Source organism: Malania oleifera, chromosome 3, assembly GCF_029873635.1.
Source record: "Malania oleifera isolate guangnan ecotype guangnan chromosome 3, ASM2987363v1, whole genome shotgun sequence".
Classification (NCBI taxonomy): domain Eukaryota; kingdom Viridiplantae; phylum Streptophyta; class Magnoliopsida; order Santalales; family Ximeniaceae; genus Malania; species Malania oleifera.
The window spans coordinates 63,193,060-63,265,148 of record NC_080419.1 but is presented as its reverse complement, the minus strand read 5'-3'; the positions used below and the strand labels follow the sequence as shown (position 1 = coordinate 63,265,148).

The following is a 72,089-nucleotide window of genomic DNA, read 5'->3' as shown; positions in this document are numbered from 1 at the left end:
GACTTACAAAATATCCAACCCTAGGCATATGATAACACGATGCAAGTACTTTTCGATTCCAGTTCTTCAACCTAGAACCAAAACCATCAATGGATTTACCATGGTTTTCCTAAAATCATCATTCCAGGAAAAGCATAGAAGACCGTCGATAGAATTCTGTTCCCACGCCTCTAGACTAAAACCCGACCTAACTTACCCTTCTCATTCTTAACTTATCTCAACCTATACTCTGGTAATTAACACTGACCGTCAAAGTTTGCAGAACCTAGCAAACATAGGCTCTGATACAACCTGTAGTGCCCCGACCCCACACGTGGGCCTGGAGTGCTACTTTATTGACGTTTGTGTACCTAATACCATCTCAATATATAAGTTATGCAGCAGAATAATGAAACATTTTCCATTTTCTATTACCAGAGTTTAAACTACAATATACATCAAGGTTCTTTCCATACTCATATTACATCCCAATCTAATAAGTCCACAAACTCGGTCCACAGGACCACAAATACAAGCCCAAAGGCATACTATAATAACTACTCATATCTGAGTTCTTGAAGACACTCACAAAAAGTAACTAAACTAGTCTCTACCCCTTGGATCTCGCTAAACTCGATCTCTGGGATTCCCTGAAAAGATATGTTGTACAACGGGATGAGACACCTCTTAGTAAGGAAGATTAAGTTAATGACAATGTGTGGCAACATGCTTTTTTGTGTATACTAGAATCATACCTCTCTCTTTTACTAAACATAGTATGCATATTCATTTCCCATTTCTCATAACATAAATCAATACTAGAAAACATTTACATCATTACATAAATATACAGATATGCATAAAAGATACACCCTGAAACTACTCGCCATGTATAAACCCTCGTGGTCAGGGTTGTGCAGCCCAAAGGCTAGACAAAAACCCAGGAGATCAACCCAGGTCAAGTCAACTCCCTACTATATACATCAGCAGGCTTCCACAAGCTCGCTTACAGTTTCGATTGCGTCTAGGTCAATCGGCTAGGACCACCCAACACCACACGCTCGTAAATGTGGGCGCATGCGGTCAAGTGGTGAAACTCTCTCTAGCAATGGTACCACACTCGTAACACTGGGTTCACAGGTTTCCTAAAGCATATGGTGCAATTTAAGTAAATAAAACTATACTTTAAAACTCATTTCATAAAACCTGGTCACTCACCGTCAAACATTACTTGGGCCTCTACCCTCTCATAAAGTACAAATTTTGGGCCTCGACCCCTCTATTACCACTCGATCGTTTAATACAAACTCCAACCTCAAAATAAACTCTATTATTTATAAAACCCAGTCTCGGTCATTTAATACAAACTCGACCTCGACCCTCTCATAAGTTCCTGCATTTCTCAAAACAATTCCAATATTTTTACAACCAGTTCAGTATTACCCAAACATATCCATCCTGGTATTTCCATCATTCTAAAACTTATATTCACATGCCACACATTTTTCCATATTTAAAATATAGCTCGTAGGCAACCACAGAAAATACTGAATAAATGGTTTGTAGGATCAAACCGAACTTTCCACCATTCATTTCTATTTAAAATATCATATCGCATTTCCTAAATATAAAAACAAGCTTTTTGAATGGTTGGTTTTCAAAAGAACGACTGAAAACATGAATATACTCACACCATAAACATTTACACTAGTAAAAAACGATAAAACACTGCATTAAACATAATCCCCTTACCTGATTTCGAAAATGAAACCAAAACGCTTGAAAACCAAATCCCTACCTTTTTCAGCGAACTGAAAATCTAAATTGCTAAAACTGTAGATCCTAGCTCCTTGATCCTCGCAATATCTTTCGATCGTCGAAACGGGAGACGAACGACAAAGAACTATAGAGAGAGAGAGAGAGAGAGAGAGAGAGAGAGAGAGAGAGAGAGGGAGAGAGAGAGAAATTTGGGTTTCTTAACCCTTAAGAAATGAAAAATGATATTTGTAGGCCTCTTGACCCGGTCAAACTCATCGACGAATTGGTCCCTCGTTGATGAGACATAGAAGGTTGTTCATCGCCGAACCTCCTCCCTCGTTGACGATCCCAAGTTTGATATTTTTCATGTCGGTCGGGATTTCTTCATTGATGAGACTCTAAATTTTGTCAATGAAGCATTGATGGGCATTCGTCGATGAGAACATTGGCCTTGTCGACGAAGCTTGCAAATTCCCCTTTTTATACTTTTCTTATTTTTATGGGTTCGGGTCTCTACATCAAACCTCAAGGAAAGTATGTTAGAAATATCATTTAGGTATGTGGAATTTTTAAAATTTTCAAAAAGGTCATTGTCGTTTTATCAAAATCCAGAGAAGGTCGGTATCTTTTGTCCTTAATTTGAAAATGTAGCTCCAACATTAGATGCACTACTTTTCTAAATAAATTTATTTTTATTAAATGGAATAATAAATTTTGATTTATGGTAAAAATAAGGAGTTTCACTTTTTTGTTATAAATAAATTTATGACTTAGTAGTGTTCCAATTTAAGAGAAATTTTGTTTGTCTATATACATAGTATTGCTCCAATCTAAGTAAAATATTATTTATCTTTCCATTGCAACAATAAAGTTAAATGATTAACAATAAATTACTAACACACATACTTTATTTATTTATTTATTTTATAACGTGGGAACTTTAGCTACCGACAAGCCCTTTGGACCCCTCGGTGCGGTACCAAACCCCCATGGCAGTTACCTTCCCTCCTGATATGCCACTCAGGTAAATCCGAATGTGGTCATGACTTTCGGACACCTGTTGGAAGTTCGTCAAATCCGCCCTCAGGCCACACATTGTGTGTCTATTGAGGTTCGAACACACAATGATCCTTCTTACGTGCCAACGCCTTTCCACCGCGTCATGCTCGTGGAGGCAACATATATACTTTATTCAACACATATGATTTCTAATGTTATTAAAAAGTATGCGAATAATATTCAATATTTTACCATTTTATATTGTGAAACGCTATACAAATATGACAAACAATATTCAATATATTGACTTAACTTCAAATGTCGCGTAAACATGTATGAGAAAAATACATTCAAGATAAAGCAAAATAAAAAATTAAAAAATTTCTTGGATATCATTTTTGCCTTGAATATAATTTCAATTGTGAAACAAATATGTTATTTGAAAAGGGATAAAACCTTTGTATATAATTTGATATTGTAAATTATATTGGCAATAAGCGCAAATGTATCCCTTGCTTCTTTAAATAGAAAAATTATTAGATTAGATCATCTGAATGAGAAAATGTTTAGAATCAAGTAACTGTCAGTGTCTCAATTGGTACCTAATAAATCAATGACCATGTAATACCTATATTATTAAAAGTCAACATTTCTTAAAATAATATTTGAGATGCATTTCATCTAGGGATGGGCAAAAAAAATCGAAAAAACGAAACAAATCACAAAAAAAACCTAAATCAAATTGGAAAATTAGTAAAATATTTTTTGGTTCGGCTTTGATTCAAAATTTTTAATTTTTTAGTTGGTGCTTTGATTTCATTTTAACCCATTTAGTAACCATGGTTAACCAAACCAAACTAACATATTAAATATATAAAAAATATTATAAGCAATATCATATATAATTTTTTACTAATTTAAATTAAAAACAATTTTATTGCACTAAGTTGATGGTTAAATTTTAATGATGAATAAAAAATATTAATTTGCGGTGATTTTAAAATTTTAAATTGGGTATAATTTAATTTTGTTAACCACTTGATATTGGTTTAAAAATTGATTAACCAAGCCCTCATGGCATGGCACGGTGGAAATGCATCACCAAGTAAGAGGGAGCATCGGGGGTTCAATTAGAGGTAGATACACTCACGGAGCCAACGGTACCTGTGGATGGTGAGAGTTTACTCTATGAGCCAGTGGGGACCGTGGATAGTGAGAGTTCGCTCTGTGAGCCAGCGGGGACCGTGGATGGTGAGAGTTCTCTATGAGCCAGCGGGAACTGTGGATGGTAATGGAGATGTGTCTTGGGAGTCGAATTGGCCGAACGTCCAATTGATACACAGAAGCCGTGTCCGCAGCCGAACTTTACCTTAATCAGCGAGACTTGGGGGCGGAGGACGCTAATCCGTAGGTTTGGTGCCGCACCAAGGGGTCCGAAGGGCTCGTTGGTGGCTGGAGTTCTAGTGTAATAAAAAAAAATTTTGATTAACCAAATTTATGCTGCCCACTTTAAAATAGTGTCCTCGTTTAGGCATTAATTATGGCATTATTTTAAGAAGTATTTTTGTTTTTAATTTGTAATTGTTGAATTTGAATGTAATTATTGAATGCAATATAAGTTTCACTTGTCATTGATTTATTGAGTATCAGCGGGGATACTAATACGGTAATACTCGGTTTTAGAAATTTTTTACGCATAACTAGGTCATGTTTTAGATAACCAATCATACGCTTCGATGTTGAATAATTTTGAATGAAAAATTATTAGTTTAAGTGAAATCACTCAAAAATATTTTAAACTCAAGGATATGATTAGTTGTTTAAAATATAACACAGTTAGGATACTTTAAACAAGACAACAGTAGTAATATTAAATAGTTGTTTCAATAAGAATTAAATAAATTAGAAAATGTGGAAGTTTAGTAGCAGAATTTGTCTCAAGACAAACGAACGTTTAAAACAAAATTTTGAAAAAAAAATTTAATTCTTGGATGTGAATGCCCAAATATTTTATTTGATTTTCAATTCATTAATACTTATTTTCCTCATTTATTTCATTATTTTTATTACTTTAAGTGGCTTAAAATCTTTCTAACCCTTCCAATCCAATCTGAGATCTTTCTTAATCAAATATTTCCCTCATTTAATAATTTGCCTTCCAACAACTCTACTTTTTGTTTATTTAAGCATACATTTTAGGGCATGACTTTTATTTTTTCCAAGGGCTTCAACATTTTTCATTTCCGTACATTGAAATTTTCTTAACTACTGCATTTCATTATGATTAATAATTACCTATTTTTTATTTTTATCATAATTATCATACTATTTTTCTTACTATTGTTGCAATTAAAAAAATGACTACTATTTTTTTTTTTTTTTATCATCATCTTTGGTTTTTCTTCTCAAGCCTCCTCAATGCTTCCAACAGAGACATTAAATTTCAACCTATTTTTGCTATTTGGCTATTAAATTATGTAACTGTTGTTCCACAACTCTATCTTTGTTTATTTAAGCATTTTTATTTTCAAGGCTTTGACATCTTTGATCCCTGTACATTGAACCTACTTTATTCTAATACTATTCCCTATTGCCTATTCATTTGGTCATTTTTATCATAATTGTTAATATTATTGTTGCAATTTATATGTATTATGTTTTTTTTTTTTCTCTCAAGGCACCCTCATTATCTCCAATGAGAGTTTTAATTTCAAGCTATTTTGTATTTTATTTTTAATCTATAATTCAGAGTGCTAGTTTTATCTTTCATTTACTAATTCATACGGCAATTCAAGTTGATTATTCGAAGGAGGGGGAGCTCGTGACCATTATTTTAGAAACTATTCAATTGGTTTCAACTCTTATTATTGACCTAGTGCATAATCTAAGAGTTTGTTAGGTATTGTTTTTGTTTTTGTTTTTTAATTTTTATTTCTATATAGTGAAGAAAAAAATTAAGAAAATGTGGTTTACGTTATCAATTTTTTTTGCTTCTTTTGACGATTTCTCAGCTATTTGTGAACAAATTGAAAACTATTCATTTTATCCATACTTTTTAATTATAATTAAAATTAAATTTAAATGGTCATATGAATATAAATTATAATAAGAATAAAAATGACCATAAAATTTTTAAAATAATTAAAAATAATTAAAGCCATTTACAAAATACATTTACCATATATCAATAACATTGTTCTTGTAAAGTGAATTTTTATATAATAAATAAGTAAAATAAATAATAATAATTTTTGTTTTTATTATAGTATTTTTAATTTATATTATTTTGTACTTATATTATTTTAATCATATTTTATAATTGTTATTGATTCAAGGACAAAAGTAAGCATTTTTTACCTAAATTTTTAATTTGTTTTAGTTCTAACTGAACTGATGACTTTTTATTTTTAGTTTTTGATTTTAATCATTAGTATTCATTTTTAATTTTCGCTTTCATAATTTTTTATCATGAAATCAAACGACCCTTAAACAAGCAACCCTCATTCCATATTTGCCCTCATTAGTTGTCTCTTACCCTATAGGCGAAAGAGGACCACTCTATGAAGTATCTGAGGTCAATTTGTTTTAAGGAATAGGGTTTGTCTTTTATGTGCATGGTCCAGTCTTCAAGCCTTGAATCTTTCTACAGCATGTGGTGCTAATTAGTTTGCTTTATTTTGGTGAGAAATACATTACAAGATATATACGTCATGTCGCATGTTGTCTGAAGTCCATACATGCATTAATTCATCGTTATTGATTGGAAATCCCCACGTGCCTTTTTCTTGCCATGTGTTATGTAGCTATCAACTTCTTTTCCCTTTCTTGAATATAAGTGACGCCTTAAGTCATTTTCTTCTTCTTTACCTAGTTGTTGTCTACCTCTAATTTTCCCAATCATCTACTTCCTCTACCTTCCCGAGTCTTTGTGGTCTTCCCGAACACTTCTTGTATTCCTTTATGTACATTTTTTAAATTTTTTCTTGGGGATTCTATAGTCTAATCTTCTAGTAGGTCTTAGGTCTTCCCAAGTGTTTAACCTTAGGTCTCTTAGAACTCCTTCACTCTTCCTCATTCCTACTTTTTGTTCCCCATGACAATCATTAATAAGGACAAGGGCAAGGTGCCTTTGATCTTCCTAGGAACACCTTTTAAGAACCAGAGGTTGATTCTTCGACCATTAAGGAGTTGCTGAAGGAGGATTTAGGTATCTCCATGGGCAGCCTTGCACATTTAAGACCAAGGATATCTCGCAACTAACAAAGAGTTTTCCACACTCATCTTGACCTTCTTCTTCACCTACTAGAGCCTAGGGAGAGGGCTTATCACCCCCAAATAGTTGATTTGGGCAAGTAAAAGGAGGTCCTTAGGACCAGTCATTGCTTTCCCTTCCATTATTTCATTGTTGACATTGTAATTTGTATGAAGTCTCTTCCCTATTACATTGCTGGTTGAGTTTAGTTAGGTTTCTCATTCTTCACCACAAATGCAGGTGCAACCCCTTTATGAAGTATTTATATGAATTTTTTTTCTCATTAAGAGCCACCCTTGAACGTAGGGCTGCTAGAATTTCTTGATCGAATGAGACAAAAGTTTTATGCTTGGCATTCAGTTATCCATCAATGATTAAAAGGGCAAATTATGATCCATTTTCTCAAATAATAAGTGGTTGGTAAGGAATGAGTGGAAAAATCTTGCTTTTGATGCCAACTTTCACCTATAGATGAATGAACTCCAATCCGAGAACAAATGTTGCCCTTCGTGCCAAACGCTTTGTACAAGTCTCCCCCAACCAAGGCAAGGCTTAGTCGTGCCATGCTCTTCCCACACTTCTCTCTCTTTACTTTGCTTTTCTTTATTTTTATAAATTCAAATTGTAATTGATGACTCTTCTTTTGTCAATAAGGAACCTTCTCTTCCACCAAGGTCTTCTTCCTCAACTTCTAATCAAGCCCCTGTCAAGGCCTCTAAAGAGATGGCAATCAACTAGGTAGTAGAAGGATGCTCTTCAAGAAGTTGCGCTCCTAAAAAAGACAATAAAAATGGATAATGCTTTTGGATTAGGAGATCCATCCCCAATTCCTTCAAGTTTGGCTATCAATGCCCATTTTTTCCTGAATAACTGATTTCGGGAATGAACATACCGTAGTTCTCTTTTTCTATCCATTTTTGCCAATTCAAGGCATTTTTCTATTTTTTAGTCAGTTTTTACTATTCCAAATTTTCAGAATGATCCAAAATGGTTGCGAACAGTTCGGGAAAGTTTTAGGCTTTTTGTATGACAATTCAGAACCATTTTTTATTTTTTCTTTCTTTTTTTCTACTATTTCTAGACTCCCAATTTTTTTTAAAAAAAATTTTCGTCCTTTTTCTAGGCTCTATTTGTTTTTTTGAATAACATTTTTAAAAATTAATTAATTAAAATAAATAAAAGTAAAATAAATATATTTCAAAAAATTAAATTGGCTTGTGGTCGTCCTTGACGGTAGGCTCGCCAAGGCTTGGGTCCTTAACTACCAAAAATAATATTTATAAAACCTAACTAATCCCAAGTTCTATAGAAAGTAGGGAAAGTCGAGTGTCAATCCTTAGGGACTTAGATGCATTTACCAACCACTTTCAGATTAGTTTATTCAAGTTTTGTGTAAAAAGAAAGTAAAAAGGAGGGGTTTTGAAAAGAATTTTTTCTAACAACTACTTGAAAGGATGTAAAACTAAAGTTTCTCTACTCCTACAAAGCAGTGCTCAATCATGAATTCGACCTAGGATGTCGTGTGCGTAAGCTACGCTCAACCAGCTATACGTATTAGTACTAACTCGAAAATCAGGCTAAACGGGAGAAGGTTGTTCCAGGGCATAGGGTAGTAAGGGTGCCCCAACCATCTGGAGCACGGTTAAGAATCAGAGTATACCTTATGTCAACGATCATGCACACCTTTGCAGTGTATATTTGGATCGAATCAGTAGTAATGCTATCCTATCATACAAGGCTTCACAATTAAAGCAATAAATCAAAGTAGTATAGAAAGCAGTAAATCAAAAGCAAGTAAAGGGAAAACATGTAACAGACCATTCTATTGCAATCAAAACGTTTGTCACTAATGCCAGAAATACAATTGAAGATCATAACAAGAATGTAAATGAAAGCAAGTAAATCTATCCTAAGGTTGGTTCTTAATGGCATTTTAGGTCTCACATAAACCCAAAATTGGCCAAAGAGGAACACTGAGCTCATTTTTGAAGCTACTATATATACCCATTAGGGTTTAGAAGATTTAAAATTAAAAAATGGAAACTTCTGCAAGTATCTCGCAACACAAATCATCGTTGTCAACCATGTTGCCCCCATGTTCTTCCTTGGTTGTGCCCTGGTCGAAGCTCCCGGGAAAGCAGGGATTTGAATTTGGCTCCTCTCGACATAGTCACACCATTGGGTCTTTGTTGGCCGAGTTGATGGTTGAGGCTTGTAGAATCTCGGACTTCAGGAAATCTCAGGAACTCAACATAGTCGCCCATAATGGTCTCTCTGGTCAAAGACTTGGTCGAGACTCTCAATAATTCTATCTCAGTCAGTTTTAGTCTCTAGACCTAGTCGCCCCATAGAATTACTGTGTTGAGGATTTGGTTGAACCTTGCAGTAGTTTTGCTTCAGGCTTAAACCTTGGAGTCTTCAGCTATCGCCTTGGTCGCCCCTAAGTTAGCTATTCGCACCCCATAGTCGAACAAGATCTTTCTTCCTTTAATGATTTGAGGCTCTAGCAACTTGATTGATCATCTGATTTGAGGTTTATGTCTTCCGAATTCTCCCTTCTCATATTGCCTAACTCCTTGGTTTTAACCTTTCCCTAAAACACGAACGAACCTTGCGCAACTCCGAAACATGATAACAAAGGGTTACATACAAGATGAAAGAGGATAAACAAAGGTAATTGAGGGCCTAAAATCAAACATTTTAGGGACTCATCACATGCACACGCATGTGTGGGCACATGCACAACCTCAACCAAAACGACATCATTTTTTAAAATAATGATTTGAAATAAAAAAATAACAAGCACGTATAGGCACAAACCAATGTGTGTCTCTGACTACAAGCATATGCCCTACTTGCCCTTGAAATGATGCCATCTTACTTATGTTTTTTGAAAAAATTAAAAAAAAAAAATGTTTTAGGGACCAAAACAATGCCATTTTGGTCCCTTCATCTTTCACCTTCCCTACTTGTTGCACTACTGGTGGACTCCTAATCCACCATTTTTTTTTTGTGGTGTTCCTCTTTTCCTATTTCTTCCTCCAACCTTTTTCCACCGCCAACCCACCTTCCCATCACCTTTTTCACTTTCCCCACCCCCCTAAATCCTAGAAAACTCTTACCCGCCTAAGCCTCCTATCACCTACTTGCAAAGCCTACCCCCTACTCCTGGCCATGCCCTACAACTCCATACCATCCATCTCCCACCTCCTCTTTTTTTTTTTACTTTAATTTTCTTCCTCTTTTCTCTTCTCTTTATATAGCCCAAACTCTTACTCTCTTGGTGGATTCTATCTCTTAACACTCTCGAACACTACTCTCGGACCTTTCTTTATCTTACCCTCACTTAACCATGTTATTTTTATTATCCTCAATATTCTTTTAATCCTAAATCTCAACTAAAAAAAATAAAATAGAGATGCCACCTCCCACCCTTTGTAAGCTCTCTCTCGCTCGCTCTCTCTCTCTCTCTCTCTCTCTCTCTCTCTCTCTCTCTCTCTCTCTCTATTATACATGTTGTGTGTGTTCTTCTGGTATGTAAATAATGATAAGGGACTTTTACATACATGAGAGTGTATATATATATAGAAAATATGTGGCAATTTGCATGAATGTCTACATGAGTGATGTGCATGCACAAGTGTAAGCAAGAATGTCTATGTGGATAGGTGTTCATTTATGCATACAAGTGTTTGAGGCCTATATACAAGAGTGCAATGAGCACATGTGTGACAATGTGCATGCATATGTGAATCTACATGTGTATGTACGTGTATGGGAGCATGATGTGCTTGTGTGTGAGTTTGCATCTATGCATGCTTGTATGAGTACATTATTGCATGCATCACGCGTGTGTGTGTGTTTAGAGTGTAAGTGTAGGGAGATGCATGGTGATGCTTGTGTACATAGGAGTGTGATCATGCATGGTGATGCTTGTGTACATAGGAGTGTGAGCATGCATGGTGTGTATTGTGTATATGTAGATGTAGTAATATGCATGATGTGCACACATAAGTGCATAGGTTTGTATCTATATGCATGTTAGTGAATATGCATATATACAAGAATACATAAAAAGATACATGAATGTGTGTAAGGATATAAATAATATACATGCATGTAGTGTGAATGTAGAAGTGTATGCATTTATGTATGCATGAGTGGTAAATGTGTGTATAACATGCATACATATACAATATAAGTGAGTGTGTGTCCATGTGAGTGTATATGTATATACATGTGGGGATATGCATGGTTGCATCATGGCCTTGATGCGTATGTGTATGTATGCATGGTTATACATAGGGTTATGTGCAAATGTATGAGGTGTATGTGCATGTATATGTGTGTAGGGATGCATGTGTTCATGGATGTATGTACGTGTATGCTTGTTTATAGGTATGATGTATGTATGAAGAGTTATGTAGTGAATGTGTGTGAGTATATGCATGGTGTGTTGTTTGTGTATGCATACAAGTGTAGTTACGTGTTACTAGTATAAGTGAGTGTATTTAGTGGTGTGCGTGTGAGTGTGAGAACATATAGTACATGAATACGCAAACACACACACACACACACACTGTAATGACCTGAAATATTAAAATGATTAAAATAATTAGAAAACATAATAAGTAAAATAATAAATAAATAAAATATTAAATATGAATCAAATAATTAATTAAGCATTATTAAATTAAAGTAATTAAATAAATGGTATGATATATATATATATATATATGATAAAGTAATATGTAAATGTGTATATATATATATATATGTATATATTGTATAGTATGATAAAGTAAGTTATAATAATATGCTAGTGGAGATTAGTGGTTAGATAAGGTTGCATGTAATAGTTAAAGTAGATATTATATAAATAATAATATAATATGTTAGTGGGCTTTGGTTGTAAGCAATTTAAAAAGAAAGTAAATGAAATTGGAGTTATATGATATAATATTAGATATAATATTATTAAATTGGTTAGTGGGTTAGTAAGATTGCACTATTCCATGCAATATGATCAAATTGGAATTTGAAATTGGATTTGGCAATTTGCAAAAAGAAGTCTATGCTTTCTCTCTCTCAACTCTCACTCCTCCACAACGAACTCTCCTTCTCTCTAAGTTTCTAGGCCCGATTCTCGCCGATCCAACGATCGGAAGCTGCCATGGTACTCCTGGCAAGATTCTCTACAATACTGCTAATTCAGAATTTTGGTTTTGAGTACTTGGGCATTAGCCCAAATTTAAGGAAAGGGTTAGGAATCCTGGATATGGGGACTTTAAAGCTTTATTTAAGGTTTATGGGTTGAGAAATGTTGAATTGATAGTTTGTTTGGGGCTTATGGATTTAAATTAGGATTTTTAGTTTGGAGTTCCGGGGTAAGTTGGGTATGATGAATAAATGCATATATGTTACATATGGATTCTAGAAAGTAAAATATGAAAATTATTGTGGAGGTAAATTAATTATACTAGGAATGAAATTTCAGGATTTGGGTGAGCACTGCAGACATTTTATCGGGATCCTGCGGGTGTAGTTCAAGAGGCCGAGTAAGGAAGAATTTTATGTTAAGCCAGGTTCCTTTTAGAAAAGTGGATAACTTAATTATGTATGTATATGTTTATGTTATTTATGGGTTAAAATGCCAACCGGATAAATGATGATTTCAAAGCCTAGGGATGTTTTAGTAGATATGTATATGTGAAAATGGAATGACGAAAGTGAAAATTATTTCCAGGATAATTATGTGAGAACTTTAAGGTATATTTTTAGTATATGAATGCTAAAAGTAGGTTGACTTATTTTATAAGATGCATATGAATTTTACTTTTAAAATTGTGTGGCATAAGGGAAACAAAGATTTTGTATTGATTTATGATATATGTATGAGATATAGGTTATACGAGAAATGTATTATGAATGATAATGTTCATGAATTATGCTGCATGTGACTGTTAATGCAACCATGAAATGACAGCCAAAAGGGTGTTGTATGCTATGAAATGACAACCAAAAGGGTGCTGTAGATCATGCTCATGATAGCCAAAAGGGAGCTGTAGAAATGATAGCCAAAAGGGAGTTGTAGTAATGAAATGAAATGAAAATAAAATGAAAATGGAAATGAAATGTGAAACATGAACGATGTTAAATGAAAGAACCATGTAAAGTGAAATGTTATGAAAAATCTAAGTTAAGAACATAAACAGCTGTTTAATAGAGAATTAAGGTAGGTAGAATGATGTTCTATGAAATTATCAGTACTTATGCTAGTATCACATGTTATGTATTATGGGCGAGGTATACTCTTCACCCAAGAGGTTGCTGAAAAAGGCGAGTGCTCTAGTGGTTTTAGATGTAGCAATAGCTGCATAAAGTATTAGGGCAGAGGGAAACTACTTGTATGGGCGGGTAGATTTCCCTATTCTTGGGAACCTTTGCTAGCAAACCTTTGTTTGAATAGTGTGAGTACGAGATAATTAATCCACCTAAGGGCTTACTGAGTAAGGTGAGTGCCCTGATATGCTTCAGTGGTGACCATTGGTTGCCTAAAGTATCAGAGCAGAGGGGTGCTACTTGTATGGGCAGGTAATCACCCCTATCCTTAGGCATTCTTGTGAGTAAACACTTTGCATGTGTATGATTGGGCTCAGAGAATGATTTTATAAATTACGTTAATGGTTTTTAAATAATAAATGACATATTATTTATAAACTCATGTTGGGCACATGTTGTTTTAATATACTATTCTTCCCTTACTAAGATGTGTCTCACCCAAATGCAAATTATGTTTTTCAGGACCTCATCGGGATCGAGCTTAGAGAGCTTGGTGATTTATTAGCATTTTGGAGATAAAGAAAAAGGGTATACTTTTTGGTTGATTTTTTTTGGGATGTAAATGTTATGTTTTATGTTTTAAGTTTCTTGGGATATGTATAGATGTATATGGTTGTAATTACTAGTTGAAAGTTCCACTTTTGGGAGATATGTATGTATATGGATATAGTTGATTGATGTTGATGGAAAATAGAAAACTCTGGTATAGTTATTGTTGAGGATTATAGTTTATGTTTTTCGCTACATATATTATAATGGACTATCAGATTTTATTCAGGTATAATGTATAATAACCTGGAAAAAAATTTAATTAATTAATTAAAATTATTAATCAATTAATTAGTTAAACATTATTAAATTAATTATTAAATAAACAAATAAAAAGAATAAAAGAATAAAATAAAATTAAAATTATTTATTATTAATCAATTAATTAATTAAGTATTGTTAAATTTGATTTGTTGAATAAATAATATGATATATATATATATATATAATATAATATAATATAATATTATTATTTTGTATGATTAAGTAAGTAAAGGAAAAAAAAAAGAAAAAAAATATAAAGAAAACTTACCTGTGAAGTTTGCGTCGTCTCTCTTAGGCTCTCTACATCTCCTTCTCTCTCTCTCTCTCTCTCTCTCTCTCTCTCTCTCTCTCTCTCTCTCTCTCTCTCTCTCTCTCTCTCCGTCTCTCTCTCTCTGAATTTCTTGGTAGATATTCGACAAATCGGGAAATAGAAGGTACCGTTAGATTCCTAACTCCGCCACTGACATTTCTACTAGAGCGGATTTATCATCGGAGCAGCGTTGGCACCACTCCTGGGGAAAGGTATATTTCCTCTAAATCCTTAATTTCTCCTTAAATCTGCTGCTAAATTGACGATCGGGCACCACCACGTGGTCCTAGTCACGATCGTTAACATTTTGGTCGGAGTAAATTTTCAATTGGAGTTTTCTAGGCTCCACTCCAAAGCGAAAGTGAGATTTGAGAAATTTGGTAAATTGGTTATATTTGAGGGTATAACTATTTATTTGGTATTTAAGAGCCTATAAAATATTAAAATAATATTTTATTTAGGGTTAATTTAATGGAATTAGGATTTTTGATTCAGGGTTTGGGTGAGCGACATAGATATTTTTCGGGGTTCTTGTTGGCGTAATTCAAGAAACTAGGCAAGCAAAAAAAAAATATATTAAATCATAATTTTAATGAATTTAATGGAAAAATGAATTGTGTTATATGTATGTGTATATGTTTCGGTATAAGTTTAAATCGCCAACCATTTAAATTATGTTTTTTTGAGTTTAGGGCTATTTATTAGATACGTATATGCGAAAATGAAGTGATGAAAGTGGAAAATATTTTTAGGGTAATTATGTAAGAAATGAAAGGTATTTTCAGTATATAAATGTTAAATGTTGGTTGGCTTATTTTACAGACAATGTATGAATTTTATTACTAAATTGTGTGGCATGAGTAAATGTAAATTTTGTGCAAATATATGTTAAATGTATGAGATGCAGGTTAAGTAAGTAATGCATTGAGAATAAAATATGATATGAACTATGTTGCTTGTGTTTGTTAATGCAACCATATAAACAGCTGAAAGATGTTATGTAAAACAGTTGAAAGATGCTGGGTAAAAAAATTGAAAAATGTTGGGTAAAATAGCCGAAAGATGCTGGGTAAAATAGCTGAAAGACGTTGGGTAAAACAACTGAAAGATGTTGGGTAAAATAGCTGAAAGATGTTGGGTAAAACAACTGAAAATTGCTGGGTAAAACAATTGAAATATGCTGGGTAAAACAGCTAAAAGATGTTGGGTAAAACAACTGAAAAATGTTAGGTAAAATAGCTAAAAGATGCTGGGTAAAACAGCTAAAAAATGCTAGGTAAAACAGTTGAAAGATGCTAGGTAAAACCGCTAAAAAATGTTAGGTAAAACAGCTAAAAGATGCTGGGTAAAATAGCTGAAAGATGCTGGGTAAAATAGCTGAAAAATGCTGGGTAAAACAGTTAAAAGATGCTAAGTAAAACAGCTGAAAGATGCTGGGTAAAACAACTGAATGATGCTAGGTATGTAATGAAATGAAATGAAAATGGAAATGAATGAAATGAAAATGAAGTGTGAAATGTGAACAATGTAAAATGGGAAAGAGTCACTTAAAGTGAAATGAAGTGAAATGTTAAAGTTATGAACTTGAACATAGGTGAATGGCTGAATAATGACAGAAAGAATAATGTATTATGATATTAGAAGTATCTATGCTCATAGAACATGTTACGATTGGAGCGGGGCGTACTCTTCGCCTAAGGGCTTACTGAGAAAGGCAAGTGCACTAGTAACTTTAGATGTGGCAGTAGCTGCATAACGTACTAGGGCAGAGGGAACCTACTTGTATGGATGGGTAGATTTCCTTATCCTTGGGGCCTTCGCTGATAAACCATTGTTTGAACTGTGTGAGTACAAGATCAATCTAACACTAAAGGGCTTATTGAGTAAGGTGAGTGCCCTGATATGCTTCAGTAGTGACCTTCGGGTTGCCTAATGTATTAGAGCAGAGGGGTGCTACTTGTATGGGCGGGTAATCACCCCTATCCTTAAGTAATCTCGTGAGTTAAAACTTTTGCATGTGATTGATTAGGTTCAGAGAATGATTTCAAAAATTATGTTAACGATTTTCAAATGTTAAATATTATGTTGTTATATAAACTCATGTTAGTCACACACTATTTTAATATTGTTTCTTCCCTTACCGAGATGTGTCTCACCCGAATATAAATGTATCTTTTTCAGGATTTCCTCGAGATTGAGCTTAGAGAGCTCAAGGTTTTATAACATTTTTAGGGAATATAAAGAGGAAAGGGTATATTTTTATGTTACTTTTGAGATGTATACTTTATGTTTTATGTATTGAAGTCTTCAGATAGATGAATAGTGGTGGATACTGAATGTTTATGGAGACATATAAATATTTGAATACATATGGATGGTTAATTTATTAGGGTTAGTAGTTAGATTTAGAAAACTCTAGTATTATATTTTTTAAGAGATTATATTTATGTTTTCCATTGTGTACATGATATTAGAATGTGGATTATCAGGTAAATGAATGGATTAGTAGCACTCCGTGCCCATGTAGGGGGTCGGGGCATTACATAACGTGCCCGAGCATGTGTAGAATTTCAGGGCATTACACATGTACACACACACATGGTAGGCTTGCCAAGGTTTGGGCCCTTAACTGCCAAAAATAATATTTATAATCTAACTAAGCCCAAGTTCAGTAGAATAAGGAGTGAGTCGGGTGTCGAGCTTCAAGGACTCAGCGCAGTTGTTTACCAGTTCTAACTTAATTTACTATGCTTTTCATAACAGGGAAAAAGATGAGATTTTTGAGTTGTTTTCTAACCTACACAAGGAATGAAAGTAAATTGTAATTAACACTACTCCTAGAAAGCAAGTCTCAAATCATGAATCCAACTTAGGCTGTCGTTCGCGGTACCTATGTCTAATCAGCTATCCGTATTATGCTAAACGGTCAAGTGAACCATTTGAGTGGCATAGGGTAGCAAAAGTGCACCAATCATCAAGAGCACGCTCGGGAACCAGGGTATACCCTATCTAGCGAGCACGAGAACACCCTATAGGAACCGTAACCTGTTACATATAAGTGACTAAATCCTTAGCTATGCTATCTTATCCCCTAGGGTTTCGTCACAATCAGAGAAGTAAAGGTGCATGAAAATTAAAGACAAGTTATTTAAAGTGCAAAATTGAAATAAAAGTAGAGTAAAGAACATGTATTGAAAACGGCTACAAGTGCAGCTCGAAGGCTTGTCACTAGCAATTAGGATTACAAATGAGAACCAACTATCTATGTGGCAGCACTCAGAACTCAAAGGTTGTCACAGGCCTTCAAAGAATATGAACACGAACCAAACATGGAATTGAAAGAAAGCTGTAAATCCTAATCTAAATGGCACTCAATGACATTCAAAGTCTCTCACTAACAAAATAGGGACCCTAATCACATATTCAAAGCTAGGTTTTATACCCAAAAGGGTTTACAAGCATTTTTAATTCAAATTAGGAAACTTTTGGCAAAATTCTCTCGAAGAAGATTGTTGGGCTTGAACGTTGTCGACTAGGTCGCACCCCTATCTTCCCTTAGTCGCACCCTGGTTGAGACTCTCAAGATTTCTAAGGTTTAATCTTCAGGCTTTCTCGACTTGGTCGCGCCTAGAGGATCACTTGGTCGCGCAGATGGTCAAACCTCTCGAGATCTCTGCTTTAGTCAGTCTTTGATCATCTAACTTGGTCGCCTCTTAGGGTCTCTTGGTTGCACCAATGGTTGAACCTCTTAGCATCTCCACTTCAATCTGAACTCTAGAGTCTTCAATTTGTGACCTGGTCACCCCTTGTGTTTGCTGGTTGCACCACATGGTTGAGTAGGGTCTTGTTTGCCTTGATGAACTAAGGCTTTGGGGGATTGGTTGAGCATCTGATTAAGCCTTGTGCTTCTCAATTACTCCCTTGGTTTCTTGCATTGCTTAACTCCTCGGTTTTAACTTTATTTTCCTGAAGCATAAACAAACCATGCATAACTCCGAACTATGATAAGAAAAGGTAAATATAAGGTAAATGAGGACAAAACATAGGTAAATGGAGGCCTAAAATAGTGCATTTTAGGAACACATCAACACACATGTATGCATGTGTGTTACTTTGTGTACTATTATAATATGGGGCAATGTGTGCATATGTTAAGTGTAAAATGGTGTAATAGTAAGTGTGTATGAGTGTGCGTTGGCAAGTGCAAATTTATGTATAGGTTGCTATTACTAGTATTTGATTTCTATGATTATTGTTATCTATTTAGCACTTTTGTGTCTTTCTTAATTAAAAAAAAAAAGTTGAAATCCCAAAAAATTGAAATTATTCTTTTGGCTCCCAAAATATAATTTTGTTATATAATGAGCAAGGGGGAAGACTTTATTGGATAATATTTTCTTCCCCTTTTCTAAGCTTAATAGATGTTTTTAACTTATGAAGATTAGATGATCAAAGGAGATTATGGTCTCAATAAATGAAACTAGATCGAATGAACTAAGAGCACCTTTGCTTGTACTCAGCCTTAGTGATGCAGTCTCCACCTGTAAGAAAAAAAAAACTAATGTTTTCCAAAAAATGTATTCCAAAGCTTCCTTGGTTTTTTTTTTTTTTTTTGAAATGGCTAATGATGAAACCTTAGAATTTCAATTAAAATACTTCTTCAAATTGGTAACACAACCTAATACTCTCTTATAAACCCATTTTCTTAACACATATTCTGTAAGATTGGTAAAAATTAGGGTTCTGAGGCCAATCCCTTTTACAGCAATATTGTGGAGACTCAAAAATTTATGGCCATTAAATAATAAAAAGAGAGAAAATAGGTGGAATGAAAAGAAATTTTTTTTAAAAAAAGGGACAAAGCAGGCTTCGTCGATGAACCCTTTGGTCTCATCGACGAACTCCATCATTGATTCATTGTACCCCACGTGTGTCATCGAAGAAAATGTACCAAGAGTGGTGAAGTCAGGCCTTAAGTTTGTCGAAGAAGGTTAAGAGCTCGTCAATGAACTCCCTTCTTGACCTTGTCGACGAGGTGACATGTCTCGTCGACGACTCTAGGTGTATAAATATGCCAAACTTGGGTTTGCAGCGAAATTTTCATGCAGAATTTCTCTTTCTCTCTCTCTCTAAAAACGTCCTCCCCACTTTCTCTTTAGAATTTTGGCTTTGTTCTTTGCTGGTTCGACGATCGGAAGCCGCCACGTTACTTTTGGGAAAATTCTCTTCAAGTCTGCCAGAGTAGATCGTTGGTTAGGCCAACATGGGCACCATCCAAAAATCAGGGCAAGTAGATTATTCAGGTATTTTCAGTATTAATAGGTTTATTTGAGTCCAGATTTAGTATTATATGAGAATCTACTGGAATTTTGTGGAATAAAACTAGGGTATTATATTTTCAAGGATAGGGTGTTTTGGACCTTGCAGGCATGGTTTGAGGATCCTAGTGGATATTTTTCTAGGAGCCCAGGTAAATTATAGTTTAGAAAAATTATGAGTATGAAGGTTTGGAAAATTTAGTTGATTTATTGAAAATAAGATTATATGCATTATTTTAGGATTTTGGGGATAATACGCCATGAGCGTGAGAATAGAATTGGAGGCGAGCCTCCCAGCCAATTAGGTAAGGGAAATATGCTATGCTGGGAATGTTATAATATTTATTAATAAAGTATATGATTTTCTAGATTAGTATTCAGTTCAAAAATTATTTGTATATCAGAAAATACAGTAGCAGTATATGAGATATTTATTTATGTAGTTGTGTGGCATGAGACAGTATTAGATTAGTATATGAAATATACAGTTTCCAGATTATTATGTTATATAGTATTTAAATAGAAATAGGTTTATAAGACCTTATTAGACTAGTACAAGAACAATATAGTTTTTCGGATTGATATGATTTATATTATTATGCAAAGATATGTATTATTAGATTTTATGAGAGTATGAATTACAGTGTTTATACAGATATATATTTTACAACATATATAGATTACCATGATTTTTCCAAAATACTAAAACCATAACTCTATCTTATTACAGTTTATACAACTAAGATAATACAGCATTTTTAGATTAGTTTCCAGTGTTATGGCTATTTTCCATAACACTATGGTATTACAGTTTACACAGTATATATATTATAGTATATTCAGAATTAGCTTTCATTGTTATGGTTATTTTGGAATCATGATGAAATAGTAAGATAATTGTGTATATTAGTACTATATAGTATCAGACCCTCATGAATCAGTTCAATAAATATTCAGTTTTTAGAGCATGGTATCATTGCAATTACAGGATCAAAGTGCAACCACACATTTAGATAGTGTGTGGAAGGTTTCTGTCAACCGTGCCTGGAGGGATTGCAAACTCCCCAAAAGACTAGGTTGAGGTCAACCGAATTTATTTTCAAGTTGCCGAACAGACTTAGAGACCTCTCGAAATTAAGGCTATTCGGGCGACCAAACCAAGGATTAGGCGCCCAAACAGCGCTAATATATATGGTTTTCGGCGAATTTCAGTTTATTTCTTCCATTTTCTTGAGAGCCTCCTCTATTTTTCTATCTCACATCCTTCCCTAGCCCTAAGATAGATTCATTTCCATGGTTAGAGAGGAGAGACGTGTTGCCATGGGTGTTCCATGAGATCAATGGTTTCCCACACCTGATCGGAGAATCAAGTATGAGAGGGTATTTCATCTGAAGGATCCCATTCTGGGAAAGATTCTTGATATCGAGTTCATGCAAACTCACTTCAATAATGTCCTTGACATGTTTCGATATCAAGGATGGTACGAGTTCATTGCCTTCCAGCCCAGAGGGATGTACTTACTGCTCATACAACTTTTTATGCCAACCTTGCTCAGGATGGCCAGGGCTACTACACCAGGGTGCTGGAGACAGACATCCATTTTGATGATGCATACCTAGCCGAGACATTCGATATCCAGCGTGGCACCTTCATCTGGCCCGACTCTTCATCCACCTGGATAGCCGAGTAGGACTTCTTTGTAAGTACTTTCGTTAATTTGGTAATGGCACGTCTTGTAGCTGATCTGACTCATACCCCCAGCTACAAATCCTTGAATTTAGAGGCAAAGGTGGTACACTACCTAATCTCCTATAACATTTTGCCTAAGTCAGGATCAAGGGACCATGTGTCCTACTTGGACTGCTTTGTCACGTGGTGCCTCTTCACTAGGAAGAAGCTAGACCTGCTTAGATTGATCCTGCGGTGGATGTTTGTTAAAACCGTGGGAAAGAGGATCATTTTACCCTATGGTTGGATTTTATCTAGGATATTCATTAGGGAGAGACTAAACAGGTCACCACTTGCCACCATTAAGAAAGTACGACCATCTGATGTCTTCAATTCGACCACCTTAAAGTTGATGGGATACGAGCTGACTGGCAACATGTGGTTGCCTACTGCACATAAGAGAGAGTTGCGAGCTCAGGAGATCCCACTGGAGCTACCCCATGTACCATCTACCACTGAGATCATGGTAGCCATCACCGATCTCTCTGCTTCGTTTCAGGAGTTCAGAGTCTCCACGACTGAGCAGGCATCCTCTTCTCAGGCTAGACTTGACTCCTTTTACAGCGAGTTCACTGATTTTCGGTCCGAGGTGCTAGCTAACTTCCACATCCTTGGTGAGCGACTGCGTGAGATGAATGATGAGGATATCGGTGAGGACGATCGGATGGAGTTGAGTGGGGAAGAGGGAGATGATGATCATGATGACGGAGAGACCTAGGAGTGCTTCATGAGGATCTAGTCCGTCATTCTATAGCTTCGTATTTGATCATCTATGTTATTTCTTTCAGATACATTTCTATTATTGGTACCTATACTTAAAAACAACTTATATGTCTATTTCTGTTTAACTTTCATATTCACCACACACACAGATACTATTATATGGTGACTATGCTATTTGATTATGATATATATATATATATATATATATATATATATATATATATTTATAGTACTTTGGTTTGCATGTGATTGTATTTAAATGATTATTCTGTTAAAATACATGCTTAGTATAGAATGCCTCCTGCATGGTGGATGTAGTGGTTGAGAATTGCCTGCTAGTAGACTATAGGTTCTCGCATCCCTTACTCTTGAAATACTGCCTATTTGAGAACTGTTTTTATGCAGGTTAATTTTGGGAAATGTCCTGTTTACAAACGGCATGTTGCCGAATTTTCTATAGACATTTGCCCAAAATAATTAAGATGATGTGCTTTGCAAATGTGATCTATATTTGAAATCTAAATTCTTACACTTGTCCCATTTACGTTACTTGATTAAACTCCTTGGGGCTAGTTGTGTCATGACCTGCTCATTTTTCACATTTTTTTTATATATAATATCAACGTCATACATTGCAGCTCAGCAGGTCACTATCCACCTAGACCCGTGGGTACTAGGGATATATCAGAATATATAGCAGAAGCCTAAGTAGTAGAAAGCATATAATCATATACATCTCATTATAACATACATCACAATATACCAGAGTTACTACAATCACTGTATCTCAGTATATACATCCCAGAAATCAGATCTAGGGATATTCCCCACAAAATATAACAGTCGCAACAAAAACTTACCCTTCATAGAGGGCAGATAAACAGTACTATACCAGCGGGGCTTTTCCCGCTTTCCTATCTGGGGCTCCTGAAAAGTTAATAAGATTTAGGGGCGAGACAACTTTCAGTAAGGGAAATAAACTAATACCAGTGTGTGGCAATATGAGTATTCTGTGTTCTACATATACCATACATAACATATTCAGTACTGTTTCATCAAATCTGGAAAACATATATATATATATATATATATATATATATCAACACATGGCAGAACATACTGCATTTTCGTAAACATATCTCATCTCATACAATAATAATAACATAAAAACAATCTTGGTAGGTTAGCTAGCTATTGTTATGTATTACCCCACATAACTGGGTTGTGTGGTCCGAAGGCGGGACCTGACAATGGTTGGCCGACCATGGCCTGGTCCGTACACTGGGGGCGATCACACACACTTCTTAAAAGCCACATCGACCATCCAATCTCACACTACTCCGTACAACGACGTTAACACAAATATCATGATCACGAAGACCATGGACACATAGCAACGGTACCGTGCGAGTGCTAGCCTAAACCAAGCCAACCAGGTTCTGATATCATATAACATATACTAAAACTGTGGTACATAGATATCTCATATCATTTATTTTCACATCAATCATATCATTTTGCATATATACGTGTATCATGAAAATCATCAGCCCGTACGCTAGTATTACACATTTTATCAAAACTCGGCCCGTACACCGGCAAATCATAGCACAACCCATACGCTGGCAAATCACAGTCACATAGCCCAGCCTGTACGCTAGCAAAACATATAAAAATCTTGGCCTGTACGCCAGTTTTTCATCGTAAAAATCCATATCACAAACACATTTCCAGAAACAATATCTTAACATTTTATACTCATGCCACACTAACAAGTTTTCATATATTCAACATACGATCATTTTCATAGTATTTTCCAAATATAAATCATATATATATATATTATTTATTTATTTTTCCTAAATCCAGATGCTATATATATAAATACATGCATTTTCTCAAAATAAAACTAATTTAGTTTATCCCCTTACTTGATTCCTGAAAAGCTCCTAAGAAAATCTTCCCTGCACCCGCAGGGTTCCCAACTTAACACCCAGAAAATGAAAACTCCCAGTATTAAAATTTAGTATTTTCGTACATACAACATTTTCTATAACTGCCACAAAGTCAAATTTGGCTTAAAAAGCCTTACCTCAACTCTGGGATGATTCCCAACTTGCTTTCACCAACGATCTGCTCTAGCAGATTTGGAGAGAACTTCCCCAGAAGCGTCGTGGTGACTTCAGATTGTCAATCCGGTATAAATCTGGCCCGAAATCGATGAAAGAAAGAGAGAGAACCGAAGGGGAGAGAGAGAGATGATAAATTTCTTAATCCTTAAGTAAAATCCAGATTTTCCCATATTTATAAAACAGGGGATTTTGTCGATGAGCTTGTCCTTCATCGACGAATTCTTTATTAATTTCGTCAACAAAATTCAGTCTTCATCGACGAAATTCAGTCGGCTCAAACCTCCCTCTCGGTATCTCTTCGTCGACGAGTCCCCTGAATTTGTCGATGAATTCTCTTAAGCCTTCGTCGACGAATCCCCTATATTCGTCAACGAAGTCGACTGCTTCCTTCTGTTTCCAACTTCCATTTCCCTTCTTTTATTGTTTAAATACCATTTTTATTCGGGTCATTACAAGTTGTGCGTATTTATTTAGAATACTGGTAGATTCTCATGGATTGCTTACATCTTTAGATAAAATGCTGCCAAAATTTTTGAAACCTTTGCACTTAACTTAATATCATTTTCTTAATGCTAAACTTTTTAAAACTTGAGTGCGTTTCTAAGAAAATTTATGATTTTTGCTCAAGTTGATTTATAAAAAAAATGCATATTCTTAGGGGGAGTCCTTTATTTCAAAATCATTAGACTACGAGAAAATATATATATATATATATCCTGCATTCACTGCTATATCTTTTGGAAAATATAATATCAATTGGTATCTATGTGCACAACTTGGTAAATTTATAATTGATAGTATATTCATTTCAAAACTGATAATATGTCCTTATAACTAGTGGTATTGTTTTTAACAATTGGTATCTTCCCTACTACTTTGTTATAACGATTGGTATCAGACTCACATGTAGGGGCATACTTGTTTGTTTTAAGAAATAGAGATGATTATGATAAAATTAACTTTAAAAATATTTTTGAAAGGATGAGTGAAAACCAAATGAAAAACTAATCTTTATCCTTGCATAATCATCCATTGGGAAGATTATAGAACATTAAGATTGTTGACGTGTTGCATACTATTTGATTTGCTTTGCCTTCGCGCTTTATTGTTTAACCCTTTTTGTTGTTGCCAAAAGGGAGAGAAGAGGCAAAAGTGGGTAATACTGTGCTTAATTTTACTTACATCTCTTATTATTCATTACTTTAATTATCTTTATGCATAAAGTCAGGGGGAGTCTGTCCTGGCTGTAGACACCCTATTTTTGCCTTAGCCAAATAGAACACCGGGTCCTCTCTTATTATTTTCATTATTATTATTATTATTATTATTATTATTATTATTATTATTATTATTATTATTATTATTATTATTTTCCTATATTATTAGTACTTTACTATTATTTTGCTAGTATTTTTATTATCATTATTATTATTATTTTTCATTTTTGTTATTATTACTAGTACTTTTATTATCTTTATTTTATTTTTACTTTACTATAATTATTTTTCATTTATTTTATTGTTTTTGATATAGTAGTATTATTATTATTATTATTATTATTATTATTATTATTATTATTATTATTATTATTATTATTATTATTAGCTTTAGTATCTTATTTTGGCTATTATTATTTTTATTATTTTTGGTAATGTTATCATTATTATTATTATTATTATTATTATTTATTACTTTTAATATTAGTATTATTACTTTATTTTTATTAATATTATTATTATTATTATTTCATCGATAGTATCTTCATTTTTATTTTTTACTATAATTATTTATTATTATTATTATTATTACCTTATTATCCTTATATTATTACTATAATAATAATTATTATTATTACTATTTCCATTTTCATTATTACCATAAGAATAAAAGTAAAACAAAAAAAGAAGAAGAAGAAAGATAAAGAAAATCAAAAAAGAAAGTTTGTTTTAGGGTTTTGAAATTTTTTTTTATATAATGGCAAAGAGGCCAAGCAAAGGGAAGGAGCGAGGGCGCACACACGGGCAGCGCAGCAAGAACAAAAAAAAAGAAATGCCCTAGCCTCTCTTATCTCTAACTCTCTAATTCTCTCCAGCCCTCACGACCCTAACCCCTTCTTCACGCCTTCCTCTCCCCTGTTCCAGCCACGCTCGGCCAGACCCGAAGACCTCCTGCCAGAGGCCACACCTGTGCCACCTTGCTGCCGGGAGCTCCACTCCATCTGCTGCACTTCGGCCACCACAACACAGCAACGCCAGGCCACCACGGCACCACCCCCTTGTTCCTCTGCTGTCTGCTTTCTTCCCCGCAAACTCGAGCTCGACCTCACCCTGCTTCACAGACCATCACTCTTCATCTCCTCTCCAACTTGCCACGGCCACCCTGCACACAGCCTCTCCCACACCACCGACATCACCACCAACAACCGACACCCTCTTCCACACCCCAAGGCGGCCAACACTGCCAAGGAGATCGGGACAAAGTCGCAGGGGCAGAGCCGCAGGTATCACCCACAGCACCAGCATGAACTTCCATTCACAACACCCCTTGCATCTCCGGCAACTATCGCCGTTCACCGTCGCCGTGCCCAGCTCCGGTCACCTTCTCCGGCTGTCAGTCCAGCAGTAACCCTCCCGGCGGTACAGCCCCAGCGACCTCCTGTGCACGCCATCGCCGCCTTACCCCAGCCTCCCTCCGGCAGCACCCCACGGTAGCCACCTGCACACACACACACACACACTCACACTGTCACACACGTGCCTGTATATATATATTTTTGGATTTGTTTGGGTTTTGACATGTAAAGTTTTAATTTTTTTTATTGTACATTTAATTGGTGTTTTATATATGTGTATATCTAACATTAATTTATTTTTTGCAGGATTTTTTTTTACCTTTGGCAATAATATTAATTCAGGTTTCATATATATATTCGATGTTAATTTATTTTATTTTATCTTCTTTTTTTTAGGGTTTGCTTTTGTCCTAGTATTCATTTAGGTTTAATTTTTTTTATTGTTTATATTAATGCATGTTAAATAATAAATATGGTTGTCTTTTATTATAGTATTTTCATTATTGCGTGATGTTTTGGTATATGGTTCGTTATCATCTTTCCTATGTCCATTTTATATATATTGTGATATTTATAGGTATTATTATGTTCATACATTATTAGGTTTATCTTTGTTATTATGTTTACATTACTCTTATGGTAGTATTTATATTGTAGTTTATAATTATTAGTTTATTATTATGATATTTTAGTATTATCATTAGTTTATATGGTATTTTTAAGTATTTAAGTTCGCATTATATGTTTATTATGAATTATATGGTATTATTACTATATTTAGTATCATTTATTAGGGTATTTTTTTTTTAGTATTTTAACATATAGGGTACTACTTCATATAGTATCTTTAGGGTATTTGGCATTACCTATTAGGGTGTTTTCAGTACTTTCCATATACTATGTGTTATTTTTATTTTTTATTTTTTTTAGTATCTTTAGTATGGTTGTATATATGATATTTTATTACCCATTTTGACATTTGTAATATTTTAGTAGTTGTTGATTATCTTATTAATATATATTAAAACCTCCCATACTAGTATTTTCCTATAAAAATTTTATATACAATTTCAAAAATTTGGGAGTGTATTTCCTTAAATATTTTTAATTTTAATCCCTATAATTTAATTGCGGGGGGTATTAGCCTTTGGGCTTCACGTAACTTAAGCTCTGAGGGAATATATGTATATATTTATTTATTTTTCATAGGTATTTATAAATTCATAGAAAGGGTAATTAAAAGACTTATTAGATTAACTTAAGGATAATTCCAAATTAATTAGGTACCGTTCGTAAGAACGGGCGCGCAGGGGGTGCTTGTACCTTCCCCTTGCGTAACCGAACTCCCGAGCCTAACTCTGGTAACATAGACCCACTCTACCCCTAACGGGGTAGTAATCATGTGTTCTAACCACACTAAAAGGTTAGTGGCGACTCTGATATTTCCATTTTTCCTAAAAATATTAAAATTGATTTTTAGTTTGCCACCCGGGGCACACGCACTCCCGGGACGTCGCGACAGCTTGGCGACTCCACTGGGGACGTTAGAGAGTCGAACCATTAATTAATTAGAAATTATCCTAAGTTCAAATTTAATAAATCTTTTAATTACTCCATATTTTGTGAATATTGTAATTTGTAAATAACTTTGATTAATTGTAAATATATTACTTCCATAATTTGTAAATAACCTTAATTAATTAAAAATATTTTGTTTCCTAATTTTTTGAATACTAATCGTAAATATTTTGTTTCCTTATTTTTTGTTTCCAAATTTTTTGTGAATAAACATATTAATTGCATATATTGAGTTTCCTTATCTTTTGAATATATATATTAATTGTAGATATCTTGTTTCCATATTGTTTATAGCATGTGAATAAATGTGGGGATAGCGGGATTAGGTTAAATTTAAATTCACACACTCTCACGCTCTATACCCGGGCTTTACCTGCTAAGATTAGATAGGGGTGTAATAGCGTTTGTCCCCACGTGGCAGGGCTTGTGGGGACCCGCAAACCACTCCGCTCAATTTAAACTTCGTCCAAACCCCTTTTGGGTGAGGATGGAGGTTAGATTGGGAACCTTTGTATATAGGAATTAGAGCCTACCCACACATACTTGTCTATAGTCTTCCTTAACTAGGATAGAGCCATGAAGAACCATGTATATATATACCTACCCTGGGTTGGGACAGGAGCCACATCCTACTCCACGTATAGTATATTGTATATATGTTGTAAGATACCTTGTATTATACCATGCATTCTGCATCCATTTTAGACTTACATACTACTTAGCCGGTATTCTGAAAAAGCCCAATAATGAGACCATGACCCATCCTTTCAAAAAATGAAGCACTTGGCCCAAGCATTTTAAAATATGGGTCGGCCCAACCCTTTTCAAATAACTCGGGCCCAATTCTTTAAAAGCAAACTTGGGTCCGACCTTTTTCTAAGAAAAAACTTGGCCCATGCCTTATTTTCAAAAAGGGTCAAACCTAGATTTCAAAAGAGGGCTTCAACCCCATTGCCTAAAAATTCGGGCCAACATTTTTTCAAGTAATCCAAGCCCAATTCCTTTTCAACTAGGGCCTCAGCCCATCATGAAATATGGGTTGACCCAACCCTTTTCAAATAAATCGGGCCCAATTATTTAAAAACAAACCTAGGCCCGACATCTTCCTAAGTAAAAACTTGGCCCAGACATGATTTCCAAAGAGGGTCAAACCCAGATTTCCAAAAATGCGCTTCAGCCCTATCACCTAAAAATTCGGGCCAACATTTTTTCAAGTAATCCAAGCCCAATTCCTTTTCAACTAGGGCCTTAACCCATCATGAAATAGGTTGAAGCCCATATTTTAAAATACTTGAGGTCCAAGTGCACACTAAAGTCCACAAGTCCACATTGAATAAATCCACGGGTTAACTAGCCTGGGTCAACCCCAAACTCAGACCATAATTTGACCCTTCGTGGGGTCTAAGGTACATTGACCATCATCAAAGAAAGGAATGGTTGAGCGAAGAAATTGAATTGAAATTGTCACCCATCAATGGTCGCTTTAATCTTTGAAATGTTTCATTAGTGGAATTTTCTAGAATCCTGGCTAAGTTTTCGTTTAGGTTACATCGTATGCATGCACTTCATTTCTTACATAGTTATGTGCGATAGGTTGCATGCACACTCATATCTTTGTTTGTATATATAAGCGCACTAGTTGCATCCATGCATAAACACCTATTGCATACCCTAATCATGCATCAAAACACATTCACTCATGCAGTACATAATTGTGCATTCATGATTCTAAAGAGGAAATTGTTGGTTTTCAGTTCAAAGAGGTCGTTTGAGTAATATAAGCAATAATTGAGACCACCACGCATCAGTACAATACCAGGCGAAGAGCTAGAGAAATGAGTGAACAATTGGAAAATAGAGTCCTAGGTCTAGAACAAGGACAAGAAGAGATAAATGACAAGATAAGTAAGGTTCTAGAGTTACTGATGAACAAGGGAAAGGCAGTGCATGTTGATCCCGAAGTAGATATGGACCCTGCTCATCCCCCAGGGTTCACCCCAGATCATGGACAAACATCAATTCCACCGCCTGGTGTCATGGGGGGTCCACCGCCAAATATGCCTCCTTTCATTCCTGCTATGCCAGCACAGGGGTTCCTAGTAGTAGGAACTCCTCCATTAGTACCTTCTGATATGGGGATCAGCAAATCTGAGGCTGAGCGTCGCTGTGATGTATTAGAAGAGCGCTTAAAAGCAATGGAAGGTTCTAATACTTTCGATTCAGTTAATCCAAATGACTTTTGCTTGGTGCCTAAAGTCACCCTGCCGCCAAAGTTCAAAATGCCAGACTTTGAAAAGTTTGATGGGACCCGGTGCCCTTGAACACATTTAGTGATATACTGCTAAGAAATGGCCGTGTACTCAGACGATGAAAAACTAATGATGCATTGCTTTCAAAGTAGTTTAACCGGGTCCACCATCCGTTGGTACATTCAGCAAGATAAGGCTCGGGTCCGCACTTGGAAGGATTTAGCCAACGCTTTTGTTACTCACGACCGCCATGTGACGGAAATGGTGCCTGATCGAATGACTCTACAAGAGATGGAGAAGAAATCCACCAAAACATTCAGAGAATATGCTTATAGGTGGAGGGATATGTCGATCCAAGTGGACCCCCCGGTGACTGACCGAGAGGCCATCTCCTTGTTCGTGAGTACATTAAAAGACCCCTACCGTACGCACCTTCGGGGAGCAACTCCCCATGATTTTATGGATATTGTGGCTGCGGGAGGAAGAATTGAAGGCGATATCAAGGCAGGCCTAGTCAAGGATAGTGGCTCGGAAACTGGTTTAGGCAAAAGGTGGACTAATAGGAAGAAGAAGGAAGAGGCACAAATGATACAGTGGCCGTTTAATTGGAAGAATCAGTACACCAGAGGTGGGAACCAATGGCCCAAGAGAAACTTTGGTTTTGAGCCCATGGTAAATCAAACGGTGCATACAGGCACAAGGCCCCAGATTGTTCACTTTGGTCCACCGAATCAGCAAGCACAAGATAGGAATGTGACTAGAAACTTTTGAAGGGTGGACCCCATTCCCATGACATATGCCGAATTATTTCCTCAGCTGCGGGAAAGGGGGATGGTATCTGCAATCCCTGGGACGCCCGTTGCGAACCCTCCTCCATAGTGGTATGATCCTGGGGTTCGTTGTGAGTACCATGCTAACTCTCCCGGCCATACTATTGACCGATGTTGGGTCTTCAAGCATAAGGTGCAATCATTAAGAGATGCTGGATGGTTAGCATTCGACGACAAGCAACCGGGAATCCAGGGGAATCCTTTGCCCAAACACGAGGAAGGAAGTGGTCAACATATCAGAGAGGTTCCCAAATCAATGGTTTCAATCGTTATCCACTGAGGCTAAAGTGATGGAGTACCGAACTTTTGACTATCTAATCCTTTTCAGTTGATGTTCTTTTGTTTTCCATTGTTATTTTCTTTTTGTAATTCGTGTACGCCTGTGTCTCGGAATAGTTTCTATATTCAATAAAATGAATTATGCATTTCGTTATCTCACTTGCATCATGAGTTCGTTTGCCAAATTTTGTTTACTTATGTTTCATGCCGGAATAGGGAAAGTAATATTGCCAGTGTTCATGAGTTAGAAAGATATGTTAAAAGATGAAACAATCATTGAATTCAGACGTTATGAAGAAGTATCTTACTTTCCAAGGAATTCAACGAAGCGGCTATGCTGCTTTAATAATTTCCTATCAATTAATCACTCATGTTTTGATCAAATAATGGATGACCCTCTTTGGTCGACCAGTTATCCCTAAAAAGAACCCAAACAATGATTTACCATTTGTTAACCAAATTGAGCTTGAATGTTAAACCAGTTTTTTCTTAAAATTCAAATCACCAAAAATCCAACCTGGGTTCGGGTCCCTTAGCGTTTGGCAAATCATTTGAGACAGTAGTCATTACCAAAAGGATGGCAGGCCATTGTTCTGCTACCCAAAAGAAAGTCAAAGAAGAAATCCCTTGCAAACCCTTTTTGAGCCTGAAAGATTCATTTCTTGATTAACCCGTCAAAGGATCACACCCCACACTGGGGCATTTTTTAAAAGATTGGTCCCAATTGAAGTTCAAATGAAAATGAAGACAAGATTCCTTTATAAAAGAAAAGGGGAAGAAAAACAGAAAAGCAGGAGCAAGAAGAAAGAGAATAAGGGACTTACTACGTATGTGATCTTTGACCAAATTACCCTTGATGAAATTGATGATTTTGAGCCTTATGTAATTCCTTTCTTCTTTAACCCATATCCTTAGCCTAAATTATGGTCCAAATGAAAGTCCTGACCAGATTGGTGGACATTGTTGTCTCTAATGATTTGTCAGACTCAATACTGAGTCTGAACTACGTAATGAACTAATCCTGAAAAGGTACGTAGGCAGCTTGTTTAAATAACAAGTTCGGTCAACATCTTGCAAAGTGCTTTAAATCGAACTAGGGGTACAAAACATTATTTGGGGTGGTATTTTTGAGCCTTAATTTTCCTTTTATTCAGAAAGCCTACATCCCTAAGCCTACGTTTCATCTCGAGTCTTAAAGACCATCTTGAGATCAAAGCATGGGTTGATGGAATTGGGGCAGTTGAAGAGAATGACAGTCATCTAGGCTGGGAAATCAACGTTATACGACTTTTGAATACTGGTATGAATTTTTCCCTATGATAGCATTGAAACATGGTAAAACATTTATTTTGTGCAGATGACCTTTTGATTTAGTAAGTTGATGTCATAGTTGCATAATCATTCCTCGTTCCTTCAAAAAAGAAAAAGAAAAAAAAGAAAAAGAAAAAGAAAAAAAGGGAACCCTTCTTACTCGTTAGAGTATTAAAAGAGGATAGATAGTCAAAGAGTTTCAAAATCACCAGATACTTGTGGAGAAAGAGCAACCTAATTGGGGTAAATGTTATGTCAGAATCTGCTTATTCAAAAGAACCCAACAATAGAGTCAAGATCGGTGGCAGATGAATTTAACTGGGGCAAATTTCGAGTTGAGTTTCAGTACGTCCCATTCAAGCGCCTTTTTATCAGATTAGAATATGAAATCAGAGTCAAGATCATCTGTAGGTCCATTCAACTGGGGCAGATTTTATGATTTTCATTTGAGCTGAGTCAATCACTTCCATGACCGGATGATTAAAGAAGATTAAGCCAAAATCAGTTACGGATCCATTCAAATGTGGCGAGTTCATGTAGAGACCAAAGATGAGGTTATTGATCACAAGCGCATTGGGAGAAAAGATTCATGCATTGTCATGCATCATCTAAATTTCATGCATTGCCATGCATTCCATGCATTACTATACCTCTCATGCATTGTCATGCAATTCATGCATTGCCTACATTTTATGCATTGTCATTCATTACATGCGTTACCTACATTTCATGTATTACCATACATTTCATGCATTACCCTATATTTCACACATTACCACACATCTCATGCATTGTCATGCCTTTCATGTATTACCATGCATCTCATGCATTGTCATGCATTTCATGTACATCTCATGCATCGCTATTGTGCGTTTCATACAAATACACAAAAAAATAAAAAATAAAAAAAATAAAAAAAATGCATACATATAATCACAAGTTAGTAACATGTATATCAATAGCAACATATCACTGTATTATAAGTTAGCAACATGCATACATATAGCTGCATATCATTGCATTCTAACATCACAAGCAGCAATAGAGCACCCTTCACACTTGTCTTGAGCTTTCGAATGATTATTTGACATCCTTGATGAAGAGATTCCTGTTGTGTTTAATTATGAGCTGGGGTAACTGACCCCAAGAACACATTGATTTACTTGGAAAACTAGGGCAAGTTTCCCCAGGCACACATTGATTTATTTTGAAACTAGGGCAACAGATCCCAAAGACAAGGGGATTCATTCATTGACATTCGGACTTTACCCCAAGCGCATTTTCCAAATAGAGTAACAACTTTCCAAACTTTGCTTTCACATCTTGTTGCTGGTTGAGGTGGCTCGGATCATCGTATCCCTACGGCTCGAATTCTTATATTCGAAGCAAGTCATCATTGTGTCCTATGGCTGGATCATCGTGTCCCTACGGCTCGGATTCTTACATTCGAAGCAAGCCATCATTGTGTCCCATGGCTGGATCATCGTGTTCCTACGGCTTGGATTCTTACATTCGAAGTAAGCCATCATTGTGTCCCACGGCTGGATCATCGTGTCCCTACGGCTCGGATTCTTACATTTGAAGCAAGCCATCATTGTGTCCCATGGCTGGATCATCGTGTCCCTACGGCTCGGATTCTTACATTCGAAGCAAGCCATCATTGTGTCCCATGGCTGGATCATTGTATCCCTACGGCTCGGATTCTTACATTCATAGCAAGCCATCCCTGTGTACCTCAACCTGGATTCTTACATTCAGTGCAAATCGTCTCTGGTTGGCAGAAGTAAACAACTATTGATTAACCTAAAGAGCCATAGAGAGTTGAATGGCTTGGCTAAAATAGGTGTCTTTTATCTTTGCAGGTTTGTTACTACAAAAAACGTAGGAGAGTTCCTACCGTTACATTGAAGCAACTAAACCTACAAAGAGGGGCAGTTGTAGACACCCTATTTTTGCCTTAGCCAAATAGAACACTGGGTCCCCTCTTATTATTTTCATTATTATTATTATTACCTTATTATTATTATTATTATTATTATTATTATTATTATTATTATTATTATTATTATTATTATTTTCCTATATTATTAGTACTTTACTATTATTTTGCTAGAATTTTTATTATCATTATTATTATTATTTTTCATTTTTGTTATTATTACTAGTACTTTTATTATCTTTATTTTATTTTTACTTTACTATAATTATTTTTCATTTATTTTATTGTTTTTGATATAGTAGTATTATTATTATTATTATTATTATTATTATTATTATTATTATTATTAGCTTTAGTATCTTATTTTGGCTATTATTATTTTTATTATTTTTGGTAATGTTATCATTATTATTATTATTATTATTATTATTATTATTATTATTATTATTTATTACTTTTAATATTAGTATTATTACTTTATTTTTATTAATATTATTATTATTATTATTTTATCGATGGTATCTTCATTTTTATTTTTTACTATAATTATTTATTATTTACTATTAGTATTATTATTATTATTACCTTATTATCCTTATATTATTACTATAATAATAATAATTATTATTATTACTATTTCCATTTTCATTATTACCATAAGAATAAAAGTAAAACAAAAAAAGAAGAAGAAGAAAGATAAAGAAAATCAAAAAAGAAAGTTTGTTTTAGGGTTTTGAAATTTTTTTTTATATAATGGCAAAGAGGCCAAGCAAAGGGAAGGAGCAAGGGCGCACACACGGGCAGCGCAGCAAGAACAAAAAAAAAGAAATGCCCTAGCCTCTCTTATCTCTAACTCTCTAATTCTCTCCAGCCCTCACGACCCTAACCCCTTCTTCACGCCTTCCTCTCCCCTGTTCCAGCCACGCTCGGCCAGACCCGAAGACCTCCTGCCAGAGGCCACACCTGTGCCACCTTGCTGCCGGGAGCTCCACTCCATCTGCTGCACTTCGGCCACCACAGCACAACAACGCCAGGCCACCACGGCACCACCCCCTTGTTCCTCTACTGCCTGCTTTCTTCCCCGCAAACCCGAGCTCGACCTCACCCTGCTTCACAGACCATCACTCTTCATCTCCTCTCCAACTTGCCACGGCCACCCTGCACACAGCCTCTCCCACACCACCGACATCACCACCAACAACCGACACCCTCTTCCACACCCCAAGGCGGCCAACACTGCCAAGGAGATCGGGACAAAGTCGCAGGGGCAGAGCCGCAGGTATCACCCACAGCACCAGCAGCAACTTCCATTCACAACACCCCTTGCATCTCCGGCAACTATCGCCGTTCACCGTCGCCGTGCCCAGCTCCGGTCACCTTCTCCGGCTGTCAGTCCAGCAGTAACCCTCCCGGCGGTACAGCCCCAGCGACCTCCTGTGCACGCCATCGCCGCCTTACCCCAGCCTCCCTCCGGCAGCACCCCACGGTAGCCACCTGCACACACACACACACACTCACACTGTCACACACGTGCCTATATATATATATATTTTTGGATTTGTTTGGGTTTTGACATGTAAAGTTTTAATTTTTTTTATTGTACATTTAATTGGTGTTTTATATATGTGTATATCTAACATTAATTTATTTTTTGCAGGATTTTTTTTTACCTTTGGCAATAATATTAATTCAGGTTTCATATATATATTCGATGTTAATTTATTTTATTTTATCTTCTTTTTTTTAGGGTTTGCTTTTGTCCTAGTATTCATTTAGGTTTAATTTTTTTTATTGTTTATATTAATGCATGTTAAATAATAAATATGATTGTCTTTTATTATAGTATTTTCATTATTGCGTGATGTTTTGGTATATGGTTCGTTATCATCTTTCCTATGTCCATTTTATATATATTGTGATATTTATAGGTATTATTATGTTCATACATTATTAGGTTTATCTTTGTTATTATGTTTACATTACTCTTATGGTAGTATTTATATTGTAGTTTATAATTATTAGTTTATTATTATGATATTTTAGTATTATCATTAGTTTATATGGTATTTTTAAGTATTTAAGTTCGCATTATATGTTTATTATGAATTATATGGTATTATTACTATATTTAGTATCATTTATTAGGGTATTTTTTTTTAGTATTTTAACATATAGGGTACTACTTCATATAGTATCTTTAGGATATTTGGTATTATTAGGGTGTTTTCAGTACTTTCCATATACTATGTATTATTTTTATTTTTTATTTTTTTTTAGTATCTTTAGTATGGTTGTATATATGATATTTTATTACCCATTTTGACATTTGTAATATTTTAGTAGTTGTTGATTGTCTTATTAATATATATTAAAACCTCCCATACTAGTATTTTCCTATAAAAATTTTATATACAATTTCAAAAATTTGGGAGTGTATTTCCTTAAATATTTTTGATTTTAACCCTATGATTTAATTGCGGGGGGTATTAGCCTTTGGGCTTCACGTACCTTAAGCTCTGAGGGAATATATGTATATATTTATTTATTTTTCATAGGTATTTTTAAATTCATAAAAAAGAGTAATTAAAAGACTTATTAGATTAACTTAGTGATAATTTCAAATTAATTAGGTACCGTTCGTAAGAACGGGCGCGCAGGGGGTGCTTGTACCTTCCCCTCGCGTAACCGAACTCCCGAGCCTAACTCTGGTAACATAGACCCACTCTACCCCTAACGGGGTAGTAATCATGTGTTCTAACCACACTAAAAGGTTAGTGGGGACTCTGACATTTCCATTTTTCCTAGAAATATTAAAATTGATTTTTAGTTCGCCGCCCAAGGCACACGCGCTCCCGGGACGTCGCGACACTGGTTGACCCACTTTTTGCGTAAGGTATTTTTCATCATAAAAAAGGGGGAGATTGTTGACCATATTAGTCACACCCAATTTTGATTATGACAAATAGTCTTGGTATTGATGTTTGTACTAAGAATTGCATGTAGGTTCACCTTGTGCACATTTTAGGACTGAATGTCATATTATGATGGCGTGAGGTGTTCGTGCCGAAGAATGAAGATATATGTGTTGAATTGTGTATTCTTTTAATTATTTCTTCATTATGGGATGTAATTTATTATGGACTGTGCACGTGCATGGCTTGTAATAAATTGCATCATGCATGGTAGGTAGGTATGCTAAAAAACGACCATAGTTGGACTTTATGTGCCTACACAAACCCTAGGTCACTAAGCAAATGTACAAAGGTCCCCATTATCATTTTCATATCAGGGGAATTACAAATGGCCAAACAATAGACTTAAAATTGAATAGGTTAAGAGGGTTCGAGCGACTGAACCTATGCCGTGTAAAGTGGCTCGGGCAATCAAACAAAGTCAACATATTGACTTAGCTTCGGGCGACCGAATGCTTTTTAGAGCACTTTCCAACTACTCAGGCGACCGTCTGTTTACGTTCAAATAGAGGCTCGGGCAACCGAACGACCTGGTTCAGTTAACCGAACTTTGCTTCGGGCACTCCAACCTCAGAATTTGGCTACTAACTTTGCTTCAGCCAACCAAACCTTAACTCGGGCACCCGAACCTCTTAAAGTTGATTTCTTGACTGTGTCTGTTCGAGCAACCGAACCTTTTTACCAGATTTTTAAATGGGGTAAACTGGGTTAATTTCCTTAATGGTCTTTTAGACAAATTTAATAATACCCATTGTGCCCTCAACGGCCAAAAATCGCCTTGCCTATATATACTAGTTCATTTGTCTTAATTAGAAGAAGATTAGCAAACTTGATTAGGGCAAAAATTCTCTCAACTCTCAAAACCCTAAAAACCCTATATTTTCCAAATACTCTTTCAAGCACTCACATATTTCTCATTCGTGATTCTCTTAAGCATTGTGAGTATTTCAAGGCTATTGTGCTTAACCCACTTTGCTTGAACTCTCACTTTGATTATTTGCTTGATTGATTTTCTTTGAGAGTTTAGCATTAAAGTTCTTCCACAAATTTCATTTGATAAATCTAGTGTGGAAAAACTTTAAGGGTTTTGGTTCTTGCATCTTTGTTGCAAGTTACCTCGACCTAGATTTTGTGTGCAAAAATCCTTTACAAAAGCTAGTCTTTCAAACAACTTCATTGTACTTTATACTTTGAAATATCCTATTGAGCTTGTTTGATTTATCTTTCTTAGCATATTTGAAACCCTGATATGATTGTGTGATATTCAAATAGTGTGTTTCAAATCCTACTTAGATATACACTCTAGAACTGGACTGAAAATATATATACATGATTGGGTGTTTAGCACACATTAGAGCACTGAGCATATTTACATATCATTCGTGCTTGCATTATTGACTAAACTATATTGGTACACATATCTGCTTGTGTTGAAGCACATTTACGTGTACAAAAAATTTATACACATTGGTTGAATTCCAGGTACGAGCCTGAAGAGGGAGACTAACCCTATGGAATAGTCCTGGATTGACTTAGACCCGATTAGGAAAGCTAGGTGCGCCATCCTGTTAAGGCGTGTCGATTGTGGTCAGCCTCTTGAATTGAACTAGTTTGTATAGGTGCCGCTCCACCCATTTAAGTGAGCATTACAGTGGTAATCCTTGTGCTGGTGTGGCCAAGGCGAGGACGTAGGCACTGTTGGCTGAACCTTGATAACATATCGTGCGTGTTCTTTACATTTCTGCAATTTACATTTACTGCACGTGTATGTTTGTTTGATGGTTGCATAAACTGATCCTAGGCCAAATTACATTGTTGGTCAAATCTGTAGACCTAGGTAACAATTTTTAAATATCCAATTCATCCCCCCTCTTGGGGTTGCACCATAACTATCAAATGTAAATAACTCCAAATAGAATTTAAAATTCTAACAGAAACTTTAAATAAAATAAAACTCAAAGTAATGATAATAATATCTTAAACAATTATCTAAATGCAAAAGAGAGAGAGAGAGAGAGAGTATGGTAGGCCATATATACAATAGCTTTAAGCTGCTGTGTTTCTTTTTTTTTAGTTAGCAGTAGCATAACAGCAAGGTAGCGCCTTTGGGTCCTCCTCCATGAAGCAGCAACAGGGCAGTACTCGTTTTCCTCCTTTAGCAATAGCAAGGCTCAATTTTATGGGATTGAAGCAGCACCCAGCAACAACCACAAGGACTAGGGTCTTGGTTGGGTGTTCACAATGGCAGCAAAGGAGCTTGGGTGCAACAGGCCGTATGGGTAGAGAAGTAAGGAAGAGAGAAAGAAAGGAAGAGAAAGGGAGATCGAGAGTAAGAGAAAAGAATAGAGAGTTAGAGAGTGGGGCCGGAGTGTGAGTGTTGGAGAAGAGAGGGAGAGTGAGGCAGAAAGAGATGAGAGAGGAGAGGAGCTCGGCCGCTAAAAAATAAAAACATCCCCCTTTTGAGAATCCTACCCAGCACACCATGCCAAAGGACCCGGCTGCACGGATAGGTCAAATCACTTTCTTCTTTTGAATTATTATTTTTTTTTCTTTTTTTTGTTTATTTTTTTTTCCTTTCTTTGTTTCCCAGCGAATAAGCCCAAATTCGGCCTTCCTACAACCCGTAACTTTCAAGGCTCTGTTGGCCCAATAGGTCACACCCTTGTTTTGATCGTGACAAATACTCTGATATTTAATGGTTGCCAAGTTTTTGTGCAGGTTCTTATTGGTAAGTTCATATGATGGCATGCGGCAACCTGAAGAGAAGTGAACACCCAACATATTTATTGTTGTATTTTTTTATCATTGGGTCTATAATAATTTCAGTTTGAATGGGTATGTAATAATCTCTACATGTCATACATGTAGGAAGTAATCTCAGCAAATGATCATACACAAACTATCGAAAGACCTTAAGGATCACCCTTCGGTCGATAGAAGGTCAACGGACGCCGGATTTTTTCAGTGTCCTAAAAAAGACCTAGACTAACCTTCGAACCCTCATGTTTGCATTAATATTGCCCTCATAATCTTAGTGTTGATTATCATGTGAATAGGGGGTAACTTTATAAGCAGAAAAAACCTAAATGCACAAAAAGGGCATGTTCAGTCGACTGAACTTCTATATGCAAAAGTCTTCGGTTGACCGAACCTCCACCGGGTCAACATTTTGACCCTTTGGTTGACTGACTAGAAATGCCCTCTAACGTCTTGGTTGATCGAACCTCCCTAGGGTTAACAATTGACTCTTTAGTTGACTGACCAGAAAATGAACTCCAACGCTCTAGTCAACCGAACATCCTCGAGAGAAGCCCCAACCTCCTGGCTGACCGAACCTTCTAGTTCAAATTGATCTGGTCAACCGTGCCACACGGATTTGGAAAATCACCTTTGAAACCCTCAAGATGGTCGACCAGACTTACAGTTCAATTCTTCCATAGTCGATCGAACTGGAACACTCGGTCAACCGAACCTCTCAAGTTGGTGAATTTTTTATCGTAGTTAAACCAAGTTATTTTATATTAAACATGATTAATATTTTTCAAGAATACCCCTTGTGTCCCCAATGGCTATATTTTCCCTCATGTCTATATATATGAGCTCATTTGCTCAATTAGTGGGTGATGAGCACATTGATTAAGCAAACAATCCTTTGATTTTTTCTATGCCCATTTCCCAAGCACAAAGCCTATACACTCTCATACTACTTCCCTTTTGCTAATCCAAACCTTGTGAGAGTACCGTGAGGAATTATAGTCCATTTCCATTGGTTTGAACTCTCATTATATTCTTTGTTGTGTGATTTTTGGATTGAGAGTTGAGCTAAAGTTTTCCACCGGTTTAACTTAATAAATTTGGTGTGTGGGAAACTTTGAGGCTTGTATTGCAAGACACCTAAGGCTTTATTTTGTGGAGTAAAAATATTTTTACAAGCTTTTTCAAACATCTCTTGTGCTAAGTATTTTGAGAAAATATTTTTGAGATTGTTTGATTACTCTTGCTAACTTATTTGAAACCCTAAGTTGATATTGAGATATATTGTTTATACAAAGTTTCAAAGAAAAACTTATTGATACACTCTTGTGCATGATTAAGCATAGAAATTATATTAAGTATTGATTGCACACATATACACCCTTGAGCTTATAATTCCTACATTATTGGTGTGCATTGATTATATTGTGCGTAGTGGTACATGTCTGCTTGTGTAAGAAGTATTTTCGTGTACGCAAATTTTCATATATTTTATATTCCAAGAACGAGCTTGAAGAGGGAGACTAGCCCTGTGGAATAGTCCTAGATTGGCTTAGACCTAGTTAGGAAAGTTAGGTGCACCATCCTGGTAAGGTGTAAGTTGAGGTTAGCCCCGCTAATTGACCTGGTTATAATCGGTGTCGCTCCACCCGTTAAGTGAGCATTGGTAGAATCCTTGTGCTGGTGAGCCAAGGTAAGGACGTAGGTAGTATTGGCCGAACCCCAATAACATATTATGAGTGTACTTTATATTTCCGCAGTCTATTTTTCACACTTTCATTTTTAGCATATGTATGTATTCTGTTTAATTCATTATATGTTGTACATGTTTTAATTGGGATTATGACTATATAGAAAGACCCTAGGTTTGTGTAATATTGATGCTAGTTAAATTGAACTTAGGAAAGAAATTTTAAATACCTAATTCACCCCCTCTGGGGAATACACCAATTCCAACATGCTCAAAATACGAAAGTTGTAGAGCAGTGTCTCAGATTTCCCTAGAATTTTGAATCATTTCGATTGAAGCTTGAATGGGGGAATTATACTCGAATTACAAAGTGTCGTCAGCTTTAACGTCCATAACTTACCCTGCAAAAAATAAAATACCAAAAATTCATAAATTATTCAATAAAACCTAAATATTATAAGTAGAGCGTAATGTAAGAATATTTAGCATAATTAGGCATTTAATTAAAAATATAATCCTTAATGCATGAATTAAAACACCTAATTGCGCAATTTAGGCGGGTAATCACACCCCCCAACTAACGTTTTGCTAGTTTCTAGAAAATAACGTGAATGAATTCCAGAGCGGTACCCACAACACTAATTCGAACAAATATGAAATGAATGCACATATGACACGGCCATACCATTTCACATACATGAATATAACCAGATTACACACAAGCTCATACAATTCACGCACTCTGAAGCAAGTTATTCATGTTAGTTTCATCATTATATAACCATTAAGAACAATATACTCACATAAAGTCAATTGGCGATTCAATTCAGAGTTAATGTTATCATATAAATTCAAGTATAAATAGGCAAAATCTCAAGGTATGTGTGATGTGTATGACTCGCTATACCCAGGATACCAGTGGACACCTACAGAATGGTCGCTTTGACTCGGCCTAACTGGTATACTCTCAAAAACACTTAAAAAGGATGGGTTCACTCATTATATGTGAGAAGGAGTGTTGCGATCAAACATCCCACATATAGCAAGGAACAAACGCTAAATGTGTGGAGTGGACTAGTCTGAGAAGTATCTAGCCTATTTGTGAGGTGTCGGATCCTTCACCCTAGCATCTTCTCACCTACTTGCCATATCCAACCAAGTATATCAACTTATTCACAAACCAAGCGTGAATACATCTAAGGCACTAAGCGATTGAAGAGTCTTCATATGTGGAGAACATGTGACGTGTCCCTGACTTTTTACCGTATTTGTTTGGAGTAGTTATTAATTTTTTTATCACCCCATTCTGGTGCATTTCTATTTATTTTGTTTTTTTTTTCTTTCTTTTGTCATTCTTCAGTTTCTGTCTTTTCTTGGTCAATTAGGACAATCGTTACACTTCTTTTATTGTCTTCATACCACCCATGTGAATTAAGCTCGAATAGTATTCCCTGAATTAAGTCTATTTCCAGGGGTGGCTCAGCCTTCACATCTTGAGTAGGCTACAAAACTTAGGTTTCTATCTCCCTTCTGGATGTCAACTAAAGGCTAGCAAGTCAAAAATCGAGACTAGTGTACAAAGAGAATCCAGAAAAAAAGAAAAGAAAAGGAAAGTTGAATTTCATGAACTCTGAGTGTTACAAGACACGTGAATGTTGTGTTTTTAGCCTCATGAGATACCCTGTAAATGCAGGAGTTTATATAACCAGATTAACACGAATGAACTATTAGTTAACCTATATAGAGTTACAATTCCTAGATTAACCATATAAAGAGAAATACACATAAATAACCCACTATACAAGTTAAGTGTGTAACTCTTAGGTTATATGCAAGTATGTAAAGGGTATGAATCAGTGTTAATCATGGTTTGATCATCCATAAATTTTTTTTTCAATGTAATTTCTCATCCCCCCCTAAACTAAAGTGGAACATCGTCCTCAATATGAAATCATAGGGGAAGTAGAACATACCTGGGTGGAGAAGTAAGGAAAAATAAAAATTGAAACCAAGGAAAAATATACCTGAAAATTAACTAAAATGAAATAAGGTAAAACAAAATGAAAAGAAAGGAAAGAAAAATATCACAGTCTGTTTGGTGAAGGCTTTGGAGGAATTTCATCTGGTGGGTATAGGTCTATAAATTGAACCGGTGAGACTCCAAATTTGAGTCACCACAATGAATCAATCTTGTTACCTGCACAAAAGTTAGCCTTAAATAAATCAATACGTTCTAAGGTACCAAACAAAACATGTGCAGACTGTCTTCCTTGTTTTAACAAGAAAGGATCTTTATTCAGTATATTTTTCAGGAAATTCACTTCTTTAAGAATCAGTCTTTGAGGCAAAATTGTTAGAGCAGTTACCTTTGGTTCTTCAGAAGCGTCAACATTAAAATTTTTACCTGATTCCTTTAAACGTTTACTATTCTGCTCACCCTCTTTATCGGGTATACCCATCATCGTACCACTGCGGGGATTTTCTTCGGCATTGTACTCCTTGACATTTACTCTAGTAGGGAGTGACGGTTCAATAGCTATAAATCTCTGAGGATAAGGTACCACAGGTTGGTACTCCTTACCGGTCTCGGTCTCCATGTTAACTAATTTCTTCAATTCGGGGAATTTCCTCTGATTTTTCTTTGACCTCATCTATCTCAGTTGTAACTTTAGGTTTCGGGACAACTGTTGGTATGTCAATGAGTATCTCAGGTTGGGAAACTTCTTTTCCACTTCTTGAATTAATAACGGCCTCCGCTGTCTCAATCGAGAAACCTTATGTATTTGTTGCTATTGTTGCTAATATTTTTGAGGATTAAGCTGAGGTTTTATCGAAAATTCCCTTTTTTAAGATAGTCAACTGCGTGCTCATCTCTTCAATGGTGTCCCACAATTCATTTATGGCCTGAGTGTACTGGTTGTTAGTTGTGACTTGAATCTACATGAATTGCTGAAAGGCATCCTCAAGAGACTTTTCCGATGGAGCAACTGCTGCATTAGATTGAAATCTTGAAAGTACATAACTCTGAGAGATTTGTTGTTGCCGATACTGAGGTGGAAAAGCATCTAGATAATATGTTGGCTCATATTTATGTCCACCATTGATTGTGCTGATAGGTTGTACTACCATGGGTGCCTGATCATCGCACATAGTTTGGACAAATTGTTTGCAATCAAGAGTAAGAGCTATATAGAAATAATTAACTAACCTCCACGACTCAAACCCGTGATGTGGACAGTACTTATCAAATCCTTGAACCTCTACTAGCAAGCCTGAAAAGTTTCATCACTCTTATCCATAAACTGAATGATCTGTTCCTGCAAAAATTGAGTTCTCTGTGAGAGACAAAACTTATGCAGAAATTCATGCTTCATATCAGCCCAATTATAAGTTGAGAGAGGTCTCAAAGAATTAGACCACATCTTCGTCTTAACCTTCAAAGAGGCAAGAAATAACTGAAGTCTAGTAAATTCATAAGTTCTAGCACGAGGGAAAAAAAATATTGCAAGTCAACTCAAACTCCGTCAGGTGCCAATAAGGACACTCGGATTCCATTCCACTGAACTGAGGTATCAATGACGTCCTCCCGCACTACATCATGAAATTAAGTGCATCATTAGGTAAAACAGTGTAAGATGGTGCAATGGTGCATATAGGCTGCAAAAAATCCATAAGCGTGCATGGTGCAGGTGCAACCATATTTTCTTTTATTTCATATTATGATTATTATTATTTTTTTCAAAACTTTTTTTTTTTTCATGAAGAAAAGAAAAATAAAGGGAAAAACACTAATTTGAAACTAAATCTGGCATTCCCCAACAACGGCGCCAAAGACTTGGCTCACTCTAAAAATAAGCAGCTCGGAAGTTATCCCAAGTATAAGAGTTCAATCGTGTAATAATTAGCCCAAGGGCCAGATCGTCTCCTCAAGGAATGCAGTTTAAATCCAAATTGCATGTAATTCCAAAATATATTAAGAAAATACAAGTTACTAAACTCAGTTCAGATTTAAGTCTTGAGATGTTGAGATTTTTTGACAAATTAAAACAACGCGAAATTTAAATTATGAATCCTAACATGCACTAAATTAACAACGAGAAATGATCCTACGTTTAATCAGCCAAGCAAGAAATAAATTCCACGTTTGAACTTCGGACAAAAACTCAAAGATAAAAACTTTATTAACCAACCTAAGCATTTAACCATAAAATTATCAGTGAAACACTATGTCAAAATCTAAACTTAACATAATCATGAACTTAAACAAAATTGAACTAAATCCAACAAATATTTAAAGTCTAAAGAAAGATTTCAAAAAGAACAAACCAAACTTAATAACGAAAATTAATCCCAAACAAAATTCATTCTAACATCAACATTAAATAAAAGAAAAAGATAAACTGAATTCAATAATGTAAATAACCCCAAATAGAATTTAAAATTCTAACAGAAACTCTAAATAAAATAAAACTCAAAGTAATGATAATAATATCTTAAACAATTATCTAAAGGCAAAAGAGAGAGAGAGAGAGAGAGAGAGAGAGAGAGAGAGAGAGAGAGAGAGAGAGAGAGAGAGAGAGAGAGAGAGAGAGAGAGAGAGAGAGAAGTATGGCAAGTCATATACACAACAGCTTTAGGTTGTTGTGTTTCTTTTTTTTATTTTATTTTTTAGTTAGCTGTAGCACAACAGCAAGGTAGCGCCTTTGGGTGCTCCTCCATGAAGTAGCAACAGGCCAATACCTGTCTTCCTCCTTCAGCAGCAATAAGGCTCGGGTTCATGGGATTGAAGCAGCACCTAACAGTAGCCACAAGGAGCAGGGTCTTGGTTGGGTGTTCAAAGTGGTAGCAAAGGAGCTTGGGTGCATCAGGCCATAGGGGGAGATAAGTAAGGGAGAGAGAAAGAAAGGAAAAGAAAGGGAGACTGAGAGTGAGAGAAGAGAGGAGAGAGTTAGAGAGAAAAGAGAGTTAGAGAAGGGGCCTCAAGTATGAGAGTTGGAGAAGAGAGGGAGAGTGAGGCAAAAAGAGATGAGGGAGGAGAGGAGGCTGGCTGCTAAAAAATAAAAAGATCCCTCTTTTGAGAACCCTAGCACACCATTCCAAAGGACCCGACTGCATGGTCGGGTCAAATCACTTTTTTTTTAATTATTATTTTTTTCTTTTTTTTGTTTCTTATTTTTTTTTCTTTCCTTTTTTTTTTCCCAATGAATAAGCCAAAATTCGGCCTTCCTACAGCTCGTAACTTTCAAGGCTCAAAACACAAAAGTTGTAGAGAACTTTCTTAGCTTTCGAAAAAATTTTGAATCACCTCAATCGGAGCTCGGATGGGGGAATTATGCCTGAATTACGAAGTGTCATCGGCTTTAATGTCCATAACTTACCCTGCAAAAAAATAAAATACCAAAAATTCATAAATTATTCAAAATATTATCCTTAATGCATGAATTAAAACACTTAATTATGTAATTTAGGCGCGTAATCACTCACATGTGGCAGAGGAATACCATGGTTATAACGTGATGCTTCAGGAGATTACAATACACACCCAAAACTCTCTCGAAGACCATATCTAAAATAATTTGAACCGCCTATTCTACCATATGTACATACATTCTTACACGTTATTCTACTTACCTGTCTAACTCTAACTATCTCTAAATAACTAAGGGTACTTTTGGCATATCTCTGACTCTAATTCCTGTGAAACTTCCTCCACTGCATGATTATACCATAGTACCTTCACCAACGGTATCTCCTTAGTCCGTAACGGTTGCACCTTCTGATATAATATGTAACGACTTGATTCTTCATGCCATTATATATATACTGTAAAATTTCACTGCTTTAATGCCTTTTAATATAAATCAACCCATCATCATGGTCCATATAGGAACCGTGGAATCTGAGACACAATAAACTACCTATGCAGTTGAAAGCAAAATACAAATAACCACTTCAATATATACAATACCAGAGTATCAGAATTTTTCCCAAAATATGCATACATATCCATTCCCAAAATACCCTCATCTGAATCTAGGGACTACTCAAAAATGACTTCCCAAGAACACTCACCCTACAGACTAGGCAGTATTGTAGTCCCCTCTATCTGTGAGCCTAATATGCTCACCTAACTGGACCACCTGAAAAATGTTGAATCACTAGGATAAGACAACGCTCAGTAAGGCGTAATATGCTATTGCTAGTGTGTGGCATGTGAGTTTACATATTTGTAAATTTTGATTTAGAAATACCATAAATAACTGAATTTGAGAAAACATGTATAAATAATGTACAACATACCTATGTTACTTAACATAAACTATTTTTCTGAATTTTCTATTCATAATACTTCTAATATTCATAAGTATGTCTACGGTTTCTGTAAATCTAGATATATATATATATAAACTGAGAAAATTTCCTAGATGGATAACTAAAAGTCATGATTTAGCCCCTCATGATAGGTTTGTGCGGTCCAAAGGCGGGACTTATCACTAGCTGGCCGACCAGGATAAGTCAACTGAACTCTGAAAGTCAAATCGGACTCCTCAACCCTAACTGACGGGGAGCCTGTCCACAACATAGGCATGATCGACTGTTGAAAATCCACATACTATCTGAGTTATGTGGTTGCACTCTAAACTAAAAATCACTACGGTACCGTGCTTTGCTGACTGAATCTGGGCCATCAGGGTCTGATACTATATATATATAAAATTGATATTTCTATATTACTGTTTTACCATGATTTTGAAATAACTATAACACTATAAAACTTATCTGAAAATCTGAATAATTAACTGAATACTTAATATCTATATATCTGAATATCTGTCTGAATATCTGAGTATTTGGGTGTTATGGTTCTGAAATCATGGTATTCTGAAAATGTTAAAAATATATGTTTCTATACATATACTGTAAATCATGATATCTTGGAAATTATATAAATCATGGTATTCTGAATATTCTGTAAAATTCCTATCTGTATATATACTAAAAATTCATCATTCTATAGAACATGTATATTCCATGATATTTTCTGCTAATATACTGTCAAACATGATACTTGTAAAATGTATAAATATTGTACTAATCTATTACGAGCTCATGCCACACAATTAAATAATTAGATTCACATGCTCTGAAATCTGTATTTTCTGTTATACTAATATTTTATGATCTGAATAATAATCTAGTAAAACATATAATTTTTACTGATAACTATACTAAAATTTTCCTAGCATAAGATATTTCCCTTACCTGACTATCTGAGCACTAACTGCTATTTACAATATCACATGTGATAATTTCAACATCCTGAGATAATACATATATAATTTCCCAATCAAACAATAGAATTCACCTAAATAATTATCACATACATATTTCCCCAAATCCATATATGCACAATTTCTAGACTATAAACCATGTTATCATTTTACCTAGGTTCTTGAAATATCACCCACTAGGGTCCCTAAACACCCTATTCCTGAAAATATAATACCTTGATTTTACTTCACAAAACTTTAATATATTCTCTTATAATACAAAATATGGGCTTAAATGAACTTGGTAATACTAACAATACCCAAATACTCACTTACCCTGGTTTTGGGATGGTTCCCAAACTGCTTAAATCAAATTTTCGCTCTAGTTAGGTTGTAGAGAATCTCCCCAGGATTACTGTGGTAGTCGTCGAACTGGGGAAAATTGGAGTTGAAAACCTAAAGAGAATGATGGAGCACCGACTTTTAAAGAGAGAAAGTGAATTGGACGAAATTATGCACTAAAAAAAGAATTTTTTGCTATATATAGGTGATTGACCACGTGGCCTCATCGCGAGCCACGTCACCTCATCGATATGTTCAAGAAGGGAGTTCATCAACGAGCACGTACCCCTCATTGACGAGTTTCAAACCCTGAAAATAGCCCCTTAGTAAACTCTCGTCGATGAGACACACGTCAAAGTTGATGAGCCTTATAAGACTGTTCATCGATGAGCACTCTGTGTTCGTCGACGTGGACCTGCTACGCACCCCTTTAAAAATTCCCTTTTCTTTCTTTATCTTATTATTTAATTTCTATGTATTCTCGGAGTCTCTACATTATTATCTATACTAGAACCTTTTCATATGCTAATGCATCACTGATCTCCAGAGGTTCGTAACTTAACCCGTGTGAAGAGTCTAGCACGTACTTCCTCAGCACTAACATGTGAAACACATCGTGAACTCTGGATAGTACTGGGGGTAATGCCAATCGATAGCAACCATACCTACCCTTTCCAGGATCTTGAATGGGCCAATGTAGTGAGGGATTAGTTTCCCCTTCTTCCCAAACCTCATTACTCCTTTCATCAGAGCGATCTTCAAGAATACCATATCTGCTACCTCAAACTCTAGCTTTTGTCGGCGAGTATCTACATAACTCTTTTGCCGACTCTGAGCTGCCCTAATTCTCTCTCTAATTAGCTTAACCTTTGCAAAGGTCTGCTAAATCAATTCCTGTCCTAGTATCTGCTACTCAACTACTTGATCTTAGTACAATGAAGACCGACACTGACAACTATACAATGCCTCATATGGTGCCATCTCTATACTAGCCTAGTAGCTGTTATTATATGTAAATTCCACCAACGGTAGATACCATATCCAACTATCCCCAAAATCCAGTACACATGCCCGTAGCATATCCTCTAATGTCTGAATAGTCCTCTCAGACTATCCATCTGTTTGTAGGTGAAATGATGTATTGAATGTAAGCTGCGATCCCAAGGCATCTTGTAGACTCTTCCAGAATCGAGAAGTAAATTGTGGGTATCGATTTAAAATAATAGAAACTGGGATACCGTGGAGTCATACAATCCTACACATATATTTCTCCCAGCCTATTCAAAGAATAGCTGACTCTGATTAGAATAAAATGTGAAGTCTTTGTTAGTCGATCTACTACAACCCATATAGCATTCTGCCCATGCACCACCATAGGTAACCCCGATACGAAATCCATCGAGATATGCTCCCATTTTCATTTGGGAATGTCAAGTGGCTGAAGGGGTCCTACTAGCCTCTAGTGCTCTACCTTGACCTACTGGCATGTCAGACACTGCTTTATGAAATGAACAATCTCTCTTTTTATGTTCAATCACCAAAAAGATTCTTTCAGATTTCTGTACATCTTTGTACTTCCTGGATGTACGACATAGAGTGAATGATGTGCCTCCTCTATAATGACCCATTTAATCTCAGCGTCAGTCGGTACAAAAACTCTGCCATGGAATCTCAATATGCCATCATCAGAGATATTGAAATCCGGCTTTAAACCACAATGTATCCCTTCCACAACCTCTACCAACTCTTCATCTATCATCTGAGCTGTTTGGATCCTCTCATGTAAGGTCGGTTATACCACCAAGCTAGCAAGAAAAGCCTGGTGATTTCCTTACACTACTTCCAAGCCCAACCTTTCTAGGTCCATACAGATATGATGTTGAACTCCCACTACTGAGACTGATGCATCAACGGACTTCCGACTGAAAGCATCAGCTACCATATTTGCTTTTCCTGGGTGATAGCTAATGGTACATTCGTAGTCATTTATCAACTCAGCCATCTACGTTGTCTCATATTCAGATCTTTCTGGGTGAAAATATACTTAAGACTTTTATGATCAGTAAAAATCTCGCACCTTTCACTATATATGTAGTGCCTTCAGATTTTCAATGCATACACTACTGTTGCAAATTCCATATCATGTGTCTGGTAGTTCTTCTCATACTCCTTGAGTTGATGAGAAACATAAGCAATCACCCTTCCCTACTACATTAGAACACACCTGAGACCTTTCTTAGAGGCATCACTGAAGATAACAAATCCACCACCCCCATATCGAATGGTAAGAACTGGAGCAGAAACCAACTGCTGTTTTAGTTCTTGGAAACTTAGCTGGCACTCATCTGTCCAATCATACTTCACATTCTTTCTCGTGAGTCGTGTCAATGGATTTGATAAACTGGAGAACCCTTCTATGAACCGTCGGTAGTATCCTGAAAGACCTAGAAAACTTCTGACCTCCTGAACATTCCTCAGCCTCGCACAGTCCACTACCACTTCTATTTTACTCGGATCCACTGATACCTCTTCTTTGGACACTACATGTCATAGAAATACAATATGTTGTCACCAGAACTCGCATTTCTTCAGTTTGGCGTACAACCTCTTCTCCCTGAGTATTTGTAATACTAGTTTCAAATGAACTTCATGTTCTACAGCACTCCTAGAATACACTAGGATGTCATCTATGAATACCACAATGAATTGGTCTAAGTAGTGGCCTCAATTTTTGTAATCTGAGCTTAATCCTTGCTGTGACACAGAAAATCCTTCTCTTAGAATGTGAATGCATGAATATGAAATGTCGTGAATGTTCAATGCATGGATGTAATGAGGATGAACTATGTAATGTATGACACCAAATGATTGTATTTCCAAAATTGTTAAAATAGCCTTCATTAATTCACAAAATGGGTACATAGATACTTTTCCTATCCCTTTTTCCCCATTACAACCATATCTCTTCTAGTTGTGCCCAGGATCCTCTTTCTGCAAGTTTAAGTTGATCTGAGTCTCATTTCGAAGTTTCCTTTTGAATGCCATTATCTCTTCTTCGGCTTATATGCACTGATTCTTTTTCGCATCACATTCTCTTGGCACCAAAGGATTATTTGGCGTTCCCTATCCTTTGCTCTCTTGGCGATGAGCTCTACCTCCATGAGTCTTTCTTCTAGCCTAACTTGACTTGGGGATGTTCTTAGTAGGAATTCTATGACTTGAGAATTGACTCGGTTGGTAACCCAACTGTTGTAATTTTTTTGTGTTTCTGTCTAATGCTGGCTTAAGCTGATAATATAAATCGTCCTCCATATAGTTGCAAACTCTCTAATTGACTTGTGGGCTTATTCTTGCTCGTAGGCAAACTCTGCACTACTTAACCCATGGGTCATTGGGATGAACTAACAAGAACCCAATTGCCTCCTAAACATGAGGGGAGCGTACGTGGTCCCTCCCCATGGGCTTAGTAATAGGACCCATGGAAATTTACAACACTGATAGATCATATCAGAATTTCCCATCCATGGTGCCATCCATAAGAAACCTTTGGTCTCCCAATTGCGTAGCCTCTTAGCCCATTCTTCTTTGCTTGAGTGTTGCTCCCATAAAGCCTTCTCAAACTCAATTAAAGGGATCTCGAGTCTTGAGTAAATCGGATGAAATCCGCTTTCTTGGCATGGCACATGACTCAAGAACCATATGTAAAGCAATGGAACACAGCATTTCAACCGGCCTTTTCCTTTTGTTCGGAAACAATCCAAGGATCAAATTGTTTCCGCTAAAATGCCTGACACCTGGTTGACCCCTTTCTGAACTTGGGCCACAAAAGAGACAACTCCATGATCAATGACCCCTATTTCTTTCGAGAAGACCACCAACCCATAGATTATGAGGGCCAGCATGCTCATATGATTTTCTTCTAACTCTTCCTATTTTACTAGAGCTTTCAATACTTCCCAGGAGATCATTTTTTTTTTCTTTGCTGGCTTTATCATTTATTTTATGGGCCTTAACCCCAATTACCCTACTTAGCCCCTTTCTAAAAAAGGTAGCGAGATTAGGCACATAGGCTTTGTAGATCTTTGGCAGGTTCAACAGAGATACATACTCTTCTAAAGTAGTATTCAAGACACAAACTGAGTATATTATTTTTCAGAGAATATCCTTCAATAGAATATATAGTTATAAGTACCAAGGATATTTAATCAAACGTTAATATATCTAAAACATAGTTCCTTTAGAAAACACATACTTGAATCAAACCTTTCAATCAATCACACAACTTAAATCAAGTAATGACCTTGTTTAGAATAACTATATATATGCATAGGCACTTTCAATATCAACCTTTTAATCAAAATAGTTTTTTTAATAATAAGCTCTAGGAAATATATATATATATATATATATATATATATGTATATGTATATGTATATTTATACTCTTGAATCAAAAACCAATCAACCAAGCTAAACAAGCTTTCTCAAGTAATGATCTTTTCAAAAATCAATTTTTATACGTATATGCACACTCAAGATCAAAACTTTTCTAATGATAATCAAGAACACGTAATGAGATGAGATTAGAAGTTCTTAAGAATATTAACTTGAAAGATCAAATCTCAATACTGGATTGAAGTACAGTTGAATGAATGAATGCCCCTTGATTTTCGGAATGGATTCGCCCAAAGACAATGAAAGTAGAATGAAGTGCAGAAAATCAGCTCAAATTTCTCTACAATCTTGCAATACGATGTGTTCTTCTCTTGTTGTGTGTCTTAGCCTCTTTTTAGGGTTTATATATTCAGTATATATATTGTCTTACCCTTAGGATTGATCTCAGCCATTAGATCAAAGAAATAGCTCGTGAGTTTGTTTAATAAAAATATGATTTTTTAAACTTTCCCGCGACTTTAGGCAATCGAAGTGGGGTTCTGGCTCCTGAAGTGGCAAGTTCAGGCGCCCGAGGTCTTCAGTTCAGGCGATCGAAGTGCCTTTTGCCAGGTTTTTTGTTTCCTATTAATTCTTTAGGCTACCAAACTTAATCTTCAGGCAACCAAAGAAATTCTTCAGGCTACTAAGGTGAAGTTCAGGCTATCGAAGTCCCCCTTTTCTCAATTTTTCATTTCTAGTTTAAAATTCTGCTTTGCTTCATTTCTTGGGTCTTTTATAAAACATATTTTCCATAATTTAAAACATTTCTAAGTCCATGAAAATTCCTTAATGATGTACATGAAATGCATGAATCCTAAAATCATTCTAAGTTATGTTGAGCCTCAAATTAAATCATATGACAATATAAGTACATGAGTTCTAAATACCCATTCCCAAGATGTTCTTGAAGTTTGCCGTTTGCATCTTGATTCTCATACTCTTTGAGTTCCATGGATCTTGCCAAGATTTGTTAGCTTTACTTTGTGACTTTCATTACTCGTTATCCTTCTGTACATGCTTAATATAGTTCCTGTTCACAACTCAATGCATAGATAAAATACCAAGTGATTTGTCATTATCAAAATCGGATTGGACTCATAGAGTCAACAATCTCCCCTTTTTTGATGATGGCAAATGCACGAGCAAAAATATATAATGGGTTACGCCTAATAAGGCTCCCCCTCAATTAATGCATCAAATATTCAATGAATGACAATATGCTTGTAATGAATATGCTCATGATGTTTCAACCATGACATAAAAAAAATTGTTTTCCCCCCTTTGCATATCTCCCTCTTGCAATTAGTTTTACCAACATTTTTTGCTTCCATCTTATTATTTTTGCTTCCAAATTTTCTCCCCCTTTTGACATCAACAAAAAGGTGTAAACAAATAAAGCATGAGTAGACGTACCCTTATGTTCTTCTCCCCTTAGACATCTTAAGGTTTTAAATGTGTCCAATTGTTGATTAGTGTAGTACTAAGTGATTATATCGTAAGTGATGTTGCTCCCCCTGGATTATATCATCTAACATGATTCTAAGCAACCTATCGACTATGCATGAGACCTAATTCATGCATAATTTGGATAAACCTATCCTCTGCAAATGGTTTCATGAATATGTCTGCCCATTGTTCATCCGTGCAGACAAACTCTAGTATTACATCCCCTTTTTGAACATGATCACGAAGAAAGTGATGTCGAATTTTTATGTGCTTAGTTCGTGAATGTAATATCGGATTCTTTGAGATATTTATTGCACTCGTATTATCACATCTTATAGGGATTGTTTCATAACTTAATCCAAAATTCTTCAGTTGTTGCTTCATGTAAAGCATTTGAGCACAACAACTACCTGCCACTATGTATTCAGCCTCAGCTGTGGAAAGAGCAACTGAATTTTGTTTCTTGGAAAACCAAGAGACCAAGGAGTGTCCTAAGAAATGACAAGTACTACTAGTGCTCTTCCTATCCACTTTGCTACCTGCAAAATCAGCATCTGAATAACTAAGAATCTCAAAGGATGTGTACTTAGGATACCATAACCCAATGTCCACAATTCCTATCAAATATCTAAGTATCCGTTTAACAGCTAGCAAGTGAGATTCTTTTGGTACAGACTGAAATCTTGCACACAACCATACGCTAAACATTATATCTGGTCTACTGGCAGTCAGGTATAACAAGCTACCTATCATTCCATGATATAGCTTGACGTCTACTGGTATACCTTGTTCATCTTTGTCTAATTTCCATGAAGCGCTCATAGGTGTACCTAGTATTTTTCCGTCTTCCATATTAAATTTTTTGAGTAAGTCTCTAATATACTTTGATTGATTTTTGAATATTCCATGATTTTCTTGTTTGATCTAAAGTCCTAGGAAGAAATTTAGTTCACCCATCATGCTTATCTCAAATTCATTTTGCATGGTATTGGAAAATTCATTACACAATTCTTTATCTGTAGCGCCAAATATGATGTCATCTACATATACATGCACTAGGAGAATATCATCTTTCTTAGACTTTATGAATAGGGTTGTATCTATCTTTCCTATTATAAATCCATTTTCTAATAGAAAACCGCTTAGCCTTTCATACCAAGCTCTAGGAGCTTGCTTTAAACCGTACAAGGCTTTAGTCAGTTTATACACGTGATTTGGATTCTTATGGTTTTCAAAGCCTGGGGGTTGTTCTACATACACTTCTTCATTTATGTAACCATTTAAAAATGCGCTTTTAACATCCATTTGATATAGCTTGAAATCCTTAAAAGCTGCATATGCTAAAAACATTCGTATGACTTCCATCCTAGCTACATGGGCAAATGTTTCTTCAAAATCTATACCTTCTTCTTGATTATATCCCTGAGCTACTAATCTAGCCTTATTTCTCACAACTACTCCACGTTCATCTTTCTTATTCTTATATATCCATTTGGTCCCTTTGATTGACTTATCCTCAGGTTTGGGAACTAAAGTCCATACTTTGTTTCTTTCAAATTGATTTAATTCTTCTTGTATGGACAATACCCAAGATTCATCCTCTATAGCTTCACTCACATTCTTAGGTTCTTCTTGAGATAAAAATGCAAAATGACTAACCACGTTCCTAAGAGAGGAGCGAGTGGCTACTCCACGTAATGGTTCACCTATTATTTGATCTATGAGATGATTCTTTATGTATTTCCATTCTCTAGGTGGTTCATTAACGTCATTTGTAGTTTAATCAATTTCAATGGATGGTTCTTTAAGTTCATTTTTCTTTTCTGAATCATTTTCAATTGATAGTTCTTCTAGTTCCTTGTTTAATTCAATTTCGTCTTCATCAGTTCTTTTGGAGAAGGGATTTGACTCATCGAACACTACATGAATAGATTCTATGATTGTCAATGTTCGTTTGTTATACACTCTATAGGATTTACTATATAAGGCATACCTTAAGAAGATACCTTCATTTAATTTCACAACAAATTTTCCTAGATGCTCATTGTCTCTAAGCACAAAACAATTACAGCCAAAGACATGAAAATATGATATGTTTGGTCTATGGCCATTCCATAATTCATAAGGAGTCTTATTAAGTGATGGTCTGATTAGTACTCTGTTTAGAACATGGCAGGCGGTATTCACTGCCTCGGCCCAGAAGTATTTAGGTAATTTATGTTCGTTAAGCATAGTTCTAGCCATTTCTTGTATAGATATATTCTTCCTTTCAACTACACCATTCTGTTGTGGTGTTCTAGGAGTTGAAAAATTATCTGCAATTCCTAATGAATTACAATAGTCTTCCATGCCTTGATTTTTAAATTCTTTACCCCTATCACTTCGAATTTTAGTAATTGTATATCCTTTTTCATTTTGGACTTTCTTGCACAGGTTTATAAATTTTTCACATGCTTCATCTTTGTGACATAAGAATAGTACCCATGTGTATCTTGAAAAGTCATCAACTATGACAATAACGTATGATTTTTCTCCTAAACTCTGAATTTGGTTTGGTCTAAATAAGTCTAAGTGTAGCATTTGAAGTGGCCTAGTAGTGGAGATCTCTTTCTTTTTCTTAAAGCTTATCCTAACTTGTTTTCCTAGTCGGCATGCATCACAAATTTTATCTTTCACAAATTTAGTCTTAGACAGTCCTTTAACTAATTCTTTCTTAACTAGTTTTGAGATTAAATCCATGTTTGCGTGTCCTAGTCTCCTATGCCAAATCCAGCTTATTTCATTCATGGCAGATAAACATGTCACACTCTATGAAGTTAAGTTATCAAAGCTTGTGGTATATACGTTTTCATGACGCTTAGCAATGAACAATATCTTATTATTAGTTTTGTGTTCAACTATGCACTTGTCATGTTCAAATGATACTTTGTAGCCTTTATCACATAGTTGACTTATGCTCAATATATTGTGCTTTAAACCTTCAACTAATAAAAATCATCAATAATGAGTGAGAAATCATTACCGACTTTATCGACACCTGTGATCCTTCCCTTAGCATTATCTCCAAAAGTAACAAACCCTTCATCCTTGGGTATGATGGATGTGAATTTTGCTTTATCCCCGGTCATGTGGCGTGAGTATCCGCTATCCATATACCATCTATCTTTTGAGGATGCTAATCTTAAGAAAATCTGCAAAACACAATTAAACAACTAACTTTGGTACCCAGGTTGTCTTGGGTCCAGGAGGGTTAGTGCTAGATTGACCTTTGACCTTCCATACTTTCTTTATTTTTACATCTTTATTTTTGAAAGGACAGTTGAATTGTATGTGACCCAACCTTCTACATTTAAAGCATGTAGTATTTCTATAATGATTCTTAGTTAGAACATATGACTTTGACTCTTTTGTAAAATACCCTATGTAAAGATGTTTTTTCTTTATATTTTCCTTACCATTAAAATTGAGCCTTTCCTTTTCTAGGGAATTTCTTTGAGATCCTAAGAGCTTTTCAAAATTATTTTGTTCTTTAGTAAATTTACAAACAATTTTAGATTTATCTTTCAAATCCTTTTCCAACTCCTCAATTTTCAAATCTTTATTTCTTATGAAAGATGCATGAGATTCATTTTGACGTTCAAGTAAGCTTGAAAGTTCTTTGACTTTACTTCTCAACTCAGAAATTTTCTTTGTTTTCTTCTTAAGCATTTTAATAGTATACAGGTATTCTTGTTTTAGTTCATCATATGAAATCATAACATTTTCATTTTCAGAATCACTACAATAATATGAAGATGATGAAAATGATGATTGTACTTCAAGGTCATCATCTGTCATTAAACACAGATTGGCAACCTTGTCGTCGCTAGATTCAGATTCTGAACCGCTAGTGCTATGTGTATCCCAGCCGACTTTTAGCGCCTTTTTTTTTTTTTGAAGCTTTTATAAGCTTGGGGCACTCAGGCTTGATGTGTCCAACTTCTCGACAATTGTAGCATGTTGGTGGATCCTCCTTCTTTTTCTTCATGCTTTGCTCTCCTCTTTTCAATTTAGAGTTTGTGAAATTTTTTGTTGAACTTTTTGTTTTTCTTCAAGAACTTCCCGAACTTCTTTGCTAGCAAGGCCATGTCATTATCCGTTTCAGAATCGGTTCCTTCACTTGAATTGCTTGATGATGCCTTAAGTGCAGTGACCTTCTTAGCTTTGCTTTGCTCATTTTTCCTCTCGTTTATTGCCAGCTCATAGGTGATGAGTGATCCAATAAGTTCGTCGACCAAAATCTCCTTGAGATTTCTCCCTTCTACTATTGTTGTAGCTTTCGCTTCCCACACTGGAGGTAATCCTTGAGTATTTTCCTGATCAACTCATACGTAGGGTAAGTTTTTCCAAGAGCATTTAAAGAGTTAATGATGTGTGTGAATCTAGTGTACATGGATTGTATGGATTCATCAGATGTCATTCTAAATGCTTCATATTCACTAGTGAGGATGTCGATCCTACTATCCTTGACTTCCTTAGTGCCGTCATATGTAACTTCTAATTTTTCCCAAATCTCTTTAACTGAGTTACATGCCATTTACCCTATTAAATTCATTGACATCTAATGCATAGAAAAGTAAGTTCATAGCAATGGCATTGATTTGTACTGACTTCCAATCCTTTCAGTATATTTATCTTCAGTTTTAGGTACATTAATCTTATCAATTACTTTCATGGGAATTTGATTTCCCTTAGTCACTATTTTCCAAACCTTCCAATCTACGTTTAGTAGATATATGCTCATCCTACGTTTCCAATAGGTGTAATTTACACCACAGAAAATGGGTGATCTAGTGGATGAGTGTCCCTCACCAAATGGAGTAACAACAATGTGTGCCATGTGATCGTTTTACAAATTAACTATCAAGTCTATGTAAACCCGCTCTAATACCAAATGTTGAATCAGGTGTAATCTAAAGAGGGGGGTGGGGGGTGAATTGGGTATTTAAAAAATTCTTTGGTACTTATTTACCTCTTAAACCCTTCTTATATAGTTACCAACAACTTCTTGTTACTCAATTATGTATGTGTAAGGCTATCCAACCTATACATGCAATATATACAATTTAAATGCAGTGTTGAAACATAAAGAGTAAAGGGAAGAGAGAAGACAAACACAGTTTTACGAGGTTCAGCCGACTTGGCCTACGTCCTCACCTTCAGCAACCACTCAAGGATTCACTAAATCCCTGCTCCTTAAATTGGGATGGAGCTTCCCTTACAATTCACCCGCTGCTTACAAGAGATACAACTCTCTCCTCACACACCGGTACACACACCGAACTGTGTATATAATAAGATCTGAAAAATAACACTCAAAACAATGCTTCTAATAAAAACTGGTGAGTACAATTCAAAATCCTAGTACATTGACATATGATATAACTTGAAGCTCATGAATGTATAAAAACGATACAATCATTTTATGTATGATATGCTTTGACACACAAATCCCTATTTAACCAAAACTCCCAATTAAAGATATATTTAAAAATGTTTTGGTGTATACTAGGGTTCTTGGTTCACTTTGCAAAAATGCACAAATATATTTGAAGTGAACTTGTTAGCAAACACTTTGTCTTGAATATTAAATCAATCAAAATCACAAAGTTTTATATCAAGTATTCAATCACAAACTAAGTATATTATTTTTCAGAGAATATCCCTCAATAGAATATATAGTTATAAGTACCAAGGATATTTAATCAAATGTTAATATATCTAAAATATAGTTCCTTTAGAAAACACACACTTGAATCAAACCTTTCAATTAATCACACAACTTAAATCAAGTAATGATCTTGTTTAGAATAACTATATATATGTATAAGCACTTTCAAGATCAACCTTTTAATCAAAATAGTTTTTTCAATAATAAGCTCTATGAAATATATATATATATATATATATATATATGTATATTTATACTCTTGAATAAAAAACCAATCAACCAAGCTAAACAAGCTTTCTCAAGTAATGATCTTTTCAAAAATCAATTTTTATATGTATATGCATACTCAAGATCAAAACTTTTCTAATGATAATCAAGAACACGTAATGAGATGAGATTAGAAGTTCTTAAGAATAATAACTTGAAAGATCAAACCTCAATACTGGATTGAAGTACATTTGAATGAATGAATGCCCTTTGATTTTCGGAATGGATTTGCCCAAAGACAATGAAAGTAGAATGAAGTGCAGATAATCAGCTCAAGTTTCTCTACAATCTTGCAATACGATGTATTCTTCTCTTGTTGTGTGTCTTAGCCTCTTTTTAGGGTTTAGATATTCAGTATATATAGTGTCTTACCCTTAGGATTGATCTCAGCTGTTAGATCAAAGAAATAGCTCGCGAGTTCGTTTAATAAAAATATGATTTTTTAAACTTTCTCGAGACTTCAGGCAATCGAAGTGGGGTTCAGGCTCCTGAAGTGGCAAGTTCAGGCGCCTGAGGTCCTCAGTTCAGGTGACCGAAGTGCCTCTGCTAGGTTTTTTGTTTCCCATTAATTCTTCAAGCTACCAAACTTAATCTTCAAGCAACTGAAGAAATTCTTTAGGCGATTGAGGTGAAGTTTAGGCTACTGAAGTCCCCTTTTTCTCAATTTTTCGTTTCTAGTTTAAAATTCTTCTTTGCTTCTTTTCTTGGGTCTTTTATAAAACATATTTTCCATGATTTAAAACATTTCTAAGTCCATGAAAATTCCCTAATGATGTTCATGAAATGCATGAATCCTAAAATCATTTTAAGTTATGTTGAGCCTCAAATTAAATCATATGACAATATAGGTATATGAGTTCTAAATACCCATTCCCAACATGTTCTTGAACTTTGCTGCTTGCATCTTGATTCTCGTACTCTTTGAGTTCCATGGATCTTGTGAAGATTTTTTAGCTTTACTTTGTAATTTCCATGACTCGTTATCCTTCTGTACATGCTTAATATAGTTCCTGTTCACAACTCAATGCACAGATCAAATACCAAGTGATTTGTCATTATCAAAACCGGATTGGACTCATAGAGTCAACAAGACCCTTGTCTACCCCCTCTATTGTGAAGCAATATTAAGGAGGGTTCCAAAACTCTGTTCGGATGTTTAATACATCATAATTGATGGTTATATGTAGCAGGAAACCTATGTGACAATACAACTCCGAAAAATGCAGTCGTCTCCCAATTGTACAATAAATCCAAATTTTCCTTATCTCCTTCAGGGCATTGTTTCTAACATCCAGTTTGACTTGTGTTGGCAACTCCTTTTCTGAGCTATGATTCAGAGTATCTCCGTGATGGTTTTGTTGATCTTCTGAATAGGTCTGGATTCCGATCTCCTCTTCTTTGCATTTTTCCATTGGACTTATCTTGAATTAAATTCGGGCTATTTTAGAATTTTGACAACACAATTATGAGCCTATCATGCATGGCTATGCGTGAAATTATGCATAAAGTGCATGAATGCAATCCAACCTAAACAAGCACTTTTCTAGAATTCTAAGAAAAACCTTTTGAACTAATGAAAGACTTCAAAATTAAATCGACCCTCGATGGACATTTTCAATTCAATTCCTCCTTCAATCATTCCTTTTCCTAGTGATGGTCCATGTACCCTGGATTTCGTAAATGATTAGGTTATGATTTGGGTTTTGAGGTTGACCTAGGCGAGTCAACCCATTGGATTTGTTCAGTGCAGGCTTATGGACTTTGATGTGCACTTGGACCTCGAGTGTTTTAAAACATAGGCTCCAAGCTATTTTCTGATCGGTTCAGGCCAGAGTTTAAAAAAGTTGGGCTTGGATTGCTTAAAATGTTGGCATGGATTTTTTGGTAATGTGAACGAAACCCACTTTTGAAATTTGGGTTTGGCTTTTTGAAAATTAGGCCTAGTTCGGGTTGTTTACTTAGAAAAAGGTTGGGTCTGAGTTTGTTTTAAAAAAGTTGGGCCTAAGTTATTTGAAAAGGATTGGACCGACCCATTTTTAAAAATGTTTAAGCCAAGAACTTTTTTTTTGAAAGAATGGGTCGTGGTCTCACTGTCAGGCTTTTCCAGAATATTGATGCATGACACAACTCAAATTATTTCAAGAACATATGCACAAAGGACTAAATTAAATCACATGGAGAAGGATGAGGATCCTGTCCCAACCCCAGGAAGATGACTATTTTATAGGGTTTTCTCAAGGCTCTGTCCTAGGGAGGGAATCTGATTACGCATCAAAGTTGCGTAGTTAAGTATTTAAATGCGTTAATTAAATGTCACTATTTTAATTAAAAGCTTGATTATATCCATTATTTTAATTAGTGAGCTCATTTGATAATTTAAAGATAATTATCTTATTTTTGTAAAAAATTACGAGTTTATTTTTGTAAAAAATTACGAGCATTTGTGCTTTATTATTGCAGGATAATTTTTGGAAATTAAAGCCAAAATTAAAATGTGCATGGGTCGTGCGTGAGAGAAATCGAGCCATGCATGCGTGAACTTGAGCCCGTGAAGAGGCCATGCACTTCTCGTGGAGCCAATGTGAATTAGAAGTCATGTGTGCTTGTGTGTGAGAAGACTACATGGGCTTCATGCACTTGAATCCATGTCATGCAATGACAAGTGGGCCGCAATCCAAGTCCAAAATTCACAAGGAGACAACTTGGACATATTTTGGTATTTTAAACATAACTCTCTCATCTAATATCTAATTGGTGTGATTTAAGTGGAATTGGAAAGCTTACAAAAATATCTACAAATTATCCCGAAATAGCCTTTTTCTAATTCGGACGTTTAAGAGGTCAAAATCGGGCTTGAAATTGCTGCCTTGGGCCGTGTGCAGTGCTTAAGGTAAAAATGAGTCTTAGGCCACCAAAAAATAGGCTCATGTGCCTATCTCAAGAGGAGACATGACTAGGACAAAATATTAAAGAGGGAATAGGGTATTTAATGGAAGAAGAGGGTTTATTGAGGGGAGGAGAGCTGCGTGAGGCAGTGGTGCACAGGACAATAGAGGACTCTCGGCCTCTCTCAGATTTCTGGCTATCTCTCTCTCTCCCTTGTTTTTTTTTTTTTATTTTAATTTATTATTCTTTAAATACATTGTTTAAATTTATTTTTATTCAAGATTTTAGTTCAAGTTTAATTTTTGTTTAAGCCATTGTTTAAGTTTAGTTTATTTTTATTTAAGTCATCGTTAAAGTTAAAGTTTAATTTATTTTTGTTTGAATCTATTTTCGGATTAAGAACTATTTTTGTTTAAGTTATTGATTGGGTTAATGTTTTTTTTTTTTTGAGTTAATGTTTAATTAAGGATTTTATGGTTGAATGTTTAATTTGAGTAATAAAGTTTTCATCTTTGGTCTTTTGTCCGAAATTTCAAACGTAGGATTTATTTCTTTGTCTGAATATTTAAATGTAGGATTGTTTTACTCATTTAATTTTGTTATCGTTTATTTTATTGTGTGGATGGATGATTGAGTAGAAATATTAGCTGTGTTGATTTTTCCATCGTCTATTTACGATTACTCGTTTCTTGTCATTTATCGTGTTAGGTTCTTAGTTTATGTTATGCGTTATTTTAATTTAGTCACAAACTCTCAAAAATCTAGAAGTACGAATCTGAACTATGTTTAGTAAAATCTTCTTTTTCTTATTTTCTTTGGGATTTACATGAAATTTGGAATTAAACTATATTCCCTGAGGAGACGATCTAACCCTTGGACTAATTATTACACGATTGAACTCCTATACTTGGAACAGCTTCTAAGCTGCTTATTTTTAGAGTGAATCAAGTTTTTGGCGTTGTTGCCGGGGATCGAACTCGGGTCACCTGCGTGGCAGACGGGAATATTGTTCTTATTGACTATATAATGATGAAACTTGCATGAGTGACTTGCTTCAGAGTTGCATGAATTGTGTATGAATGAGCTTGTGTGTAATATGGTTATATTCCTTTATGTGAAATGGTATGGTTGTGTCGCATGTGCATTCATTTAATATTGTTGGGATTGGTATCTATGGGTATCGCCCTGGATTGCATTCACGTTATTTGCTGGAGACTAACAAAATGTTAGTTGGGGGTGTGATTACGCGTCAAAGTTGTGTAATTAATTATTTAAATGCATTAATTAAATGTCACTATTTTAATTAAATGCCTGATTATGTCCATTATTTTAATCAGAGAGCTCATTTGATAATTTTTTGATAATTATCTTATTTTTGTAAAAAATTACGGGCATTTGTGTTTTATTATTGTAGGATAATTTTTGGAAATTAAAGCAGAAATTAAAATATGCGTGGGTCGTGCGTGAGAGAAATCGAGCCATGCATGCGTGAGTTTGAGCCCATGAAAAGGCCATGAACTTCTTGTGGAGCTGATGCAAATTGGAAGCATGTGTGCTTGTGTGTGAGAAGACTATGTGGTATTCATGCACATGAATCCGTGTCATGTAATGAAAAGTGGGCTGCAATCCAAGTTTGAAATTCGCTAAAAGACAGCCTAGACGTATTTCGCTATTTTAATCATAACTCTCTCATATAATATTTGATTGGCATGATTCAAGTGGAATTGGAAAGCTTACAAAAATAGCTACAAATTATCTTGAAATAGCTTTTTGTTAATCCAGACGTTTATGGGGTCAAAATTAGGCTTGAAGTTGTTGCACTGGGCCGTGTGCAGTGCTTAAAGAAAAAAAGAGTCTTAGGCCACCAAAAAATAGGCTCATGCGCCTATCTCAAGAGGAGACACGGCTATGGTGAAATATTAGAGGGGGAATAGGGTATTTTATGGAAGAATGGGTTTTATTGGGGGGAGGAGAGCAGCGTGAGGCAGCGGTGCGCAGGATAGCAAAGGACTCTCGGCCTCTCTCAGATTTTCAACTATCTCTCTCTCTCCCTTGTTTTTTTTTTCTTTACTTTATTGTTCTTTAAATACATTGTTTAACTTTATTTTTATTCAAGCTTTTGTTCAAGTTTAATTTTTGTTTAAGCCATTGTTCAAGTTTAGTTTTTTTTTTTTAAGCCATCGTTGAAGTTTAAGTTTAATTTATTTTTGTTTGAATCTATTTTCAGATTAAGTACTATTTTTGTTTAAGTTATTGATTGGGTTAATGTTTTTTTTTTTGAGTTAATGTTTAATTAAGGATTTTATGGTTGAATGTTTAATTTAAGTAATAAAGTTTTCATCTTTGGTCTTTTGTCCAAAATTTCAAACGTAGGATTTATTTCTTTGTCTGAATGTTTAAATGTAGGATTGTTTTACTCATTTAATTTTGTTATCATTTATTTTATTGTGTGGATGGATAATTGAGTAGAAATATTAGCTATGTTGATTTTTCCATCGTCTATTTACGATTACTTGTTTCTTGTCATTTATTGTGTTAGGTTCTTAGTTTATGTTATGCGTTATTTTAATTTAGTCACAAACTCTCAAAAATACAGAATTATGAATCTGAACTATGTTCAGTAAAATCTTCTTTTTCTTATTTTCTTTGGGATTTACATGAAATTTGGAATTAAACTGCATTCTCTGAGGAGACGATCTAACCCTTGGGCTAATTATTACACGATTGAACTCTTATACCTGGGATAGCTTCTGAGCTGCTCATTTCTAGAGTGAGTCAAAATCCTGTGGATAATTATGTGTGGGTAAACTCTAATCCCTATTAACAACAGGTTCCTAGCATGAACATTATCTTCCCCTGAAGTGTTCGGACAAAGTTTAAGTTGAGCAAAGTGGTTCGCGCCCCCAAAGACCATGTCTCATAAGGGCTAACGGTACTATGTTTCTTTCTATTCCTAAAGGTTAAAGCCCAGGTAGAAGACACGTGAAAGTGTGTGAATTCATAAGCTCAGCCTAATCCCACTATCCCCACATTTATTCACATGCTATTCTAAATAGGTATAGAAACAAATATTCACCACTACACAAAGATGTTCACATGCTGATTCAAAATCATAGAAATTAATGAAAGATATTCACATGGTTATTCACAAATATGGAGACACAAATCACATGCTTATTCAAAAAAGATGGAAACTGATATTCACAATTCATATGCTTATTCAACAATATTAAAACAGACATTCACAATTCACATGCTTATTCAAAAATGTGGAAGTAGATATTCACAATTCACTTGTTTATTCAAAAATGTGGAAACAAAATATTCACAATTCACATGCTTGTTCAAATATGTGGAAACAAAATATTCACAATTAATCAAATAGACTCAAACATATATTTGGAATTAAAATTCACCACAATATTCACAAAGTATATACAACAGGTGAATATTCAAACATATACAAACAAGTATTCACAAGTATACATATAAAATTCAAAAAATAAGGAGTAATTAAAATACTAATTAAATTTTAATTTGGGATAATTAATAATTAATTACTGGCTCGACTCTCTAAGTCCCCAGCGGAGTCGCCAAGCTGTCGTGACGTTTCCTGTGTGAACTTGGAAAGGTGTTTTAAAATAATATTTTCATGGAGAACAAAGTGTAATGGAGTCGCCACTAATTCAAAAGTAAGGTGTACTCCCAAGAGGGGGGTGAATTGGGTTTTATTTTATTTTATTTTTCTTTGTAAATTCTTGTTTTTTCAAATTCTTGTAGTTAAGTATTAACCACTTTTTCAATTTGAGTTAATTTGCAATTACACTCTATAACACAACAACTTGTCAAGTACAATTGATTTGTAATAACCAACACTCAATCCTAGATTTAGTATTTATTGACAAATGATGATGATAATCAAAAACTTCAATATTCAAAACCCAACTTTTCAATATCAATCCAATCAAATAGGTGAGCTTGAATTCACAATATGAAATAAAATAGAAAATCCAACCAAGCTTCCAAAACTCAAATATTGATATAAAAAAAGTATCTTGAATTTGAGTATGTTACCAACCAATTTATTAATAAGCTTTGGTATTAATCAATCAACGTACTCCCTTGCAGTTTCCGCAATAATATTGATTAATCAACATACTCCCTTATGGTTTCAGTAATTCCCAAAGGCAAATTAATTTTCAGCAAATTAAGTACACAACCGCGCAGTTTATATAAGCAAAAAATTAAAGAGAAAAGGAAAAAGAGTGACACTGAGATTTTTACGAGGTTCGACTATACTCGCCTACGTCCTCGCCTTAGGTACACCATCCAAGGATTGCACTATACCACTCCTTTAACCAGGTGGAGCAAACTATTTACACTCCTTCAAGTAGGATAGAGCCGTCCTCTCCAACAACCTGAATCGTCAAAAAACAACAAAAACAAGAACAATTCTTGTGTACAAAGACATTCTCAAAATAGAGTTGATTAGTACAAGTTTAAGCACAGCTAATATACTTCAAATTAAATATCAATAAAGAATAAATTTGAAGCTCAAGAAATTAATCACCGGGTTCTTCTTTAGATTGAAAAATCTTAGTAAGAACACAAGAACCGTGTGGTTGTATTAGCAAAAACTTGGTAAAACTTTAGCAAGAATGTGTGAGTAAGAGAGCTTTTGAAGAGTATGAGAGTTATAGACTTTGATTGCTGATTGTAAGTAGCTGTGTTTGACTCTTGGGTTTAATCATGTATTTATAGATAGAAAAAGTAGTATTTCGCATTCCCCAAGTTGCTTGGAGTGTTTCCCAAGTTTTTACTTTGTTTGGGAGCCAAGAAATCTAATTTGGAAACTTTTATTCACTATTAAAAAATAACCGTTATAAAGTTCAGTCAACTGGGCTCATTAGGGTTAGTCGTTTGGACTTTAAATTTCAGTGAAATATCAAAGTCAGAATAGGGTCAGTCGCTTGGGTCAGTCGACTAGACTTGGGGTCAGTCGCTTGGGTTAATCGACTAGGCATGTTCTGTTTTCTCATAATTAATTTAGCATAAATGTTAGTCGCCTGACCAGAATGGGTCAGTAGCTTGGACAGTTAGAAATTCATACTTTCATGTTTGTTTCCAAAAATTTTTGTCAAATTGTTCTGAAACTTTTGAAAATATTTTCTGAGGTTTTCAAAAATTGGTTTCTAAGTCAATAATAAATCCTAACGAGCTTCAAAGCATCCATATTTACTTTTAATTGAAGTACTTACATAAGACTTTCTTAACACTTAAAAACTTTCTAAACGCGAAGTCTTCATGTATGTCTTTCTTTGAGTCCATCTTGACTTAAGCTTTAATATTCTTTAAGCTTTCATTAGATTTGTCTTTCTTTGATCATTTGAGCTTTCTTTTGATCACATGTCTTTAGAATGTAGGCTTTCATAACACTTGTGATCACTTGATCTTGTACTTTAATACTTGATTCTTGAAACATCATCACTTTAACCTAAACATGTTAAATTCTCTTGGTTTTCTATCATCAAAATAAGATTCGTAAGTCTTGTTAGGCCAAGAATCTCCCCTTTTTTATGATGACAAATAAAGAGCAAAAGGGAATGAACCTTGATAAGGCTCCCCCTTACAATAAGCATACTTTTACTAATGTTTTGGAAAAGAAAAAAAAAATAATCACTCATATAATCAAATAGTAATAGATTCAAGTTTAGATGCCATGTAAGTTCATTTTTCAAGGTCTATATATCAATTAAGTATTAGTGCATCATAGGTAATATCATCATATCGGTATTAGCAACAACATTACATGTCAACTTTACATTTTTTATCTCCTCAAGATTTTGCTCTTATTTTCACTCAAACGTTCTCCCCCTTTTGAAATCAATCAAAAATAGAAAAGTAAAAAAGTAAAGGCAAATGTAGACACAAAATAGCACAAAGCAAATATTCATATTCATCCAGAGGTGTATATAGTGTCCCAAATATCTAGAGATACAAACTGAGATATAAAGCAAATACAACTATAGCATTGAGATACACAACACAAAAAACAACAAAAAGTAATATCAATCATCATCAGCGGCATCATCATATTTAGTACTTTCATCATCTTCTTCATCTTCCTCAGATTCTTTATTAGATGTATCATCACTGGGATGTGCAAAGTTGATGTCCATAGGATCTACACTACGTGAGGAACTAGCCCATTGTTGTTCCATACGACTGCGTCACTGGTCAAGTGAGGAACAGGTAGACTGAAGTGAGGCAAAGATCTCTTGAAGAGACTGAAGTCCTAAACACATATCACTTCCAAAAGTAGTGAACTGATGATGGAATGGAATAAACCAAGAAGGAGCTTCAAGCTGGTGTTTTGGTTGCTGATCAGAAGGTGGAGGAGGTGCGGCTTGAAGAGACCCAATGAATTATAGCAATTAAATAATAAAAAAGAGAGAGAAAAAGAAAATTTTAAAGGGGGTCATACCAGGATCTCGTTGACGAATGTGAAGAGTTCGTCAACGAAGCAGCTTATTGAGATCGTCGACGGGGACATGTGTCTCGTCAACGAGGAATTACTAAAAGGGGTTATTTCAAGGTCTAAAATTCATCGACGATGAAAAAGTGTTCATCGAAGAACTCTCTACTTCGCCTCGTCGACGAAGTGACGTGTCTTGTCGATGAAGGCAGCTGTATAATAGTTCAAACTCGGACTTCCAGCATGAAATTTTGCATGCAACCCTCTTCTCTCTCTCTCTCTCTCTCTCTCTCTCTCTCTCTCTCTCTATATATATATATATATATATATATTTCGTCCTCTACCCCTTCTGTCTAGTTTTTCGGCCCGATTCTTCGCCGGATCGATGATCCGAAGTTGTCACGCTACTCTTGGGAAGTTTCTCTTTATTTCTATAGGAGTGGATCGTTGGTTGGGCCAACTTGGGCACCATCCCAAAATTTGGGTAAGTTAGTTAATTTCGGTTTTATTGGGTATTTGGTGTTTCTAGTATGAGGAGAATATGTTAGGAAAGATAATACTGAAGTTTTGTTGAGGAAAATGTTAATTTCATGGTGTTGTACTGGGATCACTGCGGGTGTAAGATTGGGTGTTTTGTGGTCTTCTTAGTAAGCCAGGTAAGGGGATAAACTAAGTCAGAATTTTTCATGAAATTATTTATTATTTTACAACATTAAATTTCAAGAAAATA

The 72,089-nt window shown here is 35.3% G+C and overlaps 1 protein-coding gene across 1 annotated transcript; it reads left to right on the top strand.

Moving 5' to 3' along the window:
• The first annotated feature begins 23,487 nt into the window (after window positions 1-23,487).
• LOC131151335 (uncharacterized) lies at window positions 23,488-36,603 on the top strand. Its single transcript, XM_058102578.1, has 3 exons — window positions 23,488-23,495; window positions 26,448-27,062; window positions 35,985-36,603. Exons 1-3 carry the CDS (start codon window positions 23,488-23,490, stop codon window positions 36,601-36,603), a joined length of 1,242 nt encoding a protein of 413 aa, XP_057958561.1.
• The last annotated feature ends 35,486 nt before the right edge of the window (window positions 36,604-72,089 follow it).

Excerpts from the sequence above, each read along its gene's own strand:
- LOC131151335 (XM_058102578.1), top strand. Across the intron at positions 27,063-35,984 it reads CCCTCCGGCAGCACCCCACG|CCCTCACGACCCTAACCCCT; the intron begins GTAGCCACCTGC and ends AATTCTCTCCAG.